Source organism: Crocuta crocuta, unplaced genomic scaffold (assembly GCF_008692635.1).
Source record: "Crocuta crocuta isolate KB4526 unplaced genomic scaffold, BGI_CrCroc_1.0 scaffold441, whole genome shotgun sequence".
Lineage (NCBI taxonomy): Eukaryota > Metazoa > Chordata > Mammalia > Carnivora > Hyaenidae > Crocuta > Crocuta crocuta.
Genome location: NW_027527822.1, coordinates 330662 through 401768, shown reverse-complemented (window position 1 = coordinate 401768; position 71107 = coordinate 330662). Strand labels below are relative to the sequence as shown.

At 36.5% G+C, this 71107-nt stretch overlaps 1 protein-coding gene and 1 pseudogene across 1 annotated transcript; both read right to left on the bottom strand.

The window, feature by feature from the left end:
* Window positions 1-19066: 19066 nt before the first annotated feature.
* On the bottom strand, window positions 19067-58362 carry GCSAML (germinal center associated signaling and motility like). Its single transcript, XM_077776141.1, has 5 exons — window positions 58284-58362; window positions 50304-50363; window positions 45421-45470; window positions 20362-20390; window positions 19067-19549 (listed from the first exon to the last, which is right to left on the bottom strand). The coding sequence occupies exons 1-5, from the start codon at window positions 58310-58312 to the stop codon at window positions 19307-19309; spliced, it is 411 nt and encodes a 136-aa protein (XP_077632267.1). The 5' UTR covers window positions 58313-58362; the 3' UTR covers window positions 19067-19306.
* LOC144241622 (small ribosomal subunit protein uS2 pseudogene) lies at window positions 21790-24869 on the bottom strand (annotated as a pseudogene).
* Window positions 58363-71107: the final 12745 nt, after the last annotated feature.

Here is a 71107-nt window from a genome sequence, read left to right as displayed (position 1 = left end):
TATAAATTTGGTATAGTACAAGTGGAAATTGATAAGATTATCACCATAATGAGAGATTTTGAACACATTTCTCTGTAATCGGCAAATATAAAGAAAAAAATAATAGAGGTCTAAAAGATTTGAACTATGTAGCTAAACAGAAGCACTTTATTTTTTAGCTCAAAATGGAAAAATGTTTAAAATTGTCCACTATTACATCACAAAACAAATCCCAACAAATTTCAAACTAGACATTCTTATCCAACAATGATTAATTAGAAATAAAATAAAAGAAAAGTTCATGTTGGAATTTGTAAATGTGCTTTTAGAGAACTCATAGTTAAAAAGAGATTGTAGTGGAAATTATAAAGTATTGAAAACTGAACAATAATAGAAATGCTGTACCTTAAAATGTGTGGAAAAGAGGTTAAACATCACTTTAAAATTTTTAACTTTAAACATTGGCATTATAAAAGAAGAAAAAATTAATTTATGAATAATAAAAATTAGGAAATCAGTAAAAGAAGAATTAAACAAAATTATACTTTCTCTTATTTTGTTTACAACAAAAAAAGCACTATTATTTTTCCTGAGATTCACTCTCAAGTCACATGGCTGCAGCTGATATTTATAATTACCTTATTTTACTACATATTACATATTCCCTTTGCCTTCAGCAAGTATCTCAGCTGGTTGAGTTTCTCTACTTTCATTCCTGAAGTTTGCGGGCCATTAGGAGTTCTACTCAAATTGGGTTGTTGTAGTTTTCCATTGACTTTAATCATAGGGCATGCTAGTATTAAAGAGACACCTAAGGAATCTCCTGAATTCTAGACATATTTTTCCTCACCTCCATTGTGGAGTAGCAGACCAACTTCCCGTTGGTAGTCAGGATCAACTACCCCAGTCAGCACCAGTAATTCTCTTCTCTGCCTATCAATCTAGAGATATGAGACTAAAGTGGTTAGATGGTAATCTTACCTACCAGTTCATTGAAAATATTGCTGTTTCTCCTGGTTGAAGCATTCCTGCTTTTGGAATCTCTAAGTCAGCAGAGCATAAGGTTTTGAGGATAGGAAGCAAAGATATTGCTAGCGGGTCACCGTGGATAATAGTGAGTGGTGCCACTTCCATTTACACTTTTTGAGTCCTGGAACCGTGAATCCTGGTTGTGCAAGAAAGAGCACCATATACTGGACACTGATTTAGAGCACATACAATCTCCTGGAGAACCTTTCCTCAAAACTGAAAGGTACTGCCACCTAACTGGCACTGTAATTGAGTCTTCAAAAGACATTCTCAATGTTCTATCAATCTGTCTACTTCAGGAAAGTAGGGAATGTGGCTAGTGAATTCCCTTATCATGGGCCCACTGCTACACTTATTTCTCTATGCAGTAAGTTCCTTAGTTAGAGGCAGTGCTGCGTAGAATATCATGATGGTGGATAAGGCATTCTGTAAGTCCACAGATGTATATTGGGCAAAAGAATTGCAACAAGAAAAATCCATATCCAGAGTAAGTGTGAATTCTATAAATGACAAAATATTTCCCATCCATGACAGAAATGGTCCAGTGTAATCCACCTGCCACCAGATAGCTGGATGATTGCCTTTGAAATTATACCATATTAGACTCTTACTGTTGGTCTGTTACTGGCACACTGCCTCAACAGTGACCATAACCAGGTAGACCTTCATAATGAAAGTCTGTGTTGTTGAGTACATGCATAATCTCCCTCCTTTCCATCATGGCGACTTTGCATGAGCCCATTGGGCAATGGCAGGGTGGCTGAGTAAAATAGGCTGAATGGTAGCCCCGGAACAGGTTTTCCTATCCACGTCATAATTAAAATCCTCCTCTGCTGAAGTCACACTTTGCTGAGCACTCACTTGGAACATAAATATCTTCACATTTTTAGGCTTTTCACGTAAGTCTTTCCACATACCTTTTCCCTGACCTCTTTGTCACCAATTTTCCAATAATGTCCCTTCAACATCCCTAACCATCCAAGCAAACCATTGGCCACAGCCCATAAATTGTAATACTGTAGCACATCTGAACATTTGTCTTTCCAAGCAAAGTGCACTCCTCAAAGTTCTGCCCACTAGAAGGATTTCTCTTCACCATTGTCCTTCAGGGATATTCCAGAGAGGGGATATAGTACTGGAGCTGTCCACTTTGGGGTAATATCTGCATATTATGCAGAACTATCTGTAAACTAGTCTAAGTTCTTTCTTTCTCTGTCGCTTGGTTGTAAGTCCCCATGTTGCAATAGGTAAAGGTTGGGAGAAAGGAGGTACTATGGCAGAGGTGGGGACCATGGGCATTTGAGTCACTTCATGTAATCTGCATTGGCCTTCAGGGCATGCTTGGTTCAAACTCATATATACCACTTCCATTTGGTTATTGAGTGCTGTTGTGTATGAACAAATTAGTGGCTTGGTGGGTCAGATAACACCCAGTTCATAATGCACGGCTCAGTTTGCAAGGAAACTTGCTGACCCATGGTTAAGTCTGCAGTCTCTACTAAGGCTCATAACAGTTAAAGAGGGCTGTTTCTAAAAAAGGAGAATAGCTATCCACCAAGAATAGCAGGGATTTGTTCCAAAATTCCAAGGGTTTGCACTATGATTCACCTATAGGCTATAGGGTCTTATAAAACACACCAAGTAGCTCTCCTATGTTCCACCAGCACTTCAAGCACCACTGGATCTGCTGAATCATATTGTCCAAGTGTCAAAGAAGCTTGCACAGTAGCCTAGACCTATGTCATATCCTTCTCTTATTCTGGGTCGCACTCAAAACTAGCAGCTTTTTAGGTTACTCTTTATTTTTTAAGTTTTTATCTAAATTCCAGTTAAGTAACATACAGTGTAATATTAGTTTCAGGTGTACAATACAGTGATTCATCACTTACATACTTCACCCTGTGCTCATCACAAGTGCACTCCTTAATCTCCGTCACTCATTTAACCCATTCCCTCACCCACCTCCCCTCTGCGAACCATCAGTTTGTTCTCTATAGTTAAGAGTCTGTTTCTTGGTTTCTCTCTCTCTTTTTTTTCCCCCTTTGCTCATTTTTTTTTCTGTTTCTTAAATTCCACATATGAGTGAAATCATGTATTTGTCTTTCTCTGATTGAGTTATTTCACTTACACACTCTAATTCCATCCATTTGTTGTTGTAAATAACAAGATTTCATTCATTTTGATTACAGAGTAATATTCCTGTGTGTGTGTGTGCGTGTGTGTGTGTGTGTGTGTGTGTACTACTCTTCTTTATCCATTCATGAGTTTTCAGATTACTCCTTATATGGGCCAGAGCATCACACCCAAATAAATAATACGTTATCTGAAAAATCCAAAAAGGCCCACACGTGTAGTACCTCATTTTTTTGCTTAAAAGAAGGCCACATGCAACTATTTATCCTTTACCTTACAAGGGATATCTCAACATGTTCCACACTACTGGACCCCTAGAAATTTCAATAAGTAAATGATTCCTGAATTTTAGTTGTATTTATTCCCACCCTACTGCTCAGCACATAAATATCCTAGCAATAAGACTGAAAATCCCAAAGATTGCTTTAAAATCATCGGAACCCAGAAGAGAGGGAAACAGATTCCCCCTTACAGGTCCCAGAAGAAACCAACTGTCTGCTACTTTGATCTCAGACTTTCATGCCTTTAGAATTGTGAGAAAATTAATTTCTATAGTTTAGGTCACCTAGTCTGTGGATCTAGCAAACTAATGCACCTGATTATCCAAGTATATTAATATTATAATATAATATTTACACTGTCACATAGCCATCAGAAAGTGATTAGATTAATAATTCATGGTATATTCAACCAGTAATATACTACTGGAAAAATATATTGACTACTAATGTAAGATAAAAAATGGATGAACCAAAAGCGTAATGAATGCAAGATGCCTAACACATAAAAAATACTGAAAGGGGTAATTTCTATGAATCGTTAGCAGAAATAAATATAATCTTTGGTTATATAATGCAGATCATTTGTTTCCTGGACTGGAAAAATATAGTGAAAAAGAGCATGATAGAATTTTTGGGAATGACATAAATCCTGTATCTCCTGACAGGAAAGTGATTACTGAGTGAATACATTTGAGAAAATTCTTATAAGTCTATCCTTATGGTGGCAACATTTTGTTGTATGCAATTATAGTTCAGGAAATTGTATTTAAAATATAAATGACAAAGTTCCAAATATTCAGATGCATAAAAAATTAATGATTAGAAAACAGTTTATGAATTAAGAAACACTTTTACAACAATAGTTCTTCACTTTTGCAGCTCCATAAAATAGTAAATTTTTACAATTCTACTTAGCTGAGAAACAATCTCAGAAAGATTAATTGGTTTACTTATGTCTTATGGCTAAAGAAAGTGTCATATTTAAGCATTTTAATTTTAATGTTCTTTCTACTAAACAATACTATTCATTAATCTATTGCATGGCCCTTCTATAATTCCATACCTTTTTGTTTTGTGGATTCCGTACCTTCACTGTGCATAAGATATTTATTGTGATATAGTCCCAAAGAGTAAAAATTTGTATAAAACATCTAAGTTGGTAATGTCTATCAATTGATGCTTGTCAATGGCCAAAAGGTCAATATATCATAATTGTATAGAAAAACAAATCCTGAATGTTTTGTCAATTTTAAAAAATTGAAATTTTATATATTTATTTATTTTTAATAATTTATTGTCGTTTTAGCTAACATACAGTGTATACAGTGTAATCTTGGCTTCAGGAGTAGATTCTCATGATTCATCACTTACATACAAAAATATCTTTGGTAATAAAGGTAAAAATAGAGTGAATTATTTATTAATTAACATGAAATTTATTTATTATTGAAATAAAATAACATACATTGTTTTATTAGTTTCAGGTGCATACTATAATGATTCAGCAATTCTATTTATTTCTCAGTATTCATCAAGGTAACTTTATTCATAATTCCCTTTACATTTTTCACCCATCCCCCCACCCACCTTCCCTCTAGTAACCACCAATTTTTCTTTGTATTTAAGAGTCCATTTTCTTTTGTTTCTTTTTCTTGGTTTACTAATTTGATTCGTTTCTTAAATTCTTTATGAGTGAGACTATATGGTACTTGTCTTTCCCTCTCTAACTTATTTCACTTAGCATTATACCCTCTCTTATGTTGTTGAAAATGGCAAGATCTCATTCATTATTATGGTTGAATAATATCCCATTGTTTACATATAACATGACTTCTCTATACATTTGATCTATGAGTGGACATTTGGGTTGCTTCTATATCTTTTTTTAATGTTTTATTTATTTATTTATTTTTGTCATTTCTTGCAGTTCTGCTAATTTTGGTGTTTTTAAATAGTTTATTGTCAAGTCGTTTTCCATATAACACCCAGTGCTCATCCCCACAAGTGCCCTCCTCCATGCCCATTACCCGCCTTCCACTCNGTATATCAGTGTGGTTTTGATTTGTATTTCCCTGATAAGGAGGGATGCTGAGCATCATTTCATGTATCTGTCGGCCATCTGGATGTCCTCTTTGGAGAAGTGTCTGTTCCTATCTTCTGCCCATTTCTTCACTGGATTGTTTGTTTTTCAGATGTGGAGTTTGATGAGTTCCTAATTGATTTTGGATACTAGCCAATCAAAAGACATAGGGTAGCAGAATGGATAAAAAACCAAAATCCATCTATTTTGCTGTCGACAAGAAACTCATTTTATACTGGAGGATACCTTCAGATTGAAAGTAAGGGGATGGAGAAATATCTATCATGCTACTGGAAGTCAAAAGAAACCTGGAGTAGCTATACTTCTATCAGACAAACTGGACTTTAAAGTAAAGACATTAACAAGGAATGAAGAAGGGCATTATATAATAATACAGGGCCTATCCATCAGGAATAACTAACAATCATAAATGTCTATGCACCAAATATGGGAGCACCAAAATATATAAAACAATAAATCACAAACAGAAACACTCTTATGGATAAGAATGTGCTAATACCAGGGGACTTTAATACTGCACTTACAGCAATGGATAGATCAACGAGACAGAAAACCACTAAAGATACAATGGACTTGAATGATACATTGGACCAGATGGATTTGACAGATAACTTTAGAACTCTATATCCCGAGGCCATGGAATTCACTTTCTTCTCAAGTGCACATGGCACGTTCTCCAAGATAGACCACAGACTGGGACATAAAGCAGTCCTCAATAAATGTAAAAGAATTGAGATCATACCATGCACACTTTCAGATCACAATGCTATGAAACTTGAAATCAATCACAGGAAGAAGTCTGGAAAACCTCCAAAAACATGGAGATTAAAGAACACCCTACTAAAGAATGAATGGGCCAATCAGGCAACTAGAGAAGAAATTTAAAAATATATGGAAACAAATGAAAAGGAAAATACAACAATCCAAACTCTATGGGATGTGGCGAAAGCAGTCCTAAGAGGAAAGTACATTGCACTCCAGGCCTATTTCAAGAGATTAGAAAAAGCGCAAGTCCAAAATCTAACAGCTCACCTAAAGGAACTAGAGAGAGAGAAACAAGAGCACCCGAAACCCAGTAGGAGAAGGGAAATAATAAAAATCAGGGCAGAAATAAACAATATAGAAACCAAAGAAATCGTTGAACAATGAAACCAAGAGTTGGTTTTTTGAAAAAATAAACAAAATTGACAAACCTCTAGCCAGGCTTCTCAAAAAGAAAAGAGAGAGCACTCAATAGACATAATCATGAAAATGGACTTATTACAAACAATCCCTCAGAAATACAAGCTAATTTCAGGGAATACTATGAAAAATTATATGCCAACAAATTGGACAACTTAGAAGAAATGGACAAATTCCTAAACACACACTCACTACCAAACTTCACACTGGAAGAGATAGAAAATGAACAGACCCATAACTAGTGAGGAAATCGAATCAGTTATCAAAACCTCCCAACAAATAAGAGCCCTGGGCCAGATGTCTTCCTTGGGGAATTCTACCAGACATTTAACACTGAATTAATACCCATTCTTCTCAACCTATTCCAAACAAAATAGAAATTGAAGGAAAACTTCTGGACTCATTCTATGAAGCGAGCATCACTTTGGTTACCAAGCCAGAGAGAGACCCTGCAAAAAAACCAGAATGACTGGCCAATATCCTTGAGGAATACAGATGCAAAAATCCTCAACAAGATACTTGCAAATCTAATCCAACAGCACATAAAAAGACTTACCCAACAAGATCAAGTGGGATTCATTCCTGGGTTACAGGGCTGGTTCAATATTGGCAAATCAATCAATGTGACACATCACATCAACAAAAGAAAAGATAAAAACCATAGGATGCTGTCGATAGATGCAGAAAAAGCATTTGACAAAATACAGCATCCCTCCTTAATAAAGACCCTCGAGAAAGTCGAGATAGAATGAACTTACTTAAACATCATAAAAGCCATCTATGAGAAGCCCTGTTTTATTTATTTCTGAGAGAGAGAGACAGCGTGAGCAGAAGGTGGTCAGAGCAAGAGGGAGATACAGAATATGAAATAGGCTCCAGGCTCTGAGCTAGCTGTTAGCACAGAACCCGACGCGGGGCTCCAACCAACGAACTGTGAGATCATGACCTAAGCCGAAGTCGGACGCTTAACGGACTGAGGCATCCAGGCGCCCCAAGGGCTGCTTCCATATCTTGACTGTCATATATAATGCTACTATAAGTATACAGATGAATTATATCTCTGTGAATTAGTGGGATTTTTTCCCCTTTGGGTAAATACCTTGTCATAGAATTACTGGATCATATCATAATCTTATTTTGAGGAACCTCCATACTGTTTTTCCAAAGTGACTGAAGCAATTTGCATTTAAACCAACAGTGCATGAAACTTCCCTTTTCTCCATATTCCTGCTAGCACTACTTATTTATTGTCTTTTTAATTTAGTCATTCTAACAAATGTGAGGTAGTCTCTCATTGTGGTTTTGATTTTTCATTNTAAAAGAATTGAGATCATACCATGCACACTTTCAGATCACAATGCTATGAAACTTGAAATCAATCACAGGAAGAAGTCTGGAAAACCTCCAAAAACATGGAGATTAAAGAACACCCTACTAAAGAATGAATGGGCCAATCAGGCAACTAGAGAAGAAATTTAAAAATATATGGAAACAAATGAAAAGGAAAATACAACAATCCAAACTCTATGGGATGTGGCGAAAGCAGTCCTAAGAGGAAAGTACATTGCACTCCAGGCCTATTTCAAGAGATTAGAAAAAGCGCAAGTCCAAAATCTAACAGCTCACCTAAAGGAACTAGAGGGAGAGAAACAAGAGCACCCGAAACCCAGTAGGAGAAGGGAAATAATAAAAATCAGGGCAGAAATAAACAATATAGAAACCAAAGAAATCGTTGAACAATGAAACCAAGAGTTGGTTTTTTGAAAAAATAAACAAAATTGACAAACCTCTAGCCAGGCTTCTCAAAAAGAAAAGAGAGAGCACTCAATAGACATAATCATGAAAATGGACTTATTACAAACAATCCCTCAGAAATACAAGCTAATTTCAGGGAATACTATGAAAAATTATATGCCAACAAATTGGACAACTTAGAAGAAATGGACAAATTCCTAAACACACACTCACTACCAAACTTCACACTGGAAGAGATAGAAAATGAACAGACCCATAACTAGTGAGGAAATCGAATCAGTTATCAAAACCTCCCAACAAATAAGAGCCCTGGGCCAGATGTCTTCCTTGGGGAATTCTACCAGACATTTAACACTGAATTAATACCCATTCTTCTCAACCTATTCCAAACAAAATAGAAATTGAAGGAAAACTTCTGGACTCATTCTATGAAGCGAGCATCACTTTGGTTACCAAGCCAGAGAGAGACCCTGCAAAAAAACCAGAATGACTGGCCAATATCCTTGAGGAATACAGATGCAAAAATCCTCAACAAGATACTTGCAAATCTAATCCAACAGCACATAAAAAGACTTACCCAACAAGATCAAGTGGGATTCATTCCTGGGTTACAGGGCTGGTTCAATATTGGCAAATCAATCAATGTGACACATCACATCAACAAAAGAAAAGATAAAAACCATAGGATGCTGTCGATAGATGCAGAAAAAGCATTTGACAAAATACAGCATCCCTCCTTAATAAAGACCCTCGAGAAAGTCGAGATAGAATGAACTTACTTAAACATCATAAAAGCCATCTATGAGAAGCCCTGTTTTATTTATTTCTGAGAGAGAGAGACAGCGTGAGCAGAAGGTGGTCAGAGCAAGAGGGAGATACAGAATATGAAATAGGCTCCAGGCTCTGAGCTAGCTGTTAGCACAGAACCCGACGCGGGGCTCCAACCAACGAACTGTGAGATCATGACCTAAGCCGAAGTCGGACGCTTAACGGACTGAGGCATCCAGGCGCCCCAAGGGCTGCTTCCATATCTTGACTGTCATATATAATGCTACTATAAGTATACAGATGAATTATATCTCTGTGAATTAGTGGGATTTTTTCCCCTTTGGGTAAATACCTTGTCATAGAATTACTGGATCATATCATAATCTTATTTTGAGGAACCTCCATACTGTTTTTCCAAAGTGACTGAAGCAATTTGCATTTAAACCAACAGTGCATGAAACTTCCCTTTTCTCCATATTCCTGCTAGCACTACTTATTTATTGTCTTTTTAATTTAGTCATTCTAACAAATGTGAGGTAGTCTCTCATTGTGGTTTTGATTTTTCATTTCCCGGATGATAAGTGTTATCAAGCATTTTTTTATGTGTCTGTTGACCATCTCTACATCTTCTTTGGAAGAATATATTTTCAGGTCATTTGCCTATTTTTAATTGGAATATTTGGGGTTTTTAGGCGTTGAATTGTATAAGTTCTTTATACATTTGTGATATTAACTCCTTATTAGAAATGTCATTTGCAAAAATGTTTCTCTTATTCTATAGGTTGGCTTTTTGTTTTGTTGACGGTTTCCTTCACTGTGCAATAAGATTTTTATTTTGATAGATCCAAAAGTTTAACTTTGTTTTCATTTCCCTTGTCTAAAGTGCCATATCTAGATAAATAGTTCTACAGCTGATGCCAAAGAAATTACTACCAACAATTTCTTCTAGGATTTTTATGGTTTCAGGTCTTTGAAGGTATGTAAGTAGGTCTTTAATACATCTTAGGTTTATTTTTTTGTGTACGATATAAGAAATGTAGCTTTTAAGTTTTCTCACACCATTTATTGATGAGACTATCAGACCCACATTATAAATTATTGCCTCCTTTGTCCTAGATTAATTGACTATATATATGTGGGTTTATTTCTGGACTCCGTATTCTGCACCATGGATCTATGTGTCTATTTTTGTGCCAGTATTGTACTGTTTTGATTACTACTGCCTTGTAGTATATTTTGAAATCTGAGATTGCAGTACCCCCAGCTCTGTTATTTCTGAAGAACGCTTTAGCTATTCAGGTTCCTTTGTAATTCCACACAAATTTTAGGATATTTGTTCTAGCTTTATGAAAAATGCTGGATAGAGATTGCATTAAATCTGTAGATTGGTTTAGGTAGTATACACATTTTAACAATATTGGTTCTTCCAAATGAGTATGGTGCATCTTTCCATTTGTTTGTGTGGTCTTCAATTTCCTTCAGCAGTGTTTTATAGTTTTGAGAGTACAGGTCTTTCACTTACTGGGTAAGTTTATCTCTAGGTGTTTTATTTGTTTGTTTGTTGTTTGTTTTTGGTGCAATTGTAAGTGGTTTCTTAATTTCTCTGCTATTTCACAATTAGTGTATAGAAATACAACCTATTTCTTTATGTTAATTTTTATCTTGTGAATTTGCTGAATTCATTTATGAGTTCTAATATTTTTTGGTAGAGTCTTTAGGATTTTCTATGTATAAGTGACAGTTTTTCTTATTTCTTTCCAATTTAGATGGATATTATTTCCTTGTCTTGTCTTATAACTGTGTAGGACTTCCAATACTATGTTGAATAAAAGCGGTGAGAGTGGACAATCTTTTCTTGTCTCTGATCCTAAATGATCTAGCTCTCAGTTTTCCACCATTGAATATGATGTTAGCTGTGGGTTTTTCACATATGATTTTTATCATGTTAAGATATATTCCCTCTAAACCTACATTTTTGAGAGTTTTTATCATGAATTGAGGCTCAATTTTGTCAAATGCTTTTTCTGTATCTATTGAAATGATCATATTGCTTTTATTTATTCTCTTGTTAATGTTACGTGTCACATTGATTGATTTGCAAATATTGAACCACACTTGCATCCCTAAAAAAATCCCAGTTGATCATGTTGAATGATTTTTTTTATGCATTTTTGGATTCTTTTTGTTAATAATTTAAACGGTTTTGCATCTATGTTCATCAGGAATTTTGGCCTGGAGTTTTCTTTGTTTGCAGTGTCTTTATCTGTTTTTGATATCAGGGTGTTGCTAGCTTCATAGAATGAATTTGGAATCTCTCCTTCCTCTTCTATTTTTTGAAATAGTTTCAGAAGTATATTTATTCATTCTTTTTTAAATGTTTATTGGAATTAACTGGTGAAGTCAACTATTCTTGAACTTTTCTTTGTTGGGAATTTTTTTTATGTTTATTTATTTTTGAAAGAGAGAAAGAGAGACAGAGTGTGAGTGGGGGAGGGCAGAGAGAGAGGAAGACACAGAATCTGAAGGAGGCTCCAGGTTCTGTGTTGTCTGTCAGCACAGAGCACAACATGGGGCTTGAACTCATAAACCACAAGATCATGACGTGAGCTGAAATCAGACACTTAATCGACTGAGCCACCCAGGTGCCCCTTTTTGTTGGGAGTTATTATTATTATTATTATTATTATTAATATTGATTCAAATTTATTGCTAGCAACCAGTCTGTTCAAATATTCTATTTAGTCCTGAATCAGTTTTGAAAGGTAACATACTTCTTAGAATTTATCTATGTCTTTAGGTTGTCCAATTTGTTGGCAAACACTTTTTGATAATATTCTCTTATAATCCTTTGTATTATTGTTGTTTTGGTTGTTTTTTAGGCTTTTATTCAAATTTCAGTTAGTTAACATGCAGTGTAATCTTAGTTTCAGTTTCTCTTGGTCTTTATTTCTCCTCCTTTGTTTCCAATTTTATTTATTTGACTCATTTCTCTTTTATTCTTGATGAATGTGATTAAAAGTATCAGTTTTGTATTTTTGTTGTTGTTGACAACAAAGAACAAAAGAAACTGCTAGTTTCAAAGAACCAGCTCCTAGTTTCATTCTTGTGCTCTATTTGGGCATTTTTTCCCTTCTATTTTATACATTTCTGATTTATTTTTTATTATTTCATTTTTATTCCTGCTGGCTTTGGACTTTTTCTTTCCTGGGCCCTTTATATGTCAAATTAGGTTGTTTAGTTCATGTTTTTCTTGCTTCTTGAGGTAGGTCCATATAGCTAAAAATGTCCCTTTTAGAACAGCTTTTGCTACATCCCAAAGATTTTTTTCAATTTTTTTATGGTTTATTTATTTTTGAGACAGAGAGAGACAGAACATGAGTGGGGGATGAGCAGAGAGAGAGGGAGACACAGAATCCGAAACGGACTCCAGGCTCTGAACTGTCAGCTCTGAGCTGTCAGTACAGAGCCTGATGCCGGTCTCGAACCCACGAACCATGAGATCTGACCTGAGCCGAAGTCGGATGCTTAACCGGTTGAGCCACCCAGGCGGCCCTACATCCCAAAGATTTTAAACCATTGTATTTTCATTTTCATTTGTCTCCATGCATTTTTTTCCATTCCCTTTTGATTTCTTGGTTGACTCATTTATTATTTAGTAGCATATTACTTAGCCTCAAGGTATTTTGTAATTTTTCCAGATATATTTCTGGGATTGATTTCCAGTTCCATACCGTTCTAGTCAGAAAAAAATGTATGATATGATTTCTATCTTTTTGAATGTATTAAGACTTGTTTTGCAGCCTAAGATGTGATCTATTCTGAAGAATGTTCTATGTGTACTTGAAAACACTATGTAAGCCACTGTTCTAAATGCAGTGTTTTGAATATACGTTATATCCATCTGGTCCAATGTGTCATTCAAAGCCACAGTTTCATTGTTGTTTTTCTGTCTGGATAATCTATCCATTGATGTAAGTGTTTTTTTAATCCTTTACTATTATTATATTTCTGTCATTCCCCCTTTATTTCTGTTTTACATATTTAGGTGTTACCATGTTTGGTGCATATATTTACAATTTTTATATCCTTAAGTTAGTTTTTTTTAAGTCATTATGTAGAGTTCTTCTTAGTCTCTTATTCCATTCTGTGTTTTAAAGTATATTTTGTCCAATATAAGTATTCGCTAACCCAGCTTTCTTTTTGCTTCCATTTACATTATAAATGTTTCTCCATCACCTCACTTTCAATTTGCAGGTGTCTTTAGGTCTGAAGCGAGTCTCTCTTGTAGGCAGCATATAGATGAGTCTTGCTTTTTCATCCATTCAGTCTCTCTCTCTCTGGCATACAGTGTTATATTAGTTTCAAGTGTACAATATACTGATTCAATAATTCAAAACATTACTCAGTGCTCATCATGATAAGTGTACTCTTAATCCTCTTCACTTATTTCACCCATCCCCCACCCACTTTCCCTCTGGTAACCATCAGTTTGTTCTCCCTACTCCCAAACAGGATCCTGTTTTTTTGTTTTATCTCCTTTCTTTTTTTCCTTTTGTTTCTTAAATTCCACATATGAGTGAAATCATATGGTATTTGTCTTTCTCTAATTGGTTTATTTCACCAACAATTACACTTCCTTTATCTATACATGTTGTTGCAAATTGCAAAATTTCTGTTTTTATTAGTTATACATATATAACTAATATATATATTAGTATTACCATATATATAATATACATATATATTATAGATATACATACATACATACATACATTTATATATTCAAATTAGAGTTTTTATATTCTGTGGATAAATATCCAGTAGTGGAATTACTGGATTATATGATATTTCTATTTTTAATTATTTGAAGAACCTCTATACTGCTTTTCAGTGGCTGCATCCATTTGTATTCCCACCAACAATGCACAAGAGTTCCTTTTTCTCCACATCCTTGCCAATGTTTCCTCTGTGTGTGTGTGTGCATGTGTGTGTGTGTGTGTGTGTGTGTGTGTGTGTGTGTGTGTTTGTGTCTTTTAGCCATTTTGACAGGTGTGAGGTAATATCTATCATGGTTTTAATTTGTATTTCCTTGGGGCACCTAAGTGGCTCATTCGGTTAATCATACGACTTCTGCTCAGGTCATGATCTCATGGTTTGTGAGTTCGAGACCCACGTCGGGCTCTGTGCTGGCAGCTCAGAACTTGGAGCCTGCTTCAGATTCTGTGTCTCCCTCTCTCTCTGCCCCTCCCCCACTCACACTCTGTCTCTCTCTCAAAAATAAATAAGTTAAAAAACTAAAAAAAACTTTGTATTTCCCAGATGATAAGTGATGGTGAGCATCTTTTTATATGTCTGTTGGCAATCTGGATGTCTTCTCTGGAGAAATCTTTGTTCATGTCTCTGCCAAATACCATCTGTCTTTTGGTTGGACCATTGAGTTCATTTAGATTTAAAGTAATTATTGATTGGTATGTACTTATTATAATTTTATTTCTCACTCTGTGGTTGGTTTTATAATTCATGTCTGTTCCTTTCTTTTTGTCTTACTATTTTTCTCTTATAGTTTGATGGCTTTCTTTTTGAAATGCTTGGAATCCTTTAACATTTTTGTGTATCTGTTATAGGTTTTTTAAATTTATGTTTACCAATAGGTTCATTTATAACATCTTATGAATATAGTAGTCTATATTATCACTGAAGTTTGAACCCATTTTAAAAGCACTAAATTTTNGATGGACCTTGAGGGTGTTATGCTGAGCGAAATAAGTCAGGCAGAGAAGGACAAATATCATATGTTTGCACGTATAGGAGGATTAGGAGGAACATGATGGAGGAACAAGGGGGAGAAGAAGGCGGAAATGGTGGGGGAAAGGGAGAGAGGCAAACCATGAGAGACTCTTGAATGCTGACAAAAACTGAGGACTGATGGGTGTGGGGGGGAGGGGGGGATGGGAATGGAGGAGGACACTTGTGGAGATGAGCACTGAGTGTTATGTGGAAACTAATTTGACAATAAACTATTTGTAAAAACAAAAAGAAAAAAGAAAAAAAAAAGCACTAAATTTTTGCTCCCCTCTGCACATTTTATGTACATAATGTCATAGTTTACATTCTTTATTTTGTGCATCCCTTGACTGATTTTTGAATTTATAATTTATTTTATTACTTTTGTGCTTTAAACACCATCCTGATTTTATAATGGTTGGTCTACTACCTTTTTATATGTTTGCATTACCTTTTAAAAGTTTTCCTTTTATAATGCTCTTTCTCCTGATTATGGTCTTTTCTTTGCACTCGAATAATCCCCTATAATATTTTTTTAAAATTTTAAAATTTATTTATTATTGAGAAACAGAGAGAAACAGAGCATGAGCATGGGAGTGGGGGGCAGAAAGAAGGGGAGACACAGAATCCAAAGCAGGCTCCAGGCTCTGAGCTGTCAGCACGGAGCCTGACCCAGGGCTGGAACTCACAGACTGTGAGATCATGACCTGAGCCAAAGTTGGACGCTTAACTGACGGAGCCACCCAGGTGCCCTCCTCCCCCATAATATTTTTTGTAAGGCTGATTTAATGGTAATAAACTCCTTTAACTTTTGTTTATTTGGGAAACTTTATATCCCCTTCTATTCTGAATAATAACTTTGCTGGAGTTTCTTAGATTCAGGATGGTTGTTGTTGCTGCTGTTGCTGTTGCTGTTTTAATCCTTTGACAGCTTTGAATATAACATGTGTCCTTCTTTTAGCATGTAAAGTTTTTGTAAAAAGATCAGTTGATATGGGTCACCTGGTGGCTCAGTTGGTTAGGTGTCCAAGTCTTGGTTTTGGCTCAGGTCATGATCTCATGGTTTGTGAGGTCAAGCCCCCATATTGGACTCTGTGCTGACATATGGAGCATGTTTGTCATCCTCTCTCTCCTTCTCTCTCTGCCCCTCCCTCTCTTACTTTCTGTCTCTCCCTGAATAAATAAATAAGCTAAATTTTTTTTCTTTTAAATATTTTATTTATTTCTAGGAGAGAGAGAGAGAGAGAGAGACAGCATGAGCAGGGGAGGGTCAGAGACAGAGGGAGTCACAGACTCTGAAACAGGCTCCAGGCTCTGAGCTGGCAGTCAGCACAGAGCCCGACGCGGGGCTCAAACCCACGAACCACGAGATCATGACCTAAGCGAAAGTCAGACGCTTAACCGACTAAGCCACCCAGGCGCCCCAGTAAGCTAAAACTTTTTAAAGATCAGCTGACAGATTTATGCCATTTCCCTTGTATGTAACTTTTTTTTATTGCTTTTAAGTTCTTTTATCACTACTTTCTACCATTTTATTTGTTATGTGTCTTGGTGTAGATCTCCTTGTGTTGATTTTGTTGGGGGTTCTCAGTGCCTCCGAGATGTGGATATCTGTTTCCTTCCACAGATTAAGGAAATTTTCAGCTATTATTTCTTTAAACAAATGCTTTGCCCCCGTCTCTCTGTCTTCTCTTTCTGGGATCTTCATAATGCAAATGGGATTAGTTTTAATGATGTCACCTAGTTCCCTTAACCTATTCTTACATCTTTTAAATTATTTTTTTCTCTTTGCTGTTCAGCTTCACTATTTTCCATTACCCTGTCTTCCAGATCACTGATCTGCTCTCTTCTGCTCCCTCTGATATGCTATTGATTCCCTTTACTGTATGCCTTATTACAGTTATTGAACTCTTCATCTTTGGTTCTTTTTATATTTTCTCTCCTTTTGGTTGAAGGTCTCACTGAGATTTTCCCCTTTCCCCTTTCCTCAAGTCCAGTGAGTATTTTTATGATCATTACTTTGAATTCTCTATCAGACATATTGCCTCTTTGTTTCATTTGGTTCTTTTGCTGTGGCTTTGTACTGGTCTTTTATTTGAGACATATTCCTCTGTCCTCTCATTGTGTCTAATTTTCTGTGTTTGTTTCTATGTATTAGGAAAGTCATCTATGTTCCTGATCTTGAAAGTAGTGCTTTATGAAGAGGAGGTCCTATGGTGCCCTATAGCACAATATCCCCTATTCACAAGAAGCAAGCACTTCAGGTGCATTTCCAATGTAAGTTGTATGATCCCAACTCTTGTGGCTGAGCCATGTTTGTTTTCAGTCCAGTTGTCTGCAAAGGCCAATTTTGCCTGTTGTAGGCACAATAAGCTAGGTTTGATTCTAGTGCTGTTAGTAGGCCTGTCTGGATCTGCCATAGGCTTGTAGTTGGCAGTGTCAGCAGTCAGAGCTGATGCCTCACTCAGCCTATTTGCTGGGACTGCTGTCACAATGAACTGCAGGGCAGTTTCACTAGACTTTTGTTGTTGGGTTGATTTGGCCATCAGACCAGATGCCTACTCTGAATCCACCTATTGAGACTTCTGAATCCACCAACTTGCAGGATGGTCTCCCTATATTGTCCCCTGAAAGACTTTCATTGGTTGGTGGGACTAGTTAGACTAGATACCTGCCCCCAGTTCATTCACCTGGGTTGAAATTGTACTGATCAGCACAGCACTCTCTCTGTGCTGCCAGCTATAAGAATCAGTTGCTGGGACGGCTGGTGCAATAGTCTGATTATCTTCTCTTCTCCCCAGGGCAGAAATCACTTCCAAGTGGTGCTGGTCCTTGTTGGGGTTACTTCCAGGGTGTGTTGGAGCTGGAGCCACTTTGGATGGAAGCCTACAGAGTGGAGTGGGTTAGATGGTATAGATCTGCAGGGGAATGTGTGGGTGAAGTGCATGGTATTAGCAAGGTGGAGGGTAAGCCTGCAAATATTGTCTGGCTATTTAGAAAATGGTGACCACCAATATTTTTATTCTTAGTGAAGTCTCTTAATGATCCCTGTTCCTCCAGTGCATATTCTGAGATTAGTAAATAAATCTTTCATATTCTCTAGGCACTTTTCAAACTTCTGCTTCTATGCTGCATCTCAGCAAGGTTATTTCTTATGTTGTCTCCTTAACGGTGGGCATTCAGTTTCCTATTGCCCTCCAGCTGTCCTGGAGCTAAACCCATTGATTTTTAAAGTATCTGGAGTTAAGGCCCACTGACTATAGAAACTCAAAAATTTAAGCTTCACTAGTTTCCAAAGCCAAATATTGTGGGCACTTTTCTTAGTGCTGGTCTCCCATGCCTGGGGTCCCTAGTATAGATGTCTTATCCTCTTGTTTTACTATGCTTATTATGGCCTTCTCATTTGTGGATAGTCTTGCCAGCTATTCGTTTCCCAGCTATATATCTGTTTTTCCTACCTTTTACAATATGGCCTCCTCTCTATGATTACCTACGAAAATCTGTGTTCCCAGTCTTCAGGTCCTTTTCAGAGTTAGTTGCATTAATGTGTCTGTTATCTCAATGTCTCTGTGGGGCGATGTGATCTCAGGATCTTCCTATGCTTGTCATCTTCCCAGAAATCCCAATATACTGAATTTTAACACTAAACACTCTTCACCTTCCTTCAGCAGAACTAGTCATAGATAAAATTAATTAGTATGTTGTGAACAAAGCTATATGCACAAAGTTTACATTTTTTACTAATAGTTGAATTTTGATTTATCATTGGAAGAAAAGACAATAAATAATTAAATTTGATACATTTACATTTCTTCTTTCTAATGACTCTCAGATTCTCCTCTCAGAAAGGTCAGTATCAAACCCTATGGATTTTGAACTGTGACCACAAGTTTACCAGCAAGAATTTCTAATACATGAAAAAAGTAAAAATTTAAGTAGAAATCAGATTAACAAAGGATCTTGTCATTGATCTTACATTTTAAAAGTTTATTAAGTAGATTCTACCTTAAAAATGAAATACATAATTATGAGTAGAAATTTTGACATTTGAAACTTGGAGAGCAGTGTTGGAATTGGATGTTAGGTCATATATCTATGGGTATTCATTGCCCTAGGAAGGTTCCACCATCTCCATGTCCTCAAACCTTACAAAGAAATGTGAAATACTCTATACCTTTATGTCACTTTGTATGGCTTAACTCAAATCACAGAGATGTCATGTTTCAGAGATGGAGAAACACTCCCTTGGAGGCCACTAGGCTATACAGACTTTATTAGTGGAAGCATGAGATTTCTAGTGGGGAAGCACAAGTTCATAATCATGGTCAGCGGTACTGGAAGAAGGCCTAGTAACACAAGTCCTCTTGAGAAGGGCATATTCTGTTTCTGGTCCATTTCTAAATGGCTTCACTGTCTTTGTGGTGGAGTCGATATTCTCATAACCATCATCGTTGGAGCTCAGGGAGGGCCTCCGATAGGAACTGTGACTAATGACAGTGTAGCACACTTCCTCAGAACCACTGCCATTCTCATGTTCCTGCCAAGCACAAAAAAATAAAAAAATAATAATAATAAAGGATCCAGGATCATCTATCAAATTTGAGCTCAGCATCTGCCCCTCCTTTCTTCTTGTCTGATTGTGATCTTGTGCATCAGGTATCCAAACTACTACTCATGCTTTCATTTCACTTCAAATATTAAAAGAGAAAAGAAAGATACTATTATTCTTCTCAATATTTTTTAAAAGTAATGATATATATTAAGTCACAGATATTCAGATGTAATATATGCAATAATTATATGTCAATAAATAGTTAATCAAACTACATAACAAAGTTTCATGAGATAAAATATAATTAAAATTTTGAGTTTAAATACATTTTCAGTTGTATAGACAATGAAAGAAAGATGAAAACATTAAGATACTGCATCTTTATGTGTCTATTGACTTCCACCATGTTTGTAAATATAAAGACTAATTCCTGGGTTTAAATACTAGAAGGCAATATGGAAAGCTGAAAAGAATTAATGTTTTATTGTGGTCAAATTCTAAGCATAAATTTACTTTATTTTATTTTTGTTATAGTAGTTCTGAAAATTAAAATTATAAGCTTCAGTAGAATTAGGACAACAATAAAGACAGCAATGAATTTGTCAATCATGTAAATCAGTTAAAATATTGTTTTTTTAAATTATTCCCATTTTTGCATTAAAACTATAAGGAAAATTATTTAAAACATAAAGTACTTTATAAGCTCATTCAAAAAATTGTAAGAAAGACCTATAGCTACCCTTAAATAAATTCATCTGTATTTTGACATTTATCACACAAATTAATATTTTAATTACCTGATTATAAGCAGATAAAACTTCTTTGCCTAAAGGATAAAAAAAATATACGATTTTTGGAATATCACAAGTTGGGCGAAAAAGGTTTTCAATACAATGATCAAACTGCAAAGAACCCCATGATCTAAGCATGTGACATTATCTCATGTTGTTATTGAGGTTCTCAGGCCTGAATGTCAAGATCAAGAAAGAATATATGTTCAGGAAGCACTAATACTATGTTTCTGTGTAAGTGGCATGCACCATATTTGCTGGATAAAGGTGGGGTTTGAAATTGGGTAAAAAAATTTCTTCACAAACATGCCATTAAAATAAAGTATGGAAAGTTCAAAGAAAAAACAATTATATATGAAATTTTATATATAAGTTTGATAAAACTATCATAGGGAAATCATATATTTTTTAAATTTTTAATGTTTATTTACTTTTGAGAGAGAGAGAGACAGAGTGCAAGTGGGGGAGGAACAGAGAGAAAGAAAGAGAGAGAGAGAATCTGAAGTAGATTTCAGGCTCTGAGCTGTCAGCACAGAGCTTGATGCAGGGCTTGAACTTGCCAACCATGAGATCATTACCTGAGTCGAAGTTGGATGTTTAACTGACTGAGCCACCCAGGTGCCCCATATAATTTTTAAAGATAAATAATCATTATAGAGATAAGTACTGAAATAACAAGATCAACTATTTCAAATAAATACAAATATATTCAGGTTAATTACATCTGTAAATGATGAAGTAATTTATGTTTTTGTTGTTAATCTTAGATTCACAAGTACTATTTTTCAAATATTTATTCATTTGTTCATGTCAATTTTTAAAAGTTTATTTTTGTTTTTCTTTTCCTTGCCTCAGGAGACATATCTAGAAAGAACTTGTTATAGATGATCCCAGAGAGGCTACAAAACTGAAAAGGTAACCTATGGAATGGTAGAAGATATTTACAAATGACATGTTTGATAAAGGGTAAGTATCTAAAATATATTAAGAACCTATAAAATTCAACATACAAAAAACATAATCCAATTACAAATGGGCAGAAGACATGAATAGACATTTTTCCACAGAAGACATCTAGATGACTAACAGACACATGGAAAGATGCTCAACATCACTCATTATCAGGTCTATACAAATTAAAACCACAATAACATACCACCTCACATCTATCAGAATGTCTAAAATTAGCATCACACAAAACAACGGTGTTGGTGAGGAAGTGGAAAAAAGGAAACCTTCTTGCACTGTTATTGGGAATACAAACTGGTGCAGCAACTGTAGAAAACAGTATGGAGGTTCTTCAAAAAGTTATAGTTTTTCTTTTAAAGTATAAATTGTCCCATATAAGTATTGCTACTCTGACTTTCTTTTGACATACATTTGCACGATAAGTATTTCTCCACCCCCTCACTTTAAATCTTTTGGAAGAGCAGCTTAAGACCACTCAGTGGCTGTTCCCTCCCATTCAGTGGCCTGAATAGTGAGAGCTGCAGACCAGTCTTCAGTGACAAACTAAGGACTCCAATCTGCAGTAGGGAACTGCTGAATAGGCACAGAGGGTCTGCTTTCAGGCCAGTCTGCAACTTCCAGGATGAATAGCAGTGAACTCAGGAGATGAAACAGCACCTGGAAATTCCTCCTTGCTCACAGCCTTTTCAACAGGGGCCTGCTCTTTCTTTTCAATCTCTTCAGGATCTCTGTAGAAGTAGAGATCAGTTGGATATCATGCCTGACCATCAGTGTTCAGAGGATATGATATCAATCATTCAGAGAACTTCCTGGGCCAGCATCCACCAGATCAGACCCATTTAGTGAGCTCCCTATAGTTGCAAGAGTTGGCAATGCCCACATAGTGCAGAAGAGAGTCTATGTTACACAGAGCTATGGTAGGCAGGTTAACATTAGTTGCCTCTGTGAGAGGGTGGTGGTCAGCCCTGGGATAGATAACCATCAGAAGTCTTGGCTCCCATAAGGCCTTCTGGATCTGGTTAGTGAAGTTTCCAGGAATGAAGCGGCTCCAGTAGCAGCAGCTCACAGTAGCCCAGCTTGCTGGCCAGTACTCCTGGATAGTATGACACTGACATCAGCCGGGTTTTCAATGGCAACACAGGTACAAGCTGCCAGCAGAAGCTTCTTTCAAAATCTATTCAAATCTATGATGTAGACGCCATTACTTTTCCTTTTTTAGATGTACTGTTCCATTTGGAAGTCAAAGTTGGTGCCACCTAGATGGGTTCCTACCACAAAGAATTTGAGGACATCTTCCTCATTCATTTGCAAGATATCAAGGCTCTGGATTTTCCCCTCTAAGTTACAACTAGAGGGAACCCTTCTAGGGAAGTTGTATGGACCCTTCCCTGGATAGCATGGAAAGGGATGGGTCTTGTAGGGTTTTTTTCTAATCCATTCTGACACTTTATGTCTTTCGAATGACGTATTTACTCCATTTACATTCAAAGTAATTATTGGTAGAGATGTATTTATTGCCATTTTATTACTTGTTTTGTGCTTGTTTTTGGAGATTTTCTCTGATCCTTGCTTGTCGTTCTATCTTTCATGCTTTGCTGAGTTTCTTTAATGATATATTTGGATTCTTTCTCTTTATTGTTTGCGTGCTTATTACTGGTTCTTGAAATACGGTTACTATTACATTTGTGTACAATTTCTTCTGCAAATTGAAATCTATATTAAGTTGATGGTCATTTAAGTTTGAATCCATTCCTTTCCCCTTCCCTCCCCTGTTTTGGGTATATGTTATCATTGTTTATATACTTTTCTTAATAGGTGTGAGTCCCTTGCCTGATTTTACAGAAATATTCATTTTTACTCCTTTGATGTTTCCTGTGTTTACATTGTCACTTCTGATCTCTCCTTTCCACTTAAAGAGTCTTCTTTATTTAAAAAAAATTTAATGTTTTTTAAAGTTTATTTCTTAGAGAAAGAGAGAGAGAGAGGAGAGAGAGCAGAGGGTCAGAGAGAGGGAGACAAAGAATCTGAAGCAGGCTCCAGGCTCTGAGCTAGCTGTCAGCACAGAGCCCGATGCAGGGCTCAAACCCACGAACTGTGAGGTCATGACCTGAGCTAAAGTCAGACCCTTAACCGACTGAGCCACCCAGGGACCCCAAAGAGTCCTCTCTAATATTTCTTGCAAGGCTGGCTCAGTGTCACAAACTTCTCTCATGTTTGTCTGGGAAACTCATTATCTTTCCTATCCTGAAAGACAGCTATGGTGGACAGAGTATTCTTGGCTGCAGATTTTTCCCATTTATCACGCCACTCTCTTTGGCCTGCCAAGTTTCTGTTGAGAAATCTCCATTTTGGTCCTCCCTGTAAGTTAAGAACTTCTTTTGCCTTGCTGCTTTTAAGATTTTCTTTTTATTGCTCTTTTTTTGAAAATTTAATTACAATATCTTGGTGTTGGTCTTCATTTGTTGATTTTGAAGGGAATTCTCCTGGCTCTGATGTCTGTTTCCTTCCCCAGATGAGGGAAGTTTCTGGCGATTATTTCTTCAAATAAATTTTCTGACCCCTTTTTTCTTTTTCTAGAACTACTATGATATGAATGTTATGTTTGGTGGAGTCAGTGGGTTCCCTAAATCTATTCTCCTTTTGCATATTCTTCTTTCTGTCTTTGTTCAGCTTCATTACTCTTCATTACTTTATCTTATAGACCATTAATTCATTCCTCTGCTTCTTCTAGTCTGCTGTTCCTCGCATCAAATATGTTTTTAATCTCATTTATTGCAGTCTTCATCTCTGATTGATTTCTTTTCATATCTTTTGTCTCTGTGGTAAGGGTCTCACTGTTGTCTTCTATTCTTTTCTCAAGCCCAGTGAGTATCCATATGATCATTGCCTTGAATTCTATATCAGGCAAGTTACTTATATATGTTTCACTTGGATCTCTGACCAACACCTTATGTTGTTCTTTCATTTGGAATAAATTCCTCTGTCTTCACATCTTGTCTAAGTCTCTGCTTTCTTTTGTGTGTTAGAAAAGCCAGGTATGTCTCCTACTCTTGAAAGTAATGGCCTTGTGAAAAAGAAGTTAAGTAGTGCCTGGCGCTTCAGGGAGTGTGTTGTGTGTGCTGTGTGTGCTCTGCTGTTGTGTTGAGGCTGCTCCCTCCTTCAGGCCAGTCATCTGCAGAGGCTCTCCTTGCCTGCAATGGTCAGTGTTTTGACCCTCCTCTGAATATGGTGAGTTTTAACTAGGTGTACTTTGATCTGCTTGTGTAATGAAACTTCACACCACTACCACTGGAAGTGGGGCCCTGCAGAACTCTCATGTTTTCTTCAGAAACATGGTGTGGCGAGGGATTTCAGCTGGTCTTCTGGGGAGGTCCCATGCTGGGAGTGAGGCAAGTGTGACTGAAAAGTGCAGTTCACCAGATCACACATGGGTGGGTCTTGGTGTAAGCAAATTTTCCAGTGTCTGCACTATGCTGTTTCTTGCAGGTGGATCTATGGGTATGCTGAGGTGCAGGTGGTGGAGTGGCACTGGCCAGATCTTTCATTCCCAGAGAAGTGTCTCCATGAAAGCTCTCTCTCAGCTCTCAGGGATACATTCTGAGAAGAGCAAATGCTCTCCCACCTGTGTGTCTAAACTGTTCTTCAGATCACTGTTTCCATGCTCTCTGCTCCCAGGTTGTCAGCCAAACCTACTGACATTTACAATTCCAAGTTTTAAGCCCTACTTGTTGCAAGAACTCACAGAATTCAAGTCCTCTCATTTTCTAAGCCAATGGCTTTGTGGAAATGTTCTCCTTGTATGTTCCCACTCACTCCTCTCTCTCTCTCATCCTTCTCTGCGACCATAGCTGTCTCCCTTCCTCAGCACCCATGATCTTTTTCTCCCCTAAACTACATTTCTGCGCTTCCTACCTTCTTCAGTGTGTCTTCTTCTCTCCCTTTCATTGTTGAATTTATTCTGTCACTCTTGGGCTCTATTTGTGGAGTATTTAGGATGATTTGCTTATCTAGTCATGTTCGGAATGAGGGAAGAGTAGACTCCTCCTACTCCACTGCCATTTTCCTGCTTCCCACGACTAGTATTTTTTTTAATTAATAAGCTAGAATAAGGGAGGTCACAGAATATTAAATATGGCAAAAATCCCAATTTATAAGAGGAATATTGAGTAATTCTGAAATTTACAACTTAATAGGCTTGATAGTGACCCATAACAAAATCTTTATATATATTAAATTAATTTAACAGTTTCTGCAAAATAATATGTTCTTAATTGCTCATAGCTCACTATTTTTCATAAATAAAAAGTCATGTTCAATGTAGTGATTTCATGTATGGAATAATATATATCTATGTAACTTTATAAATTTATTCATATATAATGATTTAATTAAACAAAATATCAATCTTAATGCTGTTTTATAATCATGAACTTAGGCAATTACATGGCCTGAATACAATTCCATTATAACATTAACAATAATTTGAAGAACTAACCATCCATATAAAAGGGATAAGAAAATCAGACTATTGGGTGAAGTAGTTGTCATTATTGGTGCTGAAGATTTTAAAATTCTCAGGAACAAGCATATTTAGTTTCAGTTTAAAAACGTGGAATATGGCATGACTACACTAAAGGCCAGTTGAGGGGCGCCTGGGTGGCTTAGTTGGTTAAGCGTCCGACTTTCGCTTAGGTCATGATCTCGCGGTTCGTGGGTTCGGGCCCCGCATCGGGCTCTGTGCTGACTGCCAGCTCAGAGCCTGGAGCCTGTTTCAGTCTGTGACTCCCTCTCTCTCTGACCCTCCCCTGCTCACGCTCTCTCTCTCTCTCTCCTAGAAATAAAAAAAAAAAACAAAAAAAAAATTAAAAAAAAAATAAAGGCCAGTTGAATTAAGATTCAAAGTAGATTTCTTATTTAAAGTTAGGACATTGATTAGAAAAGAATGTGATTCTTAAAGTCAGAATCAGAATATCTGAGAGAATTTCTGATGACTACAATTACCCTGAATCCCAACCTCCAAGGCTTTTGTCAGATGAGGCACTCCTTCTGTTACTGGATAATGAGGCACTTCATGCCTTGACTGAAACCCTTGAAGAAGTCATTTTGTAAGAAAAAGTAAAAGGCTATGCCTTACCAAAGGCATATCTATGTATTCAGACTCAAAATGAAAATCAGATCCCAACATGCCCTTGAAATGGGGTAGATTTTATTCATTTATTTATTTTTATTTATTTTTTTAAATGGGGTAGATTTTAATAGCAAGGTATTACCCTAATGAACACCAAATCAAGCAAACAAAAGTGTGATTCAGCATCCTGGTGTTATTGAATGAATTTCACGGGTCCTAGATTATGAGGAAACTATACATATTTTATATGATTTAATTAAAGTCTTCATATCAGTGCACTTACCAGAGGCTCTGGACTTAATACTGCCACTCAGTGATTTGAAAGCACTTCTAATCATTAATTAGAGTGGCAGCCTAGAAATTGATTTCAGTAATGACAATCCATGCAAAATTGGCATCCGTGTTTCAGGTTGTGTTAGCCTCTTTTTGCTTCTATAACCAATTACTACAAACCTGATGGCTTAAAACAATACATGTTAATTATCTTAAAATACTGGAGATCAGAATTACAAAATGAGTCTCACATCAAGGAAATGATATGGCTGAACTCATTTGTGCAGACTTTAAGGGAGCTACATTTCTTTGTTTTTTCTAACTACTAGAAGATAGCCTCCTTCCTTGTATAATAAGTCCCTCCTTTTTCAATGCCAGTGACATAAACCCAGCAGTGGCTGTTTGAATTTTACTCCTACTGCATTATTCTGACACTGTTTCTGCTGTTCCTCTCTTACACCATTTAAAAACCTTTGTGTTTACACTGGCCTCTTCTGGATAAACCAGGATAATCTCAGATGAAAATATGACACCACATACCTAAAATGTGGAAAGGAGAGGAGTAAAGAATGGATTTAAACTTAAATAACTGTCAACTTAATAAGACTGCTGCATGCAGAAGATGTTATATACAAACTTAATGCTTACCACAAATCAAAAACTACTAAAAAATGCAAAGAATAAGGAGGAAGAAATTTAAATGCAACACTGAAGAAAAACAGAAAACCATTAAAGAGAGAACAAGAATGTAACAAAGAAAATATTCAGAAACAACCACAAAACACGTAATAAAATGGCAATAAATATGTATCTATTAATAACCATGTTAAATGTAAATTAACTAAGTGCTCCAATCAAAAGACCAAAAGGATTAAAAAAAAAAAACTAACAAGACTCATCTATATGCTGCTTACAAGAGACTCATTTTAGAGGCGCCTGGGTGGCTCAGTCAGTTAAAGCATCCGACTTCAGCTCAGGTCATGATCTCATGGTCTGTGATTTCAAGCCCCACATCGGGCTCTGTGCTGACAGCTCAGAGTCTGGCACTTGCTTTGGATTCTGTGTCTCCCTCTCTCCCTGCATCTCCCCCACTCATGCTCTGTCTTCCTCAAAAATAAATGAAAACATTTTTAAAAATTTAAAGAGAGACTCATTTTAGACCTAAAGACACCTGCAGATTGAAAGGGAGGGGATGGAGAAATATCTATCATGCAAATGGATGTCAAAAGAAAGTTAGAGTAGCAATACTTATATTTCACAAAATAGTCTTTAAAATAGACTTTAATAAGTGGGAAAAAAAAAGACACTGTATAATAAAACCGTGAACAATCCAGCATGAAGAACAATTGTAAATACGCACCCAGCATAGGGGTTCCCAAATCCATAAAACAGTTAATAAACATAAAGCAATAAATTGATGATAATGCAATAGCAACAGGGGACTTTCACACCCCATTGCAGCAGTGATCAGATCGTCTAAACAGAAAATCAACAAAGAAACAATGGTTTTAAATGACATATTGGAATGGATAGATTTGACAGTTATATTCAGAACATTCCATCCTAAAACAACAGAATACACATTCTTTTCTGGTGTATTTGAGACATTCTCCAGAATAGATCGCGCATTAGACCAAAGAACAAACCTCAACAAATTGGAAAAGATTGAAATCATACCATTCAACTTTTCTGACCACAGCACTATGAAAGTAGAAGTCAACCACAAGAAAAATCTGAAAAGAACACACATATATGGAGGTTAAATAACATGCTACTAAACAATGAATGGACTAATCAAGAAATCAAAGAAAAAATTAAAATATACTACATGGAAACAGGTGAATATGAAAACACAACAGTTGAAATATTTGGGATGCAGCAAAAGTTATCATAAGAAAGAAGTATCTAGCAACGCAAGTCCACCTCAAGAAGTAAGAAAACTTTTAAATAAACAACCTAATCTTACACCTAAAGGAGCTAGAAAAAGAACAACAAATGAAATCTAAAGCCATACGAAGAAGGAAATAATAAAGATTAGAGCAGAAATAAATGATATAGAAACAACAACAACAAAAAAGCAAGACAGATCAATGAAACAAAGTTGTTCTTAGAAAAAATTAGTAAAATTGATAAACTTTTAGTCAGACTTCTCAGAAGAAAAGATAAAGGACTCAAATAAGATCACAATTGAGAGGGCAAAGATAAGAAAAATCACATAATAACAATTATAAGAGAATATTATGAAAAACTATAAGCCAATAAATTGGACAACCTAGTAGAAATGGAAAAATTCCTAGAAATATAAAATTACCAAAAGTGTAACAGAAAGAAAGAGTAAATCTGAAAAGATGAATTACCAGCAAAGAAGTTGGATCAGTAATCAAAGAACTCCCAACAAACAAAAGTCCAGGGCCAGATGATTTCACGGGCAAATTCTACCAAACATTTAAAAAGAGTTAATATCTATTCTTAAACTAAAATAGAAAAGGAAGGAAAACTTCCAAATTTCTATGAACCTAGCATTACACTGATTACAAAACCAGATATAGACTCCATTAAAAAAAAAGAAAACTACAGGTCAATATCTCTGATGAACACAGATGCAAAAATCTTCAACAAAATAGTATCAAACAATTTCAACAAAACATTTTAAAAGAGTAAGAGAAAGGAAAACAGCCGTATGATAATTTCACTATTTGCAGATGACATGATACCCTATATAGAAACCTTGAAAGATTCATCTAAAAAAACTTCTAGAACTGATGAACAAATTCAATAACGTCACAGGATACAAAATCAACGTACAGAAATCTGTTGTATTTCTATAATCAATAATGATGCAGCAGAAAAAGCAATTAAGAAATCAATCACATTTAGAATTGTACTGAAAATAAGATACCTAGGAATAGATCTAACAAAAGAGGTAAAAACACCTGTACTATGAAAAGTATAAAACCCTAATGAAGGAAATTTAAGAGAACACGAAGAAATGGAAAGACATTCCATGCACATGGATAGAAAGAACAAATATTGTTAAAATGTCTATACTATTCAAAGCAATCTACCATGGTAATCCCTATCAAAATGCCAACAACGTTTTTCACAGAACTAGAATGCATGATTTTAAAATTTGTATGAAACCATAAAAAAATCTGAATATTCACAACAATTTTGAAAAAGAAAAGCAAAGCTGGAGGCATCACAATTCTGGACTTCAAGTTATATCACAGAACTCTAGCAATCCAAACAATATAGTATTGACACAGAAATAGACACATAGATCAATGGAACAAAATAGGAAACTCAGAAATAAGTCCACAATTATGGGGTCAGTTATTTTCAAAAAGATCAGGAAAGAATATCCAATGAGAAAAATATAGTCTCTTTAACAAATGGTGTTGGAAAACTGGACAGCAGCATGAAAAAAATGTAACTCGACCACTTTCTTATACCATACACAAAAATAAATTGAAAATGAATGAAATATCTAAATGTGAGACCTGAAGCCATAAAAATCCTAGGGAATAGGAAAAAATATTTGCAAATGAAATATTTATTAAAGAATTAGGATCCAAAATATATAAGGAACTTATAAAACTCAACACTCCCCAAAACCAAATAATCCAATTAAAAATGAGCAGAAGACATGAACAGACATTTTTCCAAAGAAGACATCCAGATGGCCAACAGACACATGAAAAGATGCTCATCATGACTTATCATTAGGGAAATGCAAATCAAAACTCCAATTAGATATCACCTCACAATTGTTAGAATAGCTAAAATTAACAAGAAACAACAGGTGTTGGTGAAGATGTGGAGAAATGAAAACCCTCTTGAAATATTGGTGGGAATGTAATCTGGTGCGACCACTCTGGAAAACTGTATGGTGCTTCCTCAGAAAGTTAAAAATAGAACTACCCTATGATCCAGCAATCTCAGTACTGGGTATTTACCCAAAGAATGCAGAAATACCACTTCAACTAACACTTGCACCCCAATATTTATAGCGATACTTCCTACAATACCCAAAGCACGGACGCAGTCTGTGTCCATAAACTGATAAATGCATAAAGAAGATGTGGTTATATATGATTTTACTCATATGTGGAATTTAAAAAACAAGCTGATGAGTGTAGAGGTTTTGGAAAAAAAGATTCAAACCAATAAACAGACTCTTAGCTGTAGAGAAAAAATTGAGGGTTGCTGGAGAGGAGGTAGATAGGAGGATGGGTTCTATGGGTGATGGATATTAAAGAGGGCACTTGTGACGAGAACTAGGTGTTATACATAAGTGATAAATCACTAAATTTTACACATGAAATTAATAACACATTGAATGTTAAGTAACTTGGATTAAAATAAAACCCTTAAAAAATCCAGGATACTCTCCCCATTTTAAGATTCTTAATTGTATCCCCAAAATCTCTTTTTTCATATAAAGAAAAAATAATTCATTTTTAAATTGGATATCTTTGGAGGTCTTAATTCTGCCTACATACATATATTCCTTATTATTGAAGAAAACAGGAAAATATCTCGATTTGGGAGTATTTGAATATTAAAGTAAATATATATATGTATATATGTATATATATTTAATCTTTATTTTTGAGAGAGAGAAACAGAGCATGAGTTGGGGAGGGGCAGAGAGAGGGAGACACAGAATCCAAAGCAGGCTCCAGCCTCTAAGCTGTCAGCACAGAGCCCAGCACGGGGTTCTAACTCAGGAGCTATAAGATCATGACCTGTACCAAATTCAGACGTTTAACTGGCTGAGCCTTCCATTTTTCCCTTAAAGTAAATATATTAATGTAACCTGCTCATCCATCCCCCAACATTTCATAAAATAACAAAGAAAACCCTCCCTTTCCCAAGTCCATGAGATAATACATTGGTGAGTATTATATTGCTTTCTGAAATACAAAATTAACTTGTTGTTTGTTTCTTTTTGAGTAAGTCTAGTAGCCCTATTATGATTTGTAAGACATTAGTGGAATGCAATGTTTTTTCTGCAGTTCAGCCCAATATTTATGACTGAATCGCAACAGTTGGTTCCATGAATGATTGAAGGTAATAAATTCCGAAAAATATGAGAACCTGGTTTTAGTTGTATCACCTGGTTTGGTTTGGAAGCAGAGAGGATCACAATGGTATTGAAATATGTGACACAATGGGGCACCTGGGTGGCTCAGTCAGTTAAGAGTCCGACTTCAGCTCAGGTCATGATCTCACGGTCTGTGGGTTCAAGCCTCCCGTCGGGCTATGTGGTGACAGCTCAGAGCCTGGAGCCTGTTTCAGATTCTGTGTCTCCCTCTCTCTCTGACCCTCCCCTGCTCATACTGTCTCTCTCTCAGAAATAAAAACATTAAATATATATTTATATTAAATTATTATTTAATATATATTAATAATATATATATATTTAAAAAACAATGGGCATCATCATCACAGGGATTCTCCTGTTCCTCCCTGGTGACACACTCCAAATGGAATGTAAACAGAGTAACCAACAGCAATGTATCTTCCCCAAGGAAATCAGGAAAAGACACAGAAGTGGTGATTTTTTAAAGTTTTTATTTAAATTCCAGTTAGTTAACATACAGCATAATATTAGTTTCAGGTGTACAATACAGTAAATCAACAATTCCATACAAGAGGTGCTCATCACAACAAGTGCACTCCTAAATCCCCAACTTTCCCATTTAATTTCCCTTTTAGGACATTTCACAAATTCAATTATCTGGCAAGGTCAATAACATTTACTATTACAAATGAGGTCTGTTTACTTGAGTAAAGTAATACAATGACAGACATCTAACATGCATTTTATTTCACATGGAGGGACATCAACACAGTTACATTAGTGTATTTCAGGGCTCTATCAATTTCTATCTTTCTGTGACAATCTGCTTTGCAGCAATATTGAGCATTTCATTTCATATATCCGCAGGACATAGTAATGACCTACTACATGGAGAACATAAAGCTAACTGTAAGTGACCAGGACGGGGCAGGTACCCTAGGCTCCTTTAAATGCATGTCTAAGGAAAATGGAAGGGCCAGCATCTCGGTGAATTTTTTAAATTATTTCAGGGTAAACCCATCTAAATCATTTTGCATCTCCTTTTCCTGTAAAAACAGCACAGTATTTTGTGAACCTCTTTGATTTTGAGTAAGCCATATACCACTTGGAATTGGACCCAGAAAGAGACTCTCCTATGGTAGAGGACTGATACAAAATTTGATTTCATAAAACTGTTAATGAAATTAAGGAACATTAGCAATACTGATTAATTAAAAAACAGATGGAAAGGACACAGACTCACACACATGCATCCACACACAGAAACATGAGAAATGAGCAAGAAGCACCACCATAGATCCTGTAGACATTAAATACATACAGATATAACAATTGTAAGATTTAAAACTTTAAAATTTTAATTGAAAAGGAAAAATGTAATGAGAAATGGAAGTTTTAAAGCTGACAAGATGAAACAGAAAATAGGAATAGTCTGTTAACACAGAAGCATTTTTATCTGTACACAAAGAAATATTTTAATAAATGTCATTTCCCCCAGATAGCTTCACCAGAAAATTCTACCAAAGACTAGAAGAAGAAAGAAAAGTAATCAGAAACAAATTCTTCATGAAAGTAGAAAAAATCCAAGGCTGTTTCACTGAAGGACACCAGTATTTTAGGTGTCCCCAAGAAACGGTAGCAGAAAGGCTACTGTGACCTAAGAGAGTGCACAGGTCATAAAAATGGAGGAAGGAACAATGTTAAGAGGGAGATATTGAGCAATGTTTGTGAGTGCTAGAGATAAGGTAATTGGAACTAAGATTGACAATTTTCCTTTAGAGGTTACATTTCGGCAGAAGCATTCAGCTTTTTAAAAACAAACCAACACTTAGAAATATATTTTATATCACACTTCACTACAATCATATAGATAGACATACAATCAATATAATTGTCTCATGACAATGTGCAATGCACTATGATGCTTTGAAAATATGTTATTCTATTTATGGCTGTGGTGAGATTTGGTGAAATACACTTATTTCATAGCCCATGAAATGTGTGCAATGAAACAGTGGTATCAAGAAGCAAATCATCATAAGCTGAGAGGTGACTGAGAAATGAAATGTTTCAAATGATGAGGCTACACAATTTTTTAATACATTGGTTATAAAATGAGAAAGCAGTTGAAGCAATAACTATAGGAAGTGATTGCTTGTCCCACAAACATATTGTTCATAATTGTTCATTCTGAGCAGTTACATGATTACTATACCTGGATACAATGTCCAAACAGTGAAAGCTGGACCAAAACAAAAAAGTAAAGGAAAAGAAAAAAGAAACACATAAACACAAGCTAATATTCAAAATGGCCTTATTTAAAACACCTAAACAGAAATTGAAATCAGCAAGATTTTGGTTCTTTGCTTCCCATATAAATTTATAAAATATAAAANTGCAAGGATCTTGTTGAGGATTTTTGCTTCCGTATTCATCAAGGATATTGGCCTGTAGTTCTCTTTTTTGCTGGATCTCTGTCTGGCTTGGGAATCAGAGTGATGCTGGCTTCATAAAATGAGTCCGGGAGTTTTCCTTCGATTTCTATTTTTTGGAATATCTTGAGAAGAATTGGGATTAATTCTGTTTTAAATGTATGGTAGAATTCCCCAGGGAAGCCTTCTAAACATATCTTTTTAAAAAATGTTTATATGACCTATGTCAACGGAATGATTGGCTGTGTTTTCTTGTTTCTGTGTTTTATGGTTTCAGGTCTAACATTCATTTTGAGGGTTGTGTGTGTGTGTGTGTGTGTGTGGTGTAAAAAAGTGGTCCAATTTCATTTTTTCATATGTTGCTGTCCAGTTTTCCCAACATCATTTGTTTAAGAACTTTTTCAAATTACGTATCCTTGACTGCTTTGTCATAGATTAATTGACTATATAAGCCTGGGATTATTACTTGGGTCTTTATTCTGTTCCATTGATCTATGTGTTTATTTTTATGCCAGTACCATACTGTTTCAATTACTACAGCTTTGTACTAAAACTTGGAATTTGACATTGTGATATTTTCAGTTTTGTTCTTTTTCAAAATTCCTTTGGCTCTTCGGGGTCTTTTGTGTTCCATACAAATTTTATTATTTGTTCTAGTTTTGTGAAAACTTTGACATTTTGATGAGAATTGTCTTAAATCTGTAGGTTGTTTTGGGTAGTATGTACATTTTAACAGTATTGGTTCTTGCAATCCATAAACATGGAATATCCTTTCCATTTATTTGTGTTATCTTCAATTTATTTCTTCAAAGTTTATAGTTTTAAGAGTCCAAGTCTTTCACGTCCTTGGTTCAGTTTATTCTAAGGCATTTTATTCTCTTCAGTGCAATTGTAAATGGTATTGTTCTTTTCTTTAATTTTTCTTTCTTCTATTTCATTATTAGTGCATAGAAATGCAACAGATTTCTGTATATTAATTTTGTGCTTTGCAGATTGATTGAATTCATTTATCAGTTCTACTAGTTTTTGGTGGAGTCTTTAGGGTTTTCTATATATAGTGTTATGTTATCTGCAATGAAAGTTTTACTTATTCCTAGCCTATTTGGATGTCTTTTATTTCTTTCCCTTATTTAATACTTGGCTAGGACTTCCAGTACTATGCAGAAACAAAGTGTTGGGAGTAACTATACCAAAATAAAAAGGTTTTCCAAAAGTAGCCGTCAGTAGAACAAAAAGGAAATCTACTCAATGGATTAAATATATTAAATAAAGATTTAATATCCAAAATGTGTAAATAACCCACACAAATCAACACCAAAAACAATTACAAAACAATTACAAAAATGGACAGGGGACCTGAATAGACATTAATGCAGAAAAGACATACAGAAAACCAACAGACACATGAAAAGATGCTCAACATCACTCATCATCAGGAAAATACAAATCAAAACTACAATGAGACACCACTTCATACCAGTCAGATTGGTTAACATTAACAATAGGAAACAAGTGTTGATGAGGATGTGAGGAAAGAGCAATCCTTTTGCACTATTAGTGGGAATGGAAACTGGTGTAGCCACACTGGAATATAGTATGGAGGATCATCAAAAAGTTAAAAATAGAACTACCTTATGACCCAGTAATCACACTACTAGGCATTTACCCAAAAATACAAAAACAGAAATTCAAAGGGATATATGCATTCCTATGTTAATAGCAGCAGTATTTACTATAGCTAAATTAAGGAAGCAACCCAAGTGTCTACATATACATATATATATATAATGGAATATTATTCACCAGTAAAATAAAAAGAATGAAATCTTGTCATTTGCAATGATATGAAAGAAACTAGAGAGTATTATGCTAAGAAAATAAGTCAGTCAGAGAAAGACAAATATCATATGACTTAACTCATATGTGGAGTTTAACAAATGAGCACAGGAACTAAAAAGGAGAGAGAGAAGGGCAAACCAAGAAAAACTGTTAACTATAGAGAACAAACTGATGGTTGCCAAAGGGGTGGTGGGTGAGGGGATGAGTGAAGTAGGTGATGGTTATTAAGAAGTGTACTTGTGATGAGCACTGGGTAATGTATAGAATTGTTGAATCACTATATTGTACACCTGAAGCTAATATAACACTGTATGTTAACTATACTAAAATTATAAATAAATAACAAAATTTACAATTCACAAGAAAAAAATCATAAAAAATAAATCATATAGGAGAGTGCCGGCAAGATGGCGGAGAAGTAGGGAGCTCCGTGCATTTCACTTGCACCCATCTCTCAGAGAAGGCCTGAAGTCATAGGACACTGAGCCACAGGAGTTTGGGAAGAGAAAGAGACAGAGTACACTGGGAAGGAAACCTTATAAGTGCGGGAGTGCAAACTGGGGAAGATAAAAGCGGGACAGGACCCAGAGATACGGAGGGAGAGGAGGGAACCCGGTTTGAGTACAGCTGCGGTGAGCCATGGTGAGCCGTGGTGAACTGCCACAGTCAAGCCATAGTGAGCTGCCCCAAGTCAAGGGGAAAGGAAAGAGAAGTAGAGACTGCTCATAGAACCGTCCCTGGAGAAGAGAAAAACCTTGGCTTGGAAAGAGAGTTTTTTAGTTCTGACCGGGGTGCTGACTTTGAACTAGGTGCTCCCGGTCCCAGAGGATGCCAGGAAAAACTGCTCTGCTGGGCTCCCAGTACCATCCCTGGCAGCTGCTTGGATGCTGCGGGCTTGTCGCTGTGTTTCCTGGGATTGATCCCCAGGAACACGGAGGCAGAGGGTCGAGGCTGAGTTCCCCAGACGGGCCCCCACCAGCGCAGAGGCCTTGGATCTCAGGTTGTACCAACCACTTGACCTCAGCAGATCTGAGGCTGCAACACTCCCCCCCACCCCACCCCCACTCAACCCCTGGCAGCAGGGAGGCAGCAAACTGCGGGACTGTGTTTCGGGCGGTATAAACAAAGCGCACTGACTGGGACCTGGAAACAAAGCAGAGCGTGGGGCATAGAACTCAGCCCACCTTGGCTACTTCCTCAGCACAGGGAGGTTGGACCCAAAAGAGTGATTTGCAATGCTTGGTTGAGAAGGGACTGGGGCGACGCCATTTTTCTCCCCACAACCACCAAGGCGGGCCTCAGGGAGCAGCCAGAAGGAAACTGTGGAGGCAAGACATGCCTACACCAAACCACGAGCATCATCACCAGAGAATTGTTTTTTTTTGTTTTTTTGTTTTTTTTTTTTACCTGAGCTTAGGGCAAGACCAACATGGATGCACTGCCATGATTAATCTTAGATAATTCTTTCTATTCAGATATAATCTCCCTTTTCTCATTTGTAACTCTCCGCTCTGCTGGTCGGGGCACTCTGGTCACTGGTTGGCTTAAACAGTCACATTTAATCCATTCTCTAGATGTACACTCTACACCTCCACCACTACCTTTTTCTCTCTCTGGAGTAATCAGACTATATAGTTTCTCTGAGTACATCTTCGTCCCTTTTGCATTGCATCTAAACATATTCTACTATTTCTCCCTCTGAATCAAGCCTCGTAGTCTCTCTGCCTCATCATTTCATTACCAATTTTGCTTCCTCCCCGACCTGTCATTTTTTTCTTTGTATATGCTCTTCCATCAACACTGCATACACATGGCTATTTGTAGCTGGGAATTCTGGTTTTATGCCTTTAGACTGTCCTTTGTCTTTCCGGTTTTCTCTTTTTTCTTTTCTTTTCTTCCTTTTACAATTTATTATTAATATTACTTTTTATTTTTATTATTTTCATCCCCCTTCCTCTTTGTTTTTCTTTTTTGTATTGCTTTGTTTTTTGTTCCCTCCTTTCTTTCTTTCTTTTTCCCTTTCAGTTTCTGTGTTTATTAGATTTCTCTGTGTGTTTGCATACCTTTGTTACCTGTGTGGTTGTCTGTCTTTTTTCTTTTTCAGGGCTACCTTAAGAAACAAACCAAAGTACACATGGTGGGGAGTCCCAAGTACCACTACGAGAAGGAAAACAAAATAACCAAAGTCTCAACAAGAGAAACCAAAAGACACCATTCAAAGAACACTTCCTGAACGGACAGGCCAAAGGGCCCTCTTTAATACAGCAACACCTAAAGAGGCAGAGTGCATAACAAGCTTTTAAAATTAGCAAGAGATAGAAAGCTAACCCAAATGATGAAACGTAAGAACTCTCCTCCAACGAAACTCCAGGAAGAAATGAGAGCTAAAGAACTGCTCAAAACAGATATACACAACATAACTGAACAAGAATTTAGAACAATAGTAATAAAATTAATCGCTGTGCTTGAAAAAAAGAATGGAAGACATCAGAGAAACTATTGCTACAAAGACTATGGAGCTTAAAAATAGTTGTGATGAATTAAAAATGATATAAATGAGATACAAAATAAAATGGAGGCGTCAAATGCCCAGAATGAAGAGGCAGAAGTAGAATAGATTTAGAAGAAACAATTCTACATAGAAAAAGAGGAAGCTGAGAAAAAGAGAGATAAACTAATCCAGGAATACAAAAGGAGAGTTGAGAGCTCAGGGATACAATCAAATGGAACAATATCCTTATCATAGGAATTCCAGAAGAGGAAGAAAGAGGGAAAGGTACTGAAAAAGTCTTGGAACAAATTATAGCAAAGAACTTCCCCAACCTGGGGAGAGAAGTAGACGTTGAAATCCAAGAGACACAGAAAACTCCCCTCAGATGTAACTTGAATCGACCTTCTGCATGACATATCAAGTGAAATTGGCAAAATATAAGGAGAAAGGGAGAATATTGAAAGCATCTAGGGAGAAAAGGGCCCTAACATACAAAGGGAAACCTATCAGAGTGGTGACAAACCTATCTACTGAAATATGGCAGGCCACAAAGGAATGGCAGGAAATCTTCAATGTGATGAACAGAAAAAATATGAAGCCAAAAATCCTCTATCCAGCAAGCCTGTCATTCAAATAGAAGGAGAGATAAAAGTCTTTCCAAATAAACAAAAATTGAAAGAATTTGTCACCAGTAAACCAGCCCTACAAGAAATCCTGAGGGGGACTCTCTGAGGGAAATGTTGCAAGGAATGCAAGATACGCACCACCACAAGCATGAATCCCACAAAGGACACAATGACTCTAAACCCATATATTTCAATAATAACACTGAATGTAAATGGGCTGCATGCTCAAATCAAAAGACATAGGGTAGCAGAATGGATAAAAAAAAATCCATCTATTTGCTGTCTACAAAAAACTCATTTTAGATTGAAGGACACCTTCAGATTGAAAGTAAGGGGATGGAGAAATATCTATCATGTAACCAGAAGTCAAAAGAAACCTGGAGTAGCTATACTTATATCACACAAACTGGACTTTAAATTAAAGACAATAACAAGGCATGAAGAAGGGCATTCTATAATAATTACAGGNTACAATTTATTATTAATATTACTTTTTATTTTTATTATTTTCATCCCCCTTCCTCTTTGTTTTTCTTTTTTGTATTGCTTTGTTTTTTGTTCCCTCCTTTCTTTCTTTCTTTTTCCCTTTCAGTTTCTGTGTTTATTAGATTTCTCTGTGTGTTTGCATACCTTTGTTACCTGTGTGGTTGTCTGTCTTTTTTCTTTTTCAGGGCTACCTTAAGAAACAAACCAAAGTACACATGGTGGGGAGTCCCAAGTACCACTACGAGAAGGAAAACAAAATAACCAAAGTCTCAACAAGAGAAACCAAAAGACACCATTCAAAGAACACTTCCTGAACGGACAGGCCAAAGGGCCCTCTTTAATACAGCAACACCTAAAGAGGCAGAGTGCATAACAAGCTTTTAAAATTAGCAAGAGATAGAAAGCTAACCCAAATGATGAAACGTAAGAACTCTCCTCCAACGAAACTCCAGGAAGAAATGAGAGCTAAAGAACTGCTCAAAACAGATATACACAACATAACTGAACAAGAATTTAGAACAATAGTAATAAAATTAATCGCTGTGCTTGAAAAAAAGAATGGAAGACATCAGAGAAACTATTGCTACAAAGACTATGGAGCTTAAAAATAGTTGTGATGAATTAAAAATGATATAAATGAGATACAAAATAAAATGGAGGCGTCAAATGCCCAGAATGAAGAGGCAGAAGTAGAATAGATTTAGAAGAAACAATTCTACATAGAAAAAGAGGAAGCTGAGAAAAAGAGAGATAAACTAATCCAGGAATACAAAAGGAGAGTTGAGAGCTCAGGGATACAATCAAATGGAACAATATCCTTATCATAGGAATTCCAGAAGAGGAAGAAAGAGGGAAAGGTACTGAAAAAGTCTTGGAACAAATTATAGCAAAGAACTTCCCCAACCTGGGGAGAGAAGTAGACGTTGAAATCCAAGAGACACAGAAAACTCCCCTCAGATGTANGCTATAAATGAGATACATAATAAAATGGAGGCATCCAGTGCACGGAGTGAAAAGGCAAAAAGGAGACTAGGTGAACTGGAAGACGCAATTATAGAAAAAGAGGAAGCTGAGAAATAGGGGGATAAACTGATCCAGGAACACAAAAGGAGAGTTCGAGAGCTCAGCGCAATAATCAAACGGAGCAATAGCCATATCATAGGAAATCCCGAGGAGGAAGAGAGAGGGAAAGGTGCTGAAGGNAGCCTGTCATTCAAATAGAAGGAGAGATAAAAGTCTTTCCAAATAAACAAAAATTGAAAGAATTTGTCACCAGTAAACCAGCCCTACAAGAAATCCTGAGGGGGACTCTCTGAGGGAAATGTTGCAAGGAATGCAAGATACGCACCACCACAAGCATGAATCCCACAAAGGACACAATGACTCTAAACCCATATATTTCAATAATAACACTGAATGTAAATGGGCTGCATGCTCAAATCAAAAGACATAGGGTAGCAGAATGGATAAAAAAAAATCCATCTATTTGCTGTCTACAAAAAACTCATTTTAGATTGAAGGACACCTTCAGATTGAAAGTAAGGGGATGGAGAAATATCTATCATGTAACCAGAAGTCAAAAGAAACCTGGAGTAGCTATACTTATATCACACAAACTGGACTTTAAATTAAAGACAATAACAAGGCATGAAGAAGGGCATTCTATAATAATTACAGGGCCTATCCATCAGGAAGAGCTAACAATTTTAAATATCTACACACCGAATATGGAGGCACCTAAATATATAAAACAATTAATCACAAACAGAAACAATCTTATGGACAAGAATGTGCTAATAGCGGGGATTTTAATATTCCACTTACAGCAATGGAGAGATCAACAGATTGATAAAATGGATACATTTTTAGAGACAGAAAATCACTAAAGAAACAATGGACTTGAATGACACATTGGACCAGATGGATTTTACAGATATCTTTAGAACTCTACACCCCGAGGCCATGGAATTTACTTCCTTCTCAAGTGCACATGGCACATTGTCCAAGATAGATCACATACTGGGACATAAAGTAGCCCTCAATAAAAATAAAAGAATTGTGATCATACCATCCACACTTTCAGATCACAATGCTATGAAACTTGAAATCACACAGGAAGAAGCCTGGAAAACCTCCAAAAACATGTAGGTAAGAGAAGGCCATACTAAAGAATGAATGGGCCAATCAGACAATTAGCGAAGAAATTAAAAAATATACGGAAACTGATGAAAATGAGAATAAAACAATCCAAATTCTATGGGATGCAGCAAAGGCAGTCCTAAGAGGAAAGTACATTGCACTCCAGGCCTATTTCAAAAAACTAGAAATAGTTCACGTACAAAATCTAGCAGTGCACCTAAAGGAACTAGAGGGAGAGCAACAGGAGCACCCAAACCCAGTAGGAGAAGAGAAATAATACAAACCAGGGCAGAAATAAACAACATAGAAACCAGAAAAACAGTTGAACAGATCAACGAAATCAAAGTTGGTTTTTGAAAAAATAGACAAAATTGACAAACCCCTAGCCAGGCTTCTCATAATGAAAAGACAGAACACTCAAATAGACAAAATCATGAATGAAAATGGACTCATTTCAACCAACCCCTCAGAAATACAGGCAATTATCAGGGAATACCATGAAACATTGTATGCCAACAAACTAGACAACTTAGAAGAACTGGACAAATTCCTAAACACTAAAATTCACACGGGAAGAGCTAGAAAATCTGAACAGACCCTTATATAGTGAAGAAATTGAATCAGTTATCAAAAATCTCCAACAAATAAGAGCCCTGGACCAGATGGCTTCCCTGGAAAATTCTACCAGATATTGAACACTGAATTAATACCCACTCTTCTCAAGCTATTCCAAAAAAATAGAAATCGAAGGAAAGCTTCTGGACTTATTTTATGAAGCCAGCATCACTTTGATTCCCAAGCCAAACAGAGACCCAGCAAAAAAAAAGAGAACTATAGGTCAATATCCTTGATGAATACGGATTCAAAAATCCTCAACAAGATACTTGCAAATCAAATTCAACAGCACATAAAAATAATTATCCACCAAGATCAAATGGGATTCATTCCTACGTTACAGGGCTGGTTCAATATTCAACCAATCAATGTGATACATCACATTAACAAAAGAAAAGATAAAAACCATATGATCCTGTCGATAGATGCAGAAATAGCATTCAACAAGATACTGCATCCCTTCTTAGTAAAGACCCTCGAGAAAGTCGGAATAGAAGGAACTTACCTAAACATCATAAAAGCCATCAATGAGAAGCCCTCAGCTAACATCAGCCTCAATGGGGAAAAACTGAGAGCTTTCCCCCTGAGATCAGGAACACGTCAAGGATGTCCACTCTCACCACTGTTGTTTAACATACTGCTGGAAGTCCTAGCATCAGCCATCAGACAACAAAAGGAAATAAAAGTATCAGAATTGGTAAAGAAGAAGTCAAACTGTCACTTTTCTCAGACAACATGATACTCTACATCGAAAACCCGACAGACTCCACCAGAAGCCTCCTAGAACTGACCCGTGAATTCAGTAATGTAGCAGGATACAAAATCAACGTACAGAAATCGATGGCATTTTTATACACCAACAATGAAGCAACAGAAAGAGAAATCAAGAAACTGATCCCATTCACAATTGCACCAAAAAACATAAAATACCTAGGAATGAACCTAACCAAATATATAGGAGAGCTGTATGATGAAAACTATAGAAAACTTATGAAGGAAATTGAAGAAGACACAAAGAAATGCAAAAATATTCCATGCTCATGGATTGAAAGAATATAGTTAAAATGTCATTACTACCTAAAGCAATCTACACATTCAATGCAATCCCATTCTAAATTGCACCAGCATTCTTCTCAAAACTAGAACAAACAATCCTAAGATTTGCATGGAACCACAAAAGACCCCAAATAGCCAAAGTCATATTGAAGAAGAAAACCAAAATGGGAGGCATTTCCATCCTAGACTTTAATCTCTACTACAAAGCTGTAATCATCAAGACAGTATGGTATTGGCACAAAAACAGACGCATAGACCAAAGGAATAGAATAAAGAACTTTGGACCCACAAATGTATGTCCAACTACTCTGAAAAAGCGGGGAAGAGCATCCAATGGAAAACAGTGAACCTTTTTAAGAGATGGTGGTGGGAGAACTGGACAGCAACATGCAGAAGAATGAAACTGGATCATTTTTCTCACACCATACACAAAAAATAAACTCAAAATGGATAAAGGACCTGAACATGAGACAGGAAACTATCAAAATCCTAGAAGAGAAAGCAGGATAAAAACTCCTTGACTTCAACCGCAGCCATTCCTTACTTGACACATCCTGAAAGGCAAGGGACTCAAGAGCAAAAATGAACTACTGGGACCTCATCAAGATGAAAAGCTTCTGCACAGCAAAGGAAACAATCCATAAAACTAATAGGCAACCGACGGAATGGGAAAAGATAGTTGCAAATGATATATCAGATAAAAGGCTAGTATCCAAAATATATAAGGAACTCATCAAACTCCACACCCGAAAACTATAATCCAGTGAAGAAATGGGCAGAAGATATGAACAGACACAATTCTAAAGAGGACATCCAGATGATAACAGACACATGAAATGATGAGTGTCCCTCATCATCAGGGAAATACAAATCAAAACCACACTGAGATACCACCTCACTCTGGTCAGAGTGGCTAAAATGAACAAATCAGGAGACTCTAGATGCTGGCAAGGATGTGAAGAAACAGGTACCACCCTACACTTCTGGTGGGAATGTAAATTGGTACAGCCCCTCTGGAAAACAGTATGGATGTTCCTCAAAAAATTAACAATAGAACTCCCCTATGATCCAGCAGTAGCACTGCTAGGAATTTACCCAAGGGATACAGGAGTGTTAATGCATAGGGGCACGTGTACCCCCATGTTCATAGCAGCACTCTCAACAATAGCCAAAAGTTGGAAAGAACCTAAGTGTCCATCAACTGATGAATGGATCAAGAAGATGTGGTATATTTATACAATGGAATATTACATGGCAATGAGAAAGAATGAAATCTGGCCATTTGTAACAACATGGATGGAACTAAAGGGTGTTATGCTGAGCGAAATAGGTCAGGCAGAGAAGGATAGATACCATATGTTTGCACATATAGGTGGATTAGGAGGAAGTTAACAAAGGACGAAGTGGGAGAAGAAGAGGAAAAATAATTGGGGAGAGGGATGGAGGCAAACCATGAGAGACTCGTGAATGCTGAGAACAAACTGAGGCTGGGGGAAGTGAGAGAGAGGGGAAGGGGGGTGATGGGCATAGAGGAGGGCACTTGTGGGGATGAGTACTGGGTGTTATATGTAAACCAACTTGACAATAATGTATTTAAGGAAAAATGATAAGTAAAATATAACACGATTACAACTTAAAAATTATAAATAAATAAATCATATAAATAAATGATTTTCAAAAAATATCATAAGATCAGTTTTGTTAGACAAAGAAGAAGAAGAAGAAGAAGAAGAAGAAGAAGAAGAAGAAGAAGAAGAAGAAGAAGAAGAAGAAGAAGAAGGACTAAGACATCCCTGTAAGGATTCTAAGCAGTGTTTCCTTGAATCCTGTTCCTTGAATCCTGTGTAACATAGTATCAGAACTAATTTAGGTGTTTAAATTTACAACTTCCCTTGTATGAAAATTATCATGAAACAATGACTTACTTTTCTTATCTTGAACTTGATTTTCTCTCTCAAGTGTACCCATTTCCTGCCTACAAAGGAAAGAGATAATAACATGAGACACTCCAGTCATCTGAAGCTGAAAATACACTGAAAAAATTTTTTTCATTGCTCTTAACAGAAAGTCATTGGTAGATTTACAATTCATGTGTTAATTAAAATTAAATGCTGCTTACTCTGTTTCTGAAAAACTATGAAATACAGCTTATAATACTGTAAGAGTTGATGGATATGTTAATTAATTGATGAGGGGGATTCTTTTCACAAAGCATACATAAATCACATACACTTTAAATATTATAAAATTTTGTCAATTATAACTCAATAAAGCTGAAAAAATACAAAAATAGCAAAAGAATAAGAAAGAGAATAAAAATCCATATTTTATGAAACATAAGGAATTACTAGATTATTATAGTAGGTATACTATCATAAATATATAGAACATATGTGCAATATAGTGAAATTTGGAACAATGTGAGGGAGAATATGAAAGCCAATTTATTTCTATGCTGTTCTTGATGAGAGAGGTAAATAAGGAGCTCCTACAAATTCAGAACACAAATTTACAATGACCTAGATTAATAAGTGCGGATTGGTGATGAGAGAAATAGAGATTGTCTCTACAGGGATACAATTCCACACCAGAACAGGGAGTGAGTGGCTAAGAGAGAATGGAGTACCAGCACATCGTCTACTATTTCTCTGTCTCCCAGTCTCATAAACTTGAGGGGAAATATAGACAACGAATCTTGTAATGACCTGCCCACCTCAAAGAAGGCAATATAGACAGAACAGAGATGTGTTCACTGCAGAGGAAGGATATTTGGTGAGGAGGTAGTCTGAGATAACATGCCAAAAGCAACGCCTGAATCTTAGCCCATTTCTCCTCTGTATCTTTCCCAAAAAAATATACAAGATACACACATGCTATGTTATCTCACCTACTTCCATTCAAAGTACTAAGCACAAAGTTGCAAAAGTGAACTAGATAAAATAATTATAATAATAGTAATAATAATAATAATAATAATACAAAGANCAGGAAAACAATTGAAAGAAATGACAAAATATTTAGAGAAATTAAAACAGCACTAAAAGCATCAATATGTAAAATCAATTATTTTTATTTTTATTTTTTTTTAATTTTTAATGTTTTATTATTTCTGAGAGAGGGAGAGAAACAGCGTGAGCAGGGGAGGGTCAGAGAGAGAGGGGGATACAGAATCTGAAACAGGCTCCAGGCTCTGAGCTGGCTGTCAGCACAGAGCCCGACGCGGGGCTCGAACCCACGAACCGTGAGATCATGACCTGAGCCGAAGTCAGATGCTTAACCGACTGAGCCACCCAGGCGCCCCAAATCAATTATTTTTAAAACAAGCCAGCACATATAATGCATGCTTGAAATGAACATTAATTTGTAGAAAAGGAGAATGTAGTGTGGTTAGAGAAAGAAAAATAAAACATAAAGAGATGATGTCAAACATACAGAACTGTTAATCTTAGAGATGAGAAGCACATAAATGAAACAAAAGCATTCAAAGATATACTAATATACCTGAAATAAAGACTTCAATCTGAAAATTGATTTTATGGGGAAAAAAACACAAATCATATGGAACATTGAGATATGCGATCGCTTCTGAACCTTAAGAATAATGATAAAATTCTAAAACATCTATGAGGGAAACATTGTGAAAATAATTCATCAGGGAGGTGAGCTTAAGGTAGTCCAAACTTCCACCTGAAGCCAAACCCACAAAATGGTGAGGAACATAGGGTGACAGGAATTCTATGACTCTCCAAGAAATGAAAATGGGTATTGTCAAATATCTTAGTACTGAGGGGATATAAAACCTATGAGTTCTTTAGGGAAAAGAACAAATCAGAAGATGATTGTAAAACCACATTTCAATATTATAAAATGCAAAGTCATGTTATAAAGAAGTTGTTGAATGATGAACCTAACCTGTTCAGCCAGCTCTGTGGTTGAGGGTCTGGCCATAATTAATCTCATTTGAGTGTTGTTCTTATAAGAAGAGGTGATGTGAATACAGACAGGCATAGAGCAAATATGGTATGAAGACACAGGGAGAATACAGGGACATAACCCAAAGTGAGAAGCCTCAGAAGAGACTAACTCCCCAGCACTTTGATCTTGGATTAGGTTTTTATTTCAAAGCAATTAGAAGAGCAACAGTGAAAAAAATAAGGAAAGCAAAAATAAGAACCTCATAATGATAAAAACAATGACACTGTGACGTTCAGGGGAAAAAAAAAACAGAGATCAGATCAACGGTTGCCAGGAGTTGCCAGTGAAAGGAAGAGTGATTAAAAAATATTCCATATCTTGAGATATGGATGACATGACATGACTATGTTTTTCTAAACTTATCAAACAATTTACCTAAAAAGTGTGAATTTTACTGTACTATTCCTCTATAAACCTATATTTTAAAAAGCCAAATGACTTAAAACAGCTCATACTATCTTTAAGCATATGTTTAAAATACTGAATTAAATGATAATATTCTAGTGAAAATAAGATAACCAAAACTGACTCAGGGAGATATACAGAATAGAACCTTATTCAAAGAACATCATCTTGTCAAACTGGCCAAAAATGAAACTGAATTTAATTCTAGCCCTCGTAAGTCTTATATATATGATTGTAATTGACTTGGGTAGTCAAAATAGTTGAAATCTTCCTCACCAAGATGACTGGTTAAAATTTTGTGTCCCATTCAAAAAATTTGCAGCTACTCTGGAAAACGGTTCGGAGGTTCCTCAAAAAGTTAAACATAAAACTACCCTGGTGATCTAGCAATCACAATTCTAAGTATTTACCCACAGGATACAAAAACACAAATTCAAATGCATATAAACGAATGCATCCTGGTGTTTATAGCAGCATTATCTACAATATCCAAGATATGGAAGCCCAAATATCCATGGAATATTACTCAGGCATAAAAAAGAATGAAATCACTCCATCTTCAATGACATGGATGGAGCTAGAGATTATTATGCTAAGTGAAATAAGTTGATCAGAGAAAGACAAATACCACATGATCTCACTCATATGTGGAATTTAAGAAACAAAACAAATGAGCAAAGGGTAGAGACAGAGAGAGAGACAGAGAGAGAGAGAAAGGCAAACCAAGAAGTAGACTATTAACTAGACAGCAAACTGATGGTTACCAGTGGGGAGGTGATTTGGGGAGGGGGGTGGCTGATATAGATGTAGGGGAATAAATGCCGACTTATCATGATTAACACTGAGTAATCTATAGAATATTGAATCAATATATTGTATGCTTGAAACTAATATAACACTCTATGTTAATTAACTGGAATTAAAATAAAACTAAAAATTGGTTGGGGACACCCTAGAACATTTATTTTTTCTCATTTAATTATTGTCTTTTTAAAATAAAGACTTGCATGTATTTGAAAATGTCAACACTTCAATTCCTTTAAAAGGAAAAATTAAAGAACAGTAGCACAGATCTCATTTCAGACGTGATAAAGCAAAAGCTGAGTTTAAATGACTTTGCGTTGAACATAATGTATTTGTGGCAGCCTGAGAAAAGGATCTTGGTTCGATAACATCACCTCTTCAGCCACACACTGTAACGGGGGGGTTCATTACAATGGCGGCATAGCCACCCCACTGTGTCTACCTTTTTCTCTGTGAAGAGAAAGTAGAGATGAAATACTTGCAGAATGGCTAATTCCTGCAAACATTTCATATCACCAACAAACATGGCCTTCCCCTCAATCTCTCACTCTTTCACTTACAGATAAAGGATCTGTCTCAGAGATAAAAACCCAGTTCATGAGATGCAATGATTAGGCAAGAGGTTGAATGCAAAGATATGAAAATCCCATGGTCAGCAAACAAAGGAGGGTGTTTCTGTGTACTTAAGCTGGGGCAAGATATCAGTGTCCTGATAGGTGTTGTTTTTCCAGTCTTTTTTTTTCCTTTTTTCCTTAGAGTATCTTGTAAAGGCTGGGCAACAGAAACACAATGGCAAGTCAAGCAGTGGCCAGAGTCTAAAAGAGCACATTGAGTATAAAAAGCTAAACTAACAAATACAAGGTTACCGGTTCATAGAAAGGCATAATGCAGTGCAGGAAATCCACTGGGTGTGGACACAATGTTTTCACATCATGTACTTAAGGACATTTTTTGGAGAACAGTGAGAGAGTCAAAATTTCCATGAAGAGATACTTTCAGACACAAGAACAGAAAATAAAAACTATGAGTGCTAAAGGAGCAGTAGTAGTGCACAGTAGGGCACTGAGTTCAGGCTGAACTTGGTGGCTTAAAGAATATGAAGTGACAGCAGAATTCCGGGTGAGGACAGGGAGTGCGGAATGAGAGTACAGAGGTATGCAGGGGTCAATCCTTATAGAACTGTAGTCCCTGGTGAGGAGTTTGGGTTTTATTCTGGATACAGTGGAGAATAATTGAAGGGTCTCAAGGAGAACACATGATGAGACTTATATTTCCCAAAAACTATTCTAAGTGCGAGGAATAAGTTGGAAGTGTGGCCATTGTAAATAGTCAACCAAAAATAAGCATTCTTTATTTCAGTTTTATGTTTGTATATGTGCTTTGTATAACCACGAAGAAATGAAACATGTGCAACAATAACCTATTATTTTTAGAGTCTCCAAATAAGCTTCTTCGAGTCAGCCACTTCTTAGAGGCAATCACCAAAGAAGTCTATCATTCTACCCAGCTGTAAGAAGTCTCAAGTAAGATGTTAGCTCTTGTGAGACAGAGATTCTCAGTCTCTTGTGAGACAGAGGTAAATCTCTGTTTACAGGGGTAAAGCTCTGATATGCTGAGTTCTTACCATTTTCTTTCCACATGTTGGTTTACATTCTTGAGCTTCTTTTGATTGTTTCTCAGGCAACTAGATGGAAACACATAGAAAAGAAGAGATTCTTATCTCCCTTTGAAATGTTTTCACCCCCTTTTCTTGCTTTCCTTACCATTAAAACAAAGCCTGCCTTTTCCTTTTTACAAACTTCTTTGTCCTTTAGAAAGAGCAGGAAGTCACATATATAGAATGTAATTCAGAAATTAATCACAGGGCCCAGGCTTACAATGGGATGAAATGGCTACAGTCTGATCTCTCCCGAGGAGGTGGGAGGGTCCTAAATAGAGAAAGACCCTAACCACAGGAAGGTGTGTCTTCTCCAGGATGTCCAGAGGAGACCAGAAGCTCAGGGGTGTCCATTCCTTTGGAATACTAGCACTATCAACCTTGGCTATCTGATCCAGAGCAAGATTCTCCAAACCTTGCTGTTTGCCCATCCATATACATACAGAACATTATGATCCTCACCTACATTCAAAGACGTTGGTTGTGCATATTACTCTTGATGTTTTCCCACTAATTACCATCTTCTTTACAAGAACCAAACAAGCACTGAGTGATGGAATTGGGTTTATAGGAATCAGTGACTTTCTTGCTTATACAATAGTGAGATACAGACCCATGTCTGTGTTTCAGTTAATCAAATTTTCTACTACACCAGTTGTCCAAATGGTATTTTTTTGAATGGCCTTTTTCTAATATTATCACATCTCAAACATGTGTCTGTTCTCCTGCTTCTATGTAGAAGATTGTATGTAAAATATCCCAGACTATGTGCCTCACTCTTGCTTGCCAACAATATTTGGAGAAGACATTTCCTCAGTGTTCATGTTTAAAAGCTTAATAACATCATCAGATGTGGACTTATTTGGCCAGTAAGCAAAGAATAGAATTTGTTAAATACAAAGTAAGTCAGATTTGTGGAAGAAGGCCCCTTTGTAGAGATGAGTTTTGACATAGAGATTTATGGGTAAATTTAGCCACAAATGGCTAAATGTGAATGTAATAATTACCTAATAGCATAGATTGCAAATCAGGCAAAATTTAATTTCAGTGCCCTATGTGTCCTCTTCTGCTTCCCTAGAGCCTGGTTTCCTCAAGATTCCATTTTTCTATACTGGCCACTGAATAATCTGATAAAATAATTCTTGAGATTGTTAATGATTCACTGACTTACGCTTCTAAGAGATGCTTGTACTTTAAAGTTAAAAAAAAGAACATAAAATCCTTAACATTAGTAAGAACCTAACTGAAATTCCATGTCATTACTGCTGAATGTAAATGAGTACTAAATTCTGCTGTACACTAAATATTTCTTTAATAAAGCAAAATTTAGATCATGTCAGAACAATAGGTGATTTAAAAACATTTGTTGGTTGAATTAAACAATCATGAAAACTAATCATTCAAGCAATAGGTATTAAATGAATCTTAAAATGTATCTTGGTCAAAGTGTTGACATCATAGGTGATTTTTCCATACTTTTTGTGTTTTTTGAAAATTCTTTTTTTAACTTCCCAAATGTTTGGCATAAGTTTAAGACATCATAACTCCATAAAAGAAATCTAAATACAAAAAAAGCAACTATTTTTGCTCTATTTGTTTATCAAGTCAATCAAAAATCAACAATGAACTATCTTAAAATGTACATATGTCAGACACCATAATATAGTAACTAATCCTTATATTAAAGAAGGAAACACATAGAAAATTTCCTAAAACACTCTTTTTTTTTTTTTTTTACATTTTTATTTATTTCTAGGAGAGAGAGAGACAGCGTGAGCAGGGGAGGGTCAGAGAGAGAGGGAGACACAGACTCTGAAATAGGCTCCAGGCTCTGAGCTGGCAGTCAACACAGAGCCCGACGCGGGGCTCGAACCCACAAACCGCAAGATCATGACCCAAGCGAAAGTCGGACGCTTAACCGACTAAGCCACCCAGGCGGCCCCCTAAAACACTCTTAAAATTATAGGGAAGGCTATAGAAGACAATTTTCAGGATACAGATAAAGGGAAATGTGAAAAAAAATGAGCTGTTAAAATACACTCATAAGAAAACAAATGATTGGAAACAGCAAAGTAACCAGATATCTCAAAAACTTGAAAAAAGAAAAAGAAATAAGCAAAGTTATGGAAAGAAATAAATGTGGTAGAAAACCAAATATTAGAAAAGAATAATATTGGCAGGATGAGCAAAAATATGGCAGAATCAATTAAGTAAAAGAAAAGGGAATGAAACAAACATCAAACAAATTTCAGAGAGATGCCTTGGTAACTCAGTCAGTTAAGCATCTGACTCTTGATTTCAGCTCAGGTCATGATCCTAGGGTTGTGAGTTTGAGCCCCACATTCTGTGCTGACAATGTGGAACCTGCTTGGGATTTTCCCTCTCTCCCTCTTTCTCTCTGCCCCTCCTCTGCTCGCTTGCTCACTCTAAATAAATAAATAGATATAGATAGATAATAGATAGATAGATAGATGATAGATAGATTAGATAGATAAAATCAGAATAAGTGCTACAGAGATAAAAACAAAAGTGTGGACTCTTACATAGTAAAATGATGATTTAAAATTGATATTTCAGGAAAACAAAGTGTAAGTGGCGCCTGCGTGGCCCAGTTGGTTGAACTTCCAACTCTTGATTTTGGCCCAGGTCATGATCTCATTACTCATGAGTTTAAGCCCCTAGCCAGGCTCTGCCTTGACAGCACAGAGCTTACTTGGGATTGTCTGTCTCTCTCTCTGTCTGCCCTTCCCTGGTTCATGCTCTCTCTTTCTCTCTGTCTCTCAAAAATAAATAAACATTTTTTAAAAAGGCTTTAAGAATTTCACAGGATTATCTCATTATAATTACTGTATGATGTGGTTGTGATCTTGAAATAAACAAACAGGCAAATGAATGTGGGTTGCACGGTTGGATATACTTATTAATTGGTAATGGGAGATATTTTATTCTAGTAAGCAAAATAAGGGTAATTTCTGTCTAGAGCACTCCTCACTGGTGATTTTTTTTTTATTTAGCCAGAGTAATTTTTTTACATTACAAAACAATTTTCTTTGTCAATTATATCTTAGTAAAGTTGGGGAAAACTATGTGCCTCCTGAGGAAAGTTTACAAACCGCCTATGGAGTATCCCTCTCTGCCGATATCAACTTTGGATTTGATCAAGTATCTAGATATAAACATCAATTTATAATTATAGCTTGTAAGAGGCATATTTGAAACAACATACAAATGTAACCAATAAAATCCAGATAATTTCTTCAACAGATAAATTCTAAGAGGGATAAACAAGAGCAGAAAAAAAATCCTAGAGGTTCAAAGGAACTTTAGACAGCTATCATTTAATTGGAATATACAAATAGCATTTGCATTTTTAAGTTTTTATTTTAATTTCAGTTATGTAACATACAGTATTATATTAATTTCAAATTTACAATATACTAATTCAATGCTTCCATATATCACCTGGTGCTCATTAAAACAAGTGCACTCCTTAATCCCCATGAACTATCTAACCCATCTCTCCCACACACCTCCCCTCTGGTAACATTAGGTTTTTTCCTCTATAATTAAGAGTCTGTTTCTTGCTTTTTCCCTCTCTTATTTTTTCCCGTTGGCTCATTTGTTTTGTTTCTTAAATTACACATATAAATGAAAACAGAGTATTTGTGTTCCTCTGACTTATTTTACTTAGCATAATACTCTCTAGCTCCATCCATGTCATTGCAAATGGCAAGATTTCATTCTTTTTTATGGATGAATAATATTCCGTTGTGTATACATAACACACCTTTATCCATTCATCAATCTATGGACACTGAGATTACCTCTATATCTTAGCTATTGTAAATAATGTTGCTATAAACATAGGGATGCATATATCCCTTTGAATTAGTGTTCTTGTATTACTTGAGTAAATTATTGGTGAACTTTGGAAAGAAATTAGCAGCATTGCTTGGGGGTCATACAATTAAATAAAAGGGGAATAGATAGTTTCCAATAAAATTTCACTAGGGAAATCCCTTCCTGCTTTTCCTGTAGTACTGGATACATTCCTTGGTTTCTTTAATTCCTTATCCTCATGTCCAAAGTAGGGGTAGGAATATTGCCAGATCCTAGATTTAGTTGTGAAGATAAAATGAAACAATGCATGTAAACTAACAAGAACATGGTAAGTGATTAATCAGTGATAACAGTGATAGCTGTTATTTAACTACATTTTTTCAGGTTCTTGAGCTATATAGTGTATTTTGTCTCAAGGAACCACACTCGCAGGAATTATGTGGTTCACAAGGAACTTCATTCAATGAACATTCGTGCTCTCACTCCTGGAAGTAATTACTGACTGCTGACTATTTTATCAAAGCAGTCACAAACTCTTTAAGAGCCAAGTATTTGCATGTGTGTTTTCTTTACCAAGTTTAGAAGTTGTTTAGAATTATTTTCCCTTTAGTTTCAATTTTTTTTGCATTGTGACCAGACACCTGGTGTGGAATAAATGCCCATGTTTTAGAAGGTGTTATTATCAGGGTGCCTGGGTGGCTCAGCTAGTTAAGTGCCCAACTTTTTATTTCAGTTCAGGTCTTGATCTCATGATTTGTGAAATTGAGCCCCACACTGGGCTCTGCTCTGACAGCATCTAGTCTGTTTAGAATACTCTTTCCCTCTCTCTCTGCCTCTCCCCTGCTCTTTTTCTCTACCCTCCTTCTCTCTTTCAAAATAAATAAATATTAAAAAAGAAAATTAAAAAATAAATCTAGAAAGGGTGATAAAAATGGAATGCTCCTTTAAATCTCAGTATTCTGAAGCAGATAATTTTGTCCTCTGCTTCTCTGAAATAAGAATTATACATGCTTTTTCACAACAGCCAGAAAAAAAAATTATAGAAAGTCTCCTTTCCATAGAGCATAAGTACAAGTTTCAGGGATTTTTCAGGTTTTAAAGGCACTGTCATTGTAATCAAAGGATCCACAATCTAAAAGACTTGTATATGTGTAATCATGACACTAGACAGAATTTGTTTAGTATCACAAATGCATATAAACCATTTATAAGTCACAAAAATGTGAAAGGATAATTTCTGGCAGAGATCAGAAAGATGTAACATTTGGCTAAGGCATTGCAGAACGAATATTTTGACAAGGCAAGAAGGTTGAAAATGTACTTTTGAGTATGAGTTCTGATAGCCAGTGCACACAAGCTTAAAATCAAAAGATTAACCAGTGGTCAGATTGTTAAGGATATAAGGTCCATAAAAAATATTTATGGTAGAAAGGGCAGAAAAGTGTACTTAACAAAATTAATTATATGTTCTTTAAATCCTTGCTTTGTGCTAAGTTTTGGGAGACATAGGGACAAAGCAACAATTACCCTTGAGAGATTCCCTAGTAAGTAGAAAGAAGTTGATTAGAGTTTGGCTGCTAAGCCAAGTGGTAGAGGCAATGCCCAAAGTAAGAAGAGAACAAGAAGGGGAGACTTATTAAAACAGAATATATATAAGGCCTTAAGTTCCAAAATAAGTGGTCTACAATTTACATGTTAGGTAGTGGAAAATGGATGTACTCATTGAAACACAGGAGTAATGTAATTAGTGCTTTGCCATGGGCAGATCAATCTAATTGTGTTAAAGAACACAACCCAGTGGTTAAAAGTTACATTAAATGGTGCTCAACATTACTAATCACTAGGGGAATGCATATCAAAACCACTCTCTCAAAACCAATCTCTCTCAAAATAAATAAACTTTAAAAATAATGGACAGAGGATCTGAATAGACATTTTTCCAAAGAAGACATACAGATGGCCAACAGGTATAAGAAAAGATGTTCAACCTTACTAATTAGTGGGGGAATGCAAATCAAAACCATGAGATTATCATCTCACACCTCTTACAATAGCTACCATCAAGAAAAAGATATATCAAAAGGCACCTGGGTGGCTCAGTCGGCTAAGCGTCCAACTTCAGCTCAGGTCATGATCTCACAGTTCATGGGTTCGAGCCCCGAGTCAGGCTGTGTGCTGACATCTCAGAACCTGGAGCCTGTCTTCTGATTCTGTATCTCCCTCTCTTTCTGAGCCTCCCCTGCTCATGCTATCTATATCTCTCCCTCAAAAATAAATAAAACGTTAAAAAAATATTTTAAAAAAAAAGAACAAAGAATAAGAGATATCAAGTTTTGGCAAGGATGTAGAGAAAAGGAAACCCTTTTACACTGTTGGTAAAATGTAAATTAATCTAGCCACTATGGAAAACAATTTTTGAATTAAAAATAGAACTACCACATGATTCAACAATCTTACTTCTGTATATACAACCAAAGGAAATGAAAATAGGGTATCAAAGGGGCTCCTGGGTGGCTCAGTCAGTTAAGCGTCTGACTTCGGCTCAGGTCATGATCTCATGGTCTGTGGATTCGAGCCCCACATCAGGCTCTGTGCTGACAGCTTAAAGCCTGAAGCCTGTTTCAGATTCTGTGTCTCCGTCTCCCTCTGCCTCTCCCCAGCTTGTGCTCTATCTCTCTGTCTCAAAAATAAATTTAAAAGACATTTAAAAAAAAAGAAAGCAGGGTATCAAAGAGATATCTGCACTACAGTGTTTATTGCAAAATTACACTACACTTACAATAGCCAAGATGTGGAAACAACCTAAGTGCCCAGCAATAGACAAATATATAGAGAAGATGTAGCAGATGATGGATGGATAGATGGATAGATAATATATATTTATTATATATATATGTTATATGTTATATATTGTATATATGACATGACCTTGAGGGCATTATGCTAAGTGAAATAAGTCAGACAGAAAAAGACAAATATCCCTTATATGTGCAATTTTAAAAAGCTGAACACATAGAAACAGAGAGTAGAATGGTGGTTACCAGGACTGGAGGTAGGGGAATTAGGGAGATATTATTTAAGGACACAAACTCGCAGTGAGTAGATAAATATGTCCTGGAGATGCAATGCAAAATGTAGTGATTATAATCAACAATATTATATTGTAAATTTCAAATTCGCTAAGGGGCTAGATTTTAACTGTTCCAATCATGAAAAAAGAAATGATAATTTATGTGATGTGATAGAGGTGTTTGCTAACACTATGGCAGTAATCACACTGCAATATACAAATGTATTAAATTAACAACATGTACACTGTAAATGTATACAATGTTACATGTAAATTATATCTTAATTTTAAAGATCTAGTCTTGTTATATAACATAATATAATAAGATTTTGTGGAAGAAGTTAGGGTAAGTTGATAGGAGGGTGGGGTGCTAAAGACAATCCTCTAAGATTAAGCAGGATAATGCCGATTATCCATATCTATTCTACAACTTCAAAGGTATTCAAAGATAAGGAAGAATAAAATCACCAAGAAAAGGCACTACTTAAATCAAAAGCATTTGAGTACATTATTTTGCATCCATAATTTTCAAGAACCTGACTGCTTATTCTCATACAGATAGACCCCAAGAAGTTGATGAATTGGAGGATAAATCTCACACCCAAATGAGGTTAGAAAGGTGCAGAAAGATTCAAGTGACTACAAACCAGGGTTCCTGGATAAAATGCAGAATGCACGGTCAAATTTGAATTTCAGATAAACAACAGATAATTTGTTTAGTATAAGTATGACCCATGCAATAATGTTCTAAATATTGGATAAGATGTATTTACACAAACAAAAGTTTCTATTTTTTGCCAACTTGACTTGGCATCCTGTATTTTTATTTTCTAAATCTGGCAACCTACCATGGTTCCAAAGTAAGGCAAAAGAAGGAGTGAGTAAACTGAGGCAGAAAGGGGTCACTGTGCATTCTTAAAGAATGTTGTTCTCAGGTACACACCTCTTAAAGCAAACTCTCATCATTTCAAATGCATACACCCAGTCTCCTTTTCCCTCTTCTTCCAAGAAACAGCCCTGCCTAGAGCCAGACTCACCTGAGTTCTCTCAGGAGAGAATTCCCCATTCTCTCACTGTGACTCTGTTTTTCAGCTCCTGAGTTTCACTCCACTTTCGACAACAATGGGCACAGTTTGAGCAGGACGTTGCATCTGAGCACTGGCTTGTGCTGTCACTAACAGTGAGCTGCTAACCGACAGGCATGGTAGAGAAGGCAGGAACCGTTCTGAAGGGGAGGGGGAAAGGAAGACATGTGTGTAAAAAAATCAGGTTGAAACATGAAGGAATAAACCTAACATTCTAGGTTCACTTTGCTTTCAAGGAAATTTCAGGATTGGAGAATCAAAAGGGTAGGAGTTTTCCTATTCTATTTTCTGAGAATCCAGAATACCAATATTTTGTCCTCTTCTAAACACACAAAAAGAAAGTATCTTGTAAGGAAAGTTGAAAACAAAGTTAGAAATGAAATTTTATTGCTCCTCAGGTTGTAAAAATTAAATCAAACATAAATGCCTTTCCTAAGAGGTCTGATACTTCAAAAAAATAAAAAGGGAAAAAAGAGAGAAAAGGTAAAAATAGAAGAGCACTGATGGGTTTTTTTGTTATAATCTACCGTTTTATTATAGATTTTTTTTTTACAAATAGTTTATTGTCAAGTTGGTTTCCATATAACACCCAGTGCTCATCCCCACAAGTGCCCCTGATGTTATTCAAGCTAGGTAAAGGAGCAGTTGTGCTTCTTCCTGTTGTTGTTCCAAGGCTAGTATTGCAATAGGGAAGGAAAAGGGCCTGAGAGACCCATATCTACCATCAGGTCCCCCACTTCCTCCCCTACACCACCCAGCAGAGCCACAGAGCACAAGCTGGCCTCAGTGATAATTTCCAGGCAGGCGATTAGCTAACTGCTGACCCTGAGCTGTTGCTGTTGGGGGAATTAAGTAGTTTATTCACAATATCTGTCACCCAACAAAGTGCAAAACAGATAACAACTTCAGCGTTTATCCAACAAGAAATGGATTGGCTGACTTCAGAATTATATGCTCATCTATCCCAAAGTGTTTGGTTTTTTTTAAATCATATGATGATACCAAGTCTGAGGAAGTTTGTTACTGCTACCCATAAGCAGAGTTCAAGGGTCTCGAATGCTTTACAGTCATTTCTAAATGTTGTATTACTATTTTATGTTTCAATCATAGCATGAGAAAAATGTATTTGAAGCAGGACTGTCACACACCGCATCCTGGGGTTATGCTTTACCGAAATTATATTTGAGAACTTATGCACCAAATCCCATTTCCCAAACTTTAACATTTTACCAATCTTCAGAGGACTCTTAAATGAAAATTCTGATTCTGTCAAACTGGGTGCAACATTCTGCCATTATAACAAGCTGCTGGTCATGCCGGTCTGGCAGTTCCTTTGAGTAGCTAGACACAGGCCAATGATTCCAAGTGTTGTGCCAGACCAACAGCATCAGCACAACCTAAAGTCATTAGAAATACAAATTCTCAGGTGTGCCTGAGTAGCTCAGTTGGTTAAGTGCCCAGCTCTTGATGTCAGCTCAGGTCTTGATCTCAGGGTCTTTTGTTCAAGCTCCATGCTCTGTAGAGCCTACTTAAACAAACAAACAAAAAACCAGTCTTTCTCCTGTATTACTTAGAAATAAAGTCATTAATCCACAAATACTTAATTACGTAGGTTCCTGTTGGGTCACAGATGCTAACTGATAGAGATGTGGTTCCATAAAAAGCCACTTTTACTCCCCTTTCTGCCCACACAAGGGTGAATCTATCTGGAAAAGGACAAGACATTAATTCTACTACCAATGTCTAATCAGTGGACATCCTGTACCTCGTGTTCTTCTTCTGTGGAATAGATAGGATATAAGGAAGTGAGTTTCAGTGAACTGTGTTCTGTGCTGATGTTGTCAGTGACTATTCATTAAGCACAACAGACATGGACAGTATCCAACTTCATTTGGACTTTCATGCCATGCGGAAGAGACAGCAGTCCTTTCAACACCAGTGCCTCAACTTGCCCACCTGCTGCAGGTCACTTATATCTCTTAGCAGTGCTCTCTGTTAATATATCCCCTACCTGCTTGCTCTTCTGTTTGATCTCTTTACTTGGTCTTCTATCTACCAACAAGTTCAGTTTTCCTTATCAGAAAAAGACATAAAATACTGTCCAGTGACTCTGATAGAGAACCATCATCTCAGCTTGGTCTTTTTTTTTTATATATAGTTTTATTTATGTTTTGAGAGAGAGACAGACAGAGCATGGGCTGGATAGGGGCAGATAGAGAGAGGGAGACACAGAATCTGAAATAGACTCCAGACTCTGAGCTGCCAGCACAGAACCCGATGCGAGGCTCGAATCCACGAACTGCGAGATCATGACCTGAGCCGAAGTCAGACTCCCAACCGACTGGGCCACTCAGGTGCCCCTCAGTTTGGCCTTTTAAATTCAGGCACTTAATTACATGTATCGTTCTTATTATTAAATTATTATATGCTTGGTGTAGAAAATCTAGAAAATACAAATTAGGGAAAAAAAAAAAACCTTTAAGGGATCCAGTATCACTTAAACCAGAAATCAAACTACCCAGCAAGAATTCCATGTATATTTTAGTATATATTTGCATGTTTGTTCTGCGAACACCCTGTTTTAAAATTTCCAAAAAGAGGGGCTCCCAGGTGACTCAGTACATTGAGCATCTGACTCTTGTTTTGGCTCAGGTCATGATTTCACGATTTTGTGAGTTCGAGCCATCATTAGGCTCTGTCCCGGCATCATGGAGCCTGCTTCTCCCCCTCTCTCTGCTACTCCCCTCACACTGTCTCTGTCTATCTCAAAATAAAAATAAATAAATAAATAAATAAATAAAACATATTTTTAAAATTTCAGTAGCGCATGGGTGGCTCAGTCGGTTAAGCATCCAAGTTGGTCTCATGAGTTTGAGCCCCGTGTAAGGCTTTGTGCTGACAGCTCAGAGCCTGGAGCCTGTTTCAGATTCTGTGTCCCTCTCTTTCTCTGCCCCTCTCCTTCTCACACTCTTTCTCTCTCTGTCTCAAAAATAAATAAACATTTTAAAAAATGAATTTTTAAAAAAATTCCAAAATGGGATCCTCTATTGCATGTGTCTTTCCAAACCATTGAACAGATTTTCAAAGACCATTTTTCCCCTTTATTTAAGTATAATTGAAATATTAAAAAACAGAATATATGGCGCACCTGGGTGGGTCAGTCAGTTAGGTGTCCAAGTCGAGTTTGTCCAGGTCATGATCTCATGGTTCATGGGATTGAGCCCCCCGACAAGTGCTGATCTGATGGCACATAGTGTGCTTGGGGTTCTCTCTCTCTCTCTCTCTCTGCTCTCCCCTGCTCATGCTGTCTCTCTCCCTCAAAATAAATAAATAAACATCAAAAAATTGAATATAATTAATGTATACACTTTGGTTAGTTTGGCTATATATACATAGTCATGATAATACCATCATCACAATCAATGTAATAAGCATATATATCACCTCCAAAAGTAGTTTCCTTATATTCTTTTGGGCTCTCTGTGTGTGTGTGTTAAAAATACTTAACATGAGTTATATTATTTTAACAAATCTTTAAGTTTTTAAGTGTGCTTTTGTTCCTTTACTTTCTCCTGTTAAGATGGTATATAAGCTCTCATATTTTACTGCTCCATTAGAAATTCACTTCCTTTCTGTGATACCCTATGAATGTAAAACTAAAAATTAATAAATGTGTATGCTTTGTCTCCTGTTAATCTGTCTGTTGTCAGTTTAATTCACAAGATCCCAGGAACCAAGTTTTTACTAAAGCTTTTATTAAGTTTTATCTAAAGTTTTTCCTCCCTTACAATTGCTCGGTTGATGATGATGATGATTATGATTGCTTTGTGCTTAATTATATAATTGTATATAATTGTATACAATTGTATATAATTATATACAATTATATAATTGGCTTCATTGGTCCTCATCAGGAATTTGTTGGGAATGTACCTTGGTGGTCACAAAATATTTGCAAATGTAGAAGAAAATTTTTTCCTATTATGATGTCACTGCCTAGAATATGTCGCAACCAAGTGTTGTGTTTCCTCCAGTGCTGCTTCCCAGAAACTTTGAAGGATACAAAAGTCAAAGTGTTGGAAGATTTGAGGAGGTCCTATGCACCATCCTTTTCAGGATCATAACCTAATTGTAAACATTCGCCTGAGTGATGAATGTTGCAGTTTGGTTGACAAACTGCACTTACTGCGACTATCTGGAATGAGAGTGTTCAACATTTCATTAGCACACCTGTTATGAGCTTCCTTCTTGTAACTTCCTGGGAACTTTCCTCTTAGCAGGTGCATGGTGCATTTTGCATGGTGCACTTTTCCCGAGGCATATTGTCTGTTGTCTGGACAAACTCAGCTGTCTTTAGTGCTCTGATACTGTTTTTTTTTCTTTTTTAAAGTGTGTTGATTTGATATATTCATATAGCACAAAATGATTACCACCTCTAATGTCAATTAGCTACCAGCTCTGTCCTATCACATATGATTTTTTTCACTTCAAAACCATTTTTTAATTGTATTGTGGACATGCAAAGTTAAATTACATTCAGGTGTACAATATAGTGACTCAAAAATTTTGTACATTACATTATACTCACCACAACTGTAGCTACCATCTGCCCCATTACATCACGATTACAGTATCATTAACTACATTCCTTATGCTCTGCCTTTTATGCCCATGACTACTTTATTCCATAAGTGGAAGCCTGTACCTCCCACTCCCCTTCACTATTTTGCTCAATGCACACACCCCCATATTCCCTCAGGGAACAATCAGTTTGTTTTTTGTACTCCTAGGTCTGATTCTAATTTTATATTTTGTTCACTGGGATTTTTTAAATTCCACAAATAAGTGAAATCATGTGGTATTTGTTTTTCTCAGTTTGATTTTTTACTTAGCAGAATACCCACTAGGTCTATCCATGTTGTCTTAAATGGCATGATCTCTTCCTCTTTATGGCTGAGGAATAATCCACTTAAAATAAATTCTTAAAAATAAAATATTACATTTAAAAATAAAATCTTTAAAAACTAGACACAAAGATCAATGGGACAGAATAGAGGGTCCAGAAATAAACCCACAATTATATGGTCAATTGATTTATGACAAAGGGGGCAAGAATATACGATGAATAAAACATAGTCTTTTCAGCAAATAGTGTTGGGAAAACAATAGCTACATGCAAAAAGAGTACAACTGGATCACTTTTTGAAATCATACACAAAAATAAACTCAGAATGGATCAAAGGCCTAAATGTGAGACCTGAAACTATACAAATCCTAGAAGAAGACACAGGCAGTAATTTCTTTGAAATAGGCCAATGCAACATTTTTCTAGATACGTCTCCTAAGGCAAGGGAAGCAAAAGTAAAATTAAACTTTTGGGACCACACTAAAATAAACAGCTTTTGCACAATGAAGGAAATCATTAAATAAAATGAAAAGGCAGCCCACTGGATGGGAGAAGATATTTGCAAATCATACATTTGACAAAGTGTTAATCCATAATATATAAAAAACTTACGCAATTTAATGTCAAAAAACAAACAACCCAATTTTTAAAAATTAGCAGACTTGAGCAGACATTTTTCTAAAACAGATACACTGATAGTTGACAGGTCATGAGAATATTTTCAACATCACTAGCATCAGGAAAACCAAATCAAAGCCACAATGAGATATCACCTCACATCTGTCAGCTTGATTATTATTATAAAGACAAAAATAACAATAATTGGTGAGGATGTGGAGAAAAAGGAACTTTCATACACTGTTGGTAAGAATATAAATTGGTGTAGAATGGAGGTTTCTCAAAAATTAAAACAAAAACAGGACTACCATATGATCCAACAATTCCAGTTCTAGGTTTTCACCCAAAGAAAGTTAAAGCACCAAATTGAACCCTTATGTTCATTGCATTATTATTTACAATATCCAAGATATGGAAGCAACCTAAACCCCATTGACAAATGAATGGGTAAAGATGTGATATATATATATATATACATGTATATATACATATATATGTCAATAATATTTCAATTTAAAAAAGAAAAAGAAAAGGAACAATATAAAAATACCTAATAGAATAGATTATTACCACAATTGCCCTCCCCATGGGTTCCTAGATTCATTATAATAAGTCGCAGAAAATGGAGCTCACCCAGATGGGGAGCTGAGTCCTGCCTTATCTTGGGGGAAATGAAACAAGCCCATAGAGAGTTATTAAAGATGCTGATTCAAACTTTTATTCTGGATAGTGGATTCACAATCCCTGACAGTAAAGCATCTGAGCTCTTGAAGCATTATCATTCCCATGGTGATGCTCATGGGCCGTGCTTTGTTGGAATATATATTGGTGAAAAAGACTCTCAATAAGAAAGACACAGAGCTAGCTATAGAATGTGGAGTTCCCATACCTCTCCCTGGACCAGAGATCAGCATTCTCACCTTTTTAAAAAATTATATTTAGTTAGTTAGTTATAATTGCTTAAAACATTGTATTTACTTAAGGTATACAACATGATGGGGAGAGCTTGGGAAGATGGCAGAGTAGGAGGACCCTGACCTTAGTACATCCCATGTTTTCAACTAGATATCATCCACATTTAAGTCAATAAACCAGAACGGGATCCCAAGACTGACAGAATAAACTCCACAACTAAATACAGAGATATAGAATCTGAAAGATTAGGAAAGGGGGCGCCTTGGGTGACTTAGTTGGTAAGTAGTCAACTCAACTTAGGCTCAGGTCCTGATCTCACAGTTCCTGAGATCAAGCTCCATGTAGGGCTCTGCAGAGCCTGCTTGGGATTCTCTCTCCTTCTCTCTCTCTGCCCTTCTCCACTTATGCTCTAGCTCTCTCAAAATAAATAAACTTAAGAAAAATAAAATCTTAAACAATATATATTCTTGAAAGGTTAGGAAGGTCAGATAGCCAAAGGGAGGTTGCCTATAGGAGAGAGCATGGGAGCTGTGCATGCAGAGAGGGCACAGAAATAGGACCTCGCCAGGGAGCTCACATGGGGAAGACTAATCTCCACAATATTTGTCTTTAACATCCAAAGAGGATAGATTTCGTGACTTTTTAAAACCAGTGGGACATGGAGCCTGGAGCATTAAAAGTCAGCTGACTCAGCACTGGACAACCCAGGAAAGCAAGTGATATCTGGATCACAACTCTTTAAGAAACTGCAACCTCTGTGGAGAGGCAGTATAAAAACAGCAGGTTACTCAATGTTGGACACTAATGAGAGACAGATCTGTTCATACTGCTTCCAGAGCATTTGGGGGAGTTCTTTAAAATATAGGGAGAGGGCAGATGGCATTTTCCTCTCCTGCCTACTGGCATAAACACAGAGCCACCTGTGAGACAGTCGGATTGCACAGACACTTGTAGCCTGAGTCCAGATCTCATGTCACATTTTGTTAAATCTCCGAATGTCCATGTGCCTAACCACATCACAAACCGGGCCCAGCCATGCCCAACCATCATGGCAAACTGAGCTCAGCCTCACACGTCCCCACTGTCCCCAGTGCTGTCCCCCAGCTGCGGCACTACTTCAGGGGATTCAGCACAGGACTAGTGGCTAAACACAAATTTTGCTAAGACCGCATGCTACTCCCAAGTTCCCTGGCAGACACGCTTCCTTAGAGATGGTCTGGCTGGGTTTTATAACACAACAGAGAGTTAGCAAGACCCACAACAGTCAGAGAGTCAGTGCAGATGACTACACTCAAAAGAAAAGTGACTCAGACACAACAGCAGAGTGTAAGCAACACAGATAGGACACTCCTGAAAAGGCAGGTTCTAGTGAACAGGTCACAATGCACTGCAGGGTACAACAGGACCTCTTCTTCATAAAGTCAGAAGACACAGATGAATTTCTCAACACAAAAAAAACACACACACAACCAAAAACCATAAGATACAAACCTAAGGAGCAAACCTAACCAGAGAAGTAAAAGATCTGCATTCTGAAATCTATAGAACACTTATGAGATAAATTTAAGTTAAAAGAAATAAAGAAATGGAAAAACATTCCATGCTCATCGACTGGAAGTACAAGTATATTTTTTAAATTTTATATACTTTTTTCATTATAGGTGATATTATGATTTGCATATTAATAATAAATAGTTTTTTTAATTTACATCCAAGTTAGTTACCACATAGTGCAACAATGATTTCAGTAGATTCCTTAATGCCCCTTACCCATTTAGCCTATCCTCCCTCCCACAACCCCTCCAGTAATGCTCTGTTTGTTCTCTATATTTAAGGATCTTTTATGTTTTGTTCTCCACCCTGTTTTTAAATTATTTCTGCTTCCCTTTCCTTATGTTCATCTGTTTTATATCTTAAATTCCTCATATGAGTGTAGTCATGATATCTGTCTTTCTCTGACTGACTAATTCCGCTTAGCATAATAAACTCTAATTCTATCCACATAATTGCAAATGGAACGATTTCATTCTTTTTCATCGCCGAGTAATACTCTATGGTATATATTCCATATATATATATACCATAGAGTATGTATATATATATACATCTTCTTTATCCATTCATCCATCGATGGACATCTGGGCTCTTTCTATATTTTGGTTATTGTCAATAGTGCTGCTATAAACATTGGGGTGCATGTGTCCCTTTGAAACAGCACATCTGTATTCCTTGGATAAATACCTAGTAGTGCAATTGCTGGGTCATAGGGTAGTTCTAGGTTTATTTTTTTGAGGAACCTCCAAACTGTTTTCCAGAGTGGCTGCACCAGTTTGCATTCCCACCAGCAGTGCAAAAGAGATCCTCTTTCTCCACATCCTTGCCGACATCTCTCATTGCCTGAGTTGTTAACTTTAGCCATTCTGACTGGAGTAAGGTGGTATTTCATCGTGATTTTAATTTGTATTTCCCTAATGATGAGTGATGTCGAGCATTTTTTTCATGTGTCTGTTTGCCATCTGGATGTCTTCTTTGAAAGTGTATATTCATGTCCTTTGCCCATTTCTTCACTGGATTATTTGTTTTTTAGCTGTTGAGTTTGATAAGCTCTTTATAGATTTTGGATACTAACCCTTTATCTGATATGTCATTTACAAATATCTTCTCCAATTCCGCTAGTTGCCTTTTACTTTTGCTGATTGTTTCCTTCGCTGTGCAGAAAGAAGCTTTTCATTTTGATGGGGTCCCAATAACTCATTTTTGCTTCTGTTTCCCTTGCCTCTGGAGATGTGTTGAGTAAGAAGTTGCTGCAGCTGAGGTCAAAGAGGTTTTTGCCCGCTTTATCCTTGAGGATTTTGATGGCTTCCTGCTTACATTTAGGTTGTTCATCCATTTTGAGTTTATTTTTGTGTATGGTGTAAGAAAGTGGGCCAGGTTCATTTTTCTGCATGTCGCTGTCCAGTCTTCCCACACCGTTTGCTGAAGAGACTGTCTTTATTCCATTGTATATTTTTCCTGCTTTGTCAAAGATTAATTGGCCATACATTTGTAAGTCCATTTTTGGGTTCTCTGTTCTGTTCCACTGATCTGAGAGTCTGTTTTGTGCCAGCACCATACTGTCTTAATGATTACAGCTGTATAGTACATCTTGAATGGATGTACACATATTTTTAAGGTCTATACTACCCAAAGTAACCTATACTTTTAATGAAATCCCTATCAAAATACCAACAGCATTTTTCACAGAGCTAGAACCAATCTATGATACTACAAAAGACCCTGAATAGTCAAAGCAAACTTGAAAAAGAAAAGCAAAGATGGAGGCATCACGATTCTGGACTTCAAGCTGTATATACATACGTATATACAATATATATACGTACACATACAGACAGGAATATTTCTTAGCCATCAGAAAGAATGAATCTTGCCATTTGCAATTAATGACATGATGGTGCTAGACTGTATTATGTTAAGAGAAATAAGTCAGTCAGAGAAAGACAAATACTATATGATTTCAATTATAGTGGAATTTAAGAAACAAAACACATGAACATGGCAGAAAGAAAAAAAGACACAGCAAAGCAAACCATGAAAGAGACTTTTAACTATAGAGAACAAACCAAGGGTTGCTGGAGGAGAAGTGGGTGGGAGATGGGCTAAATGAGTGATGGATGTGAAGGAGGGCACTTGTTATAATGATCACTGAGTGTTATATGTAAGTGATGAATCACTGAATTCTACTTCTGAAACCAGCAGCAGCAGCAGCAACAAAACAATATTTGCCATGCTGTTCATTAGATCCTCAGAACTTAATTATCTAATAACTAAAAGTTTGAACACTTTGAGTAATACCTCCCGATTTTTCCCATTCTGTAACTGCTAACAACCGTCATTCTATTCTCTGCTTCCATGAGTTTGAATTCCTTCCTTTCTTCCTTCCTTCCTTGTTCCCTGTATCTCTCTCCCTTCATTTCTTCCTTCCTTCCCTTTTCCATTTCCTCATATAGATGACATTATACAGTATATTTTCTTCCTGTATGACTTATTTCACTTAACATAACACCCTCCAGTTTCACTTATATTGTTTCAAATGGCAGGATTTTATTTTTTATGGCTGAATGCTATTCCACTGTATATTTGTACCACATTTTCTTTACACATTTACCCTCCAACAGACACAGGTTATTTTCATATTTTGGTTATTGTGAATAATGCTACAATGAACACGGAAAACCAGGTATATAAAAGGGGGCTTCACACCACTAGTCATCAGGAATTACAAATAGAACCATAATAAGAATCACTTCACCCCTGCTAGAATCTTTATTTTCAAAAAGACAAGGGATAACAAAACCCAGTGAGAATGTGGACAAAAGGGACTTATGTGCATTGTTGGTAGGACTGTTAATTGGTACAACTACTGTGGGAAACAGTATGGATGTTCCTGAGCATTCTTAGTTTAAACCTCAATTAATTCCATAGATCTGATCAGTGAAGCAAAGCAATAATAAAAAAAATAATAACCAAGTCAAATAATATCCTGCTTTTGTTTTTCCCAAACCACCAAGTTGCTCTGATGATAATTGCTGTATTGGAAAAATTATTTTGTATTTCTGCAAGTAGACTGAATGATACTCAGATGCTAAACTGTATTTCAACAAAGTTCATTGGCAATGACAGCATGTGTACTTATGTGTATATGTGTATGTGACTGTGTTCAGCTGTGCACACAGATATCATGCATCTTTGCCTAAGTAGAATTTGTCTTTTCAAATTATCTGGAAGGGATGTAAGAGCTGACATGCTAGCCTGAAAGGTGCCCTTTGTGACATTGTTTCTGTATTGCCTACTTAAATAAGAGTTTTAGAACTCGCGAGAGCTATCTGACAGGAGGGTATAAGCTTTCAGCTATAGGATTCATAAGTTCTGGGGATGTAATATACAGCACAGTGACCGTAGTTAAAAAAAACTTGTGTTATATACTTGAAATGTGCTAAAAGGGGCACCTGAGTAGCTCAGTCAATTGAGCATCTGACTCTTGGTTTCAGCTCAAGTCATGATCCCATATTTATGAGATCAAGACCCATGTCGGGCTCTGTGCTGAGTGTGCAGCCTGCTTAATATTCTCTCTCTCTTCCTCTGTTCCTCTCCCCTGCTCACTCGCTCTCTCTCTCTCTTTCTCTCTCTCTCTCCCTCTCTGGAAAAAAATGTGCTAAAATAATAAGTTTGTGTTCTCACCACACACGGGGGGAAAAAGGTATAAATCTGTGGTGATGGATAGTTTAATTATGCTAATTAGGGGCATGATTTTGCAATGCATACATAAGTAAAAATGTTGCTGTGCACACCTTAAGTATACACATTTGTCAATCATGTCTCAATAAAACAGAAAGAAAAGTGAGCTTTGCCCTCTTAAGGCCTTCACCATTGTTCTGAACTTTTAGAATGAAAAAATCACAGTGCTATGGACTGAATTATGTCCCTCCATTCATATTTTGAAGCCTTAATTCTGGTACCTTAGAATTCATGTTTGAATATAGGATCTGTAAAGCAGTCATTAACTTGAAATGAGGACAATATGGTGGGTAGTAATCCAAAATGACCGGTGTCATAAGAAGAGTTTTTGGACACACAGAGGGACACCAGGAATGCACACACAGAGGGGGGAAAAGCATGTGAAGAACAAAAAATGTTATCATCTACAAGCCAAAGAGAGATGTCTGAGGAGAAATCAACCCTTATGGAACCTTGATCTTTACAGAACCATATCCTCCAGAACAGTGAGAAATAAAGTCTTGTTGCTTTATCTACTCATTTTAAAAAATTTGTTACATCAGACCCTAGACAGCTGGCTGCAGAGGAGATGCACTGACGACAGTGGACCAATGCAGTGCAAGGGACTGGATACTTGACACTCTTTCTCTCCTCCTGCGGTAACTCGAGCATCAGAGGTGTATTGGAAAAGAATAACTGATACCCTAGCCTGAGCAGTTAGGACATCCTATATGCATAGGATGGAAAACATGGATCATGTCTTCTACATGCACTGCTTCTCCAAGTAAGAGCCCAGAGCCTGGCATGCCAGGAGAAGGTGTCACACCCTCAGTCTGTCCCTGCATCTGAGAGTCTGTCCCCAGAAAAAAATGTTGGAGTAGCCCAGAAGGTCATTTTAAAAGATCTATATAAGAGCCTTCAGATAAGTCTCAGAACACTCCTGCTGGCATCTGGAGACACTGGAAGTTCTCAAATGTGTATCTTTGTAGAGGTATAAACACATGGTACATACAACACACAGAAAAGATCTGAAGCCATTGGAAACCTTACAAAACCTGAGAGA

Coding starts and splice junctions, on each gene's coding strand:
- GCSAML (XM_077776141.1), bottom strand. CDS start 58,312: ATGGGGAATTCTCTCCTGAGAGAACTCAG. Junction 20,391..45,420: donor TCAAGTTCAAGATAAGAAAA/GTAAGTCATTGT, acceptor TTTATCCTTTAG/GCAAAGAAGTTTTATCTGCT. Junction 19,550..20,361: donor TTTTATCTGCTTATAATCAG/GTAATTAAAATA, acceptor TGTGCTTGGCAG/GAACATGAGAATGGCAGTGG.